This window comes from Giraffa tippelskirchi, chromosome 13 (genome assembly GCF_054371585.1).
Source record: "Giraffa tippelskirchi isolate mGirTip1 chromosome 13, T2T-mGirTip1v1.2.pri, whole genome shotgun sequence".
Taxonomy (NCBI): Eukaryota; Metazoa; Chordata; class Mammalia; order Artiodactyla; family Giraffidae; genus Giraffa; species Giraffa tippelskirchi.
The window spans coordinates 48,285,428-48,357,516 of record NC_137287.1 but is presented as its reverse complement, the minus strand read 5'-3'; the positions used below and the strand labels follow the sequence as shown (position 1 = coordinate 48,357,516).

General features: G+C 38.7%; 1 protein-coding gene and 1 long non-coding RNA gene across 8 annotated transcripts; one reads left to right on the top strand and one right to left on the bottom strand.

The window, feature by feature from the left end:
* Window positions 1-12,973: 12,973 nt before the first annotated feature.
* Window positions 12,974-43,696, bottom strand: LOC145533486 (uncharacterized). The gene is made up of 2 exons (XR_014074126.1): window positions 43,534-43,696; window positions 12,974-13,441 (listed from the first exon to the last, which is right to left on the bottom strand). It is a non-coding gene; the product is annotated as an uncharacterized LOC145533486 (long non-coding RNA).
* Window positions 43,697-43,858: 162 nt separating this feature from the next.
* ANKEF1 (ankyrin repeat and EF-hand domain containing 1) lies at window positions 43,859-69,149 on the top strand. 7 transcript variants are annotated; one of them, XM_081560968.1, is made up of 12 exons: window positions 43,859-44,105; window positions 44,179-44,409; window positions 48,624-48,993; window positions 52,746-52,945; window positions 53,692-53,841; window positions 55,261-55,384; window positions 61,497-61,773; window positions 62,086-62,319; window positions 64,368-64,594; window positions 65,762-65,925; window positions 67,054-67,191; window positions 68,836-69,149. In XM_081560968.1, the coding sequence occupies exons 3-12, from the start codon at window positions 48,648-48,650 to the stop codon at window positions 68,992-68,994; spliced, it is 2,019 nt and encodes a 672-aa protein (XP_081417094.1). In that variant the 5' UTR covers window positions 43,859-44,105; window positions 44,179-44,409; window positions 48,624-48,647; the 3' UTR covers window positions 68,995-69,149. The 7 variants fall into 7 exon arrangements, with proteins under 7 accessions (XP_081417094.1, XP_081417093.1, XP_081417089.1 ...); XM_081560967.1 differs by lacking the exon at window positions 44,179-44,409; XM_081560963.1 differs by having other exon boundaries at window positions 61,497-62,319.
* Window positions 69,150-72,089: the final 2,940 nt, after the last annotated feature.

The following is a 72,089-nucleotide window of genomic DNA, read 5'->3' as shown; positions in this document are numbered from 1 at the left end:
TTGTTGTTATAAAACTCTGCCTCTACATTGGGCTTTTGAAGTTCCGTGGAGTTTTCCTCCCTTTTCTTTCCTCTTCCTTTTTTTTCTTTTCTCTTATTTTTAATTTTTTAACATCTATTATTAATTTTTATACAATTACTCCTTTGTTTGCTTTTCCTACTGTTCTTTTCCCCTTGCACTTAATCTTTAATGTATAAATCTTCTTTATCTACCTCTATTTACCTTTGCATATCCTTTCTTTCCTTTCCTCTCAACATATTTGTTAGTTGTGTTTTCATTGTTTTATTCCCCAGTTGCCATCTTGCTTTAGTTTTGTTTTTCAGTTTGTGCTTTAGTTAGTTTTGTTCTAAACTGGTAGATATAATTTTTGGTTTCCTTTGTTCACTGGGTCAATCTATTGTACTTTATTTTTGTTGGACTGTTTTGATTTTGCTTATGGACGTATATGTGTATATCCCATTATTTTAATTATTATTTGCCTGATTTTGTATCTGACATTTGTGGTTCATCTTTGGTTTCTCATTTTGGTTATGTGTTTTAATCTCACTTAAAGCCATAGCAAACCACTTATGGAATCTTCCTTCTTGACCAGAGATCAAGCCCTGAGCCTGTGGAGTGGGAACACTGACTCCAACACCATAGAATACCAGAGAACTAACCCTAGGGGAGTATCAAATTGTGAGAACTCACACAAAGGAAGCCACTTGAATACAAGACCCAGCATCCCCCAACCACCGGTAGCACCCTGTGCAGGATGCCTCATCCAAATAACAAACAAAACAAAAATGCAAACCCCATAATCAGCAGACAGGATTACCACCTCACTCAGACTTGCCCATCAGAGGGGGGAAGAAAAAACTCAGCATAAATCACACCCTATCTGAAGCTTAAACAAACCACTGCACCAACCATAGGGGGACAGAAACCAAAAGGAAGAAAGAATTCAGCCTTGAAGCCTGTGAAAAGGAGACCTCAAACACAATGAGTTTAAAAAAAAAAATAATGAAAAGGCAGAGAAATACTGCACAAATGAAGAAACAAACTAGAAACCCAGAAGTCCAAATAAATGAAGAGGAAATAAGCAAACTACCTGAAAAATAATTCAGAAAAATGATAGTAAAGATGATTAAAAACCTTGAAAACAAAATGGAGAAAATGAAAGAATCAATTTAAAAAGACTTAAAAGAATTAAAGAATAAACAGAGACGAACAATACAATTAGTGAAATTAAAAATACTCTAGAAGGAATCAATAGCAGAACATCTGAAGCATAAGAGCATATCAGTGAACTGGAAGATAAAATGGTAGAAATAACTTCTGGAGAGCAGAGCAAAGTAAAAAGAATGAAAAGAACTAAGGATAGTCGCAGAAATCTCTGGGCCAATATCAAACACACCAACATTTGAATTATTGGGGTCCCAGAAGAAGAATAGAAAAAGAAAGGGTAGGAGAAATTTTTTGAAGAGATTATAGTTTAAAATTTCCCTAACATGGAAAAGAAAATAGTCGATCAAGTCCAAGAGGCGCAAAAAGTCCCATACAGGATAAACCCAAGGAGAAACACGCCAAAGACACATACTAATAAAACTAACAAAGGTTAAACACAAAGAAAGAATATTAAAAACAGCAAGGGAAAAGCAACAAGTAACATACAGGGCAATCCTCGTACATTTAACAGCTGATCTTTCAGCAGAAACTCTGCAGGCCAGAAGGGAATGGCAGGATGTATTTAAAGTACCGAAAGGGAAAAATCTAAAACCAAGGTTACTCTACCTGGCAAGGATCTCATTCAAAATTGATGGAGAAATCAAAAGCTTTTCAGATCAGCAAATGTTAAGAGAATTCAGTACCACTAAACCAGCTTTGCAACAAATGTTAAAGGGACTTATATAGTCAAGAAATACAAGAGAAGAAAAACGATCTATAAAATCAAACCTCAAACAATTAAGAAAATGACAATAGAAACATATAATCTATAATTACTTTAAATGTAGATGGATTAAATGCTCCAACCAAAAGAAACACATTGGTTGAATGGGTAGAAAAATAAGACCCAGATATATGATGTCTACAAGAAACCCACTTCAGACCTAAAGACACATATAGACTGCAAGTGAGAGGATGGAAAAATATGTTCCATGCAAATGGCAAGCAAAAGAAAGCTGGAGTAGCAATCCTCATATCAGACAAAATAGACTTTAAAATAAAGAATATTACAAGAGATAAGGAAGGACACTACATAATGATCAAGGGATCAATCCAAGAGGAAGACATAACAATTGTTAATATCTATGCATCCAACATAGGAGATCTCAATACATAAGACAAACACTAACAGACATAAAAGGAGAAACTGACAGTAACACAATAATAGTAGGAGACTAACACCCCACTACACCAATGGACAGATCATCAAACAGAAAATTAATAAGGAAACACAAGTCTTAAATGATACATTAGATGAGATGGATTTCATTGATATCTTCAGGACATTTCATCCAAATGCAGAATATACCTTCTTCTCAAGTGCACATGGAACATTCTCCAGGATAGACCACAACTTGGGTCACAAATCAAACCTCAGTAAAGACAATTGAAATTGTATCAAGCATCATTTCTGACCACAACGCTATGAGACTAGATACCAATCACAAGAAAAAAAGTTGTAAAAAACACAAACAATGGAGATTAACCAATATGTTTCTAAATAACCAACAGGTTACTGAAGAAATCAAAAGGGAAATCAAATAATTTCTAGAAATTAATGAAAATGAGAACATGACAACTATGGGATGCAACAGAAGCAGTTCTAAGAAGGAAGTTTATAGCAATACAATCCTACCTCAAGAAACAAGAAAAACATCGAATAGACACCTAACTTTCCACCTAAAACAATTGGAAATAAGAAGAACAAAAACTCCCCAAAATTAACAGATGAAAATAAATCATAAATATCAGAGCAGAAATAAATGAAAAAAGAAATTAAAGAAACAATAGTAAAGATTAATAAAACTAAAAGCTGGTTCTTTGAGAAGATAAACAAAATTGACAAACCTTTAGCCAGATTCATCAAGAAAAAAAGAGAAGAATCAAATCAACAAAATTAGAAATGAAAAAGGAGAGGTTACAACAGTCAGTACAGAAATACAAAGAATTATAAGAGACTATTATGAACAACTATATGGCAATGAAATGGAAAACCTGGAAGAAATGGACAGACTCTTAGAAAAGTTCAATCATCCAATACTGAATCAGGAAGAAATAGAAATTATGAACAACCCAATTACAAGAACTGAAATTGAAGCTGTGATCAAAAATCTGCCAAAAAACAAAAGCCCGGCCCAGATGGTTTCACAGGAGAATTCTGTCAAACATTTAGAGAAGAGCTAATGCCTATCCTTCTAAGCCTCTTCCAAAAAACTGAAGAGGAAGGAACACTTCCAAACTCATTCTTAGAGACCACCATCATCTTGATACCAAAACCAAAGACAAATAGATTTAAGGGACTAGATCTGACAGACAGAGTGCCTGATGAACTATGGACAGGGGTTTGTGACATTGCACACGAGACAGGGATCAAGACCATCCCCATGGAAAAGAAATGCAAAAAAGCAAAATGGCTGTCAGAGGAGGCCTTACAAATAGCTGTGAAAAGAAGAGAAGCGAAAAGCAAAGGAGAAAAGGAAAGATATTCCCATCTGAATGCAGAGTTCCAAAGAATAGCAAGGAGAGATAAGAAAGCCTTCCTCAGTGATCAGTGCAAAGAAACAGAGGAAAACAACAGAATGGGAAAGACTAGAGATCTCTTCAAAAAAATTTATTGAGATGAATGAAACTGGAGCCCATTATACAGAGTGAAGTAAGCCAGGAAGAAAAACACCAATACAGTATACTAATGCATATATATGGAATTTGAAAGATGGTAACGATAACCCTACATGCGAGACAGAATAAGAGACACAGATGCATAGAACAGTCTTATGGGCTCTGAGGGAGAAGGTGAGGGTGGGACTTTCTGAGAGAATAGCATTGAAATATGTATATTATCATATGTGAAACAGAACACCATTCCAGGTTCGATGCATGAGACAAATGCTCAGAGCTGGGGCAATGGGATGAGCCAGATGGAAGGGATGGGGAGGGAGGTGGGAGGGGGGTTCAGGATGGGGAACACATGTAAACCTATGGCTGATTCATGTCAATATATGGCAAAACCACTACAATATTGTTAAGTAATTAGCCCCCAAGTGAAATAAATAAATTTATTTTAAAAAATAAATAAAATCTTCTATATTAAAAAAAAGAAAATTAGAGATACCAAGGGGACATTTCATGCAAAGATGGGCTCGATAAAGGACAGGAATGGTATGGACCTAAGAGAAGCAGAAGATATTAAGAAGAGGTGGCAAGAATACACAAAAGAACTATACAAAAAAGATCTTCACGACCCAGATAAGCATGATGGTGTGATCACTCACCTAGAGTCAGACATCCTGGAATGTGAAGTCAAGTGGGCCTTAGAAAGCATCACTATGAACAAAGCTAGCAGAGGTGATGGAATTCCAGTTGAGCTATTTCAAATCCTAAAAGATGATGCTGTGAAAGTGCTACACTCAATATGCCAGCAAATATGGAAAACTCAGCAGTGGCTACAGGACTGGAGAAGGTCAGTTTTCTTTCCAATCCCAAAGAAAGGCAATGCCAAAGAACGCTCAAACTACTGCACAATTGCACTCATCTCACACGCTAGTAAAGTAATGCTCAAAATTCTCCAAGCCAGGCTTCAACAATACATGAACCATGAACTTCCAGATGTTCAAGCTGGTTTTAGAAAAGGCAGAGGAACCAGAGATCAAATTGCCAATATCTGCTGGATCATCAAAAAAGCAAGAGAGTTCCAGAAAAACATCTGTTTCTGCTTTATTGACTATGCCAAAGCCTTGGACTGTGTGGATCACAATAAACTGTGGAAAATTCTGAAAGAGATGGGAATATCAGACCATCTGACCTGTCTCTTGAGAAACCTGTATGCAGGTCAGGAAGCAACAGTTAGAACTGGACATGGAACAACAGACTGGTTCCAAATAGGAAAGGAGTACGTCAAGGCTGTATATTGTCACCCTGCTTATTTAACTTATATGCAGAGTACATCATGAGAAACTCTGGGCTGGAAGAAACACAAGCTGGAATCAAGATTGCTGGGAGAAATATCAGTAACCTCAGATATACAGATGACACCACTCTTATGGCAGAAAGCTAAGAAGAACTAACGAGCCTCTTGATGAAAGTGAAAGAGGAGAATGAAAAAGTTGGCTTAAAGCTTAATATTCAGAAAACTAAGATCATGGCATCGGGTCCTGTCACTTCATGGGAAATAGATGGGGAAACAGTGTCAGACTTTATTTTTTGGGCTCCAAAATCACTGCAGATGGTGATTGCGGCCATAAAATTAAAAGACACTTACTCCTTGGAAGGAAGGTTATGACCAACCTAGATAGCATATTTAAAAGCAGAGACATTACTTTGTCAACAAAGGTCCGTCTAGTCAAGTCTATGGTTTTTCCAGTAGTCATGTATGGATGTGAGAGTTGGATGGTGAAGAAAGTTGAGCACCAAAGAATTGATGCTTTTGAACTGTGGTGTTGGAGAAGACTCTTGAGAGTCCCTTGGACTGCAAGGAGATCCAACCAGTTCATCTTAAAGGAGATCAGTCCTGGGTGTTCATTGGAAGGACTGATGCTGAAGCTCAAACTTCAGTACTTTGGCCACCTCATGAGAAGAGTTGACTCATTGGAAAAGCCCTAATGCTGGGAAGGATTGTGGGCAGGAGGAGAAGGGGATGACAGAGGATGAGATGGCTGGATGGCATCACCAACTCAATGGACTTGGGTTTGGGTAGACTCTGGGAGTTGGTGATGGACAGGGAGGCCTGGCATGCTGCAATTCATGGGGTCTGAAAGAGTCGGACACGACTGAGCGACTGAACCGAACTGAACTGAGAGGCCAATAACACTGATGAACATAGATACAAAAATCTTCAACAAAATTTTAGCAAACAGAATTCATAAATGCATTAAAAATCTCATACACCATCATCAAATTGGGTTTATTCCAGAGATGCATGAATGCTTCAATATACACAAATCAATCAATGTGATACACCATATTAACAAACTGAAAGATAAAAACCATATGATTATCTCAACAGATGCAGAAACAGCCTTTGACAGAATTCAGCACTCATTTATGATTAAAACTCTTCAAAAAATGGGCATAGAAGGAACCTACCTCAACATAGTAAAGGCCATATATGATAAGCCTACAGCAAACATTATTCTCAACAGTGAAAAAGTGAAAGCATTCCCCCTAAGATTAGGAACGAGACAAGGGTTTCCACTTTCACCACTATTATTCAACATAGTTTTGGAAGTCCTAGCTACAGCAAATCAGAGGAGAAAAAGAAATAAAAGAATCCAGATCAGAAGAGAAGTAAAGTTCTCACTGTTTGCAGATGACATGATACGGTACATAGAAAATCCTAAAGATGCATCAGAAAATTGCTATAGCTAATCAGTGAATTTAGCAATGTTGCAGGATACAAAATCAATTCACAGAAATCACTTGCATTTCTATATACTAAAAATGAAAAATCAGAAAGAGAAATTAAGGAATCAATCCCATTCACCATTGCAACAAAAAGAATTAAATAATTTGGAATAAACTTACCTAAGGAGACAAAAGAACTGTACACAAAAAAATTTTAAGACACTGATGAAAGAAATCAAAGATGACATAAATAGATGGAGAGATATTCCATGTTCCTGGGTAGAAAGAATCAATATTGTGAAATGACTATACTACCAAACACAATCTGCAGATTCAATGTGATCCCTATGAAATTACCAGTGGCATTTTTCACAGAACTAGAACAAAAAATTTCACAATTCATGTGGAAACACAAAAGACTCCAAATAACCAAAGCAGCTTTGAGAAAGAAGAATGGAGCTGGAGGAATCAACCCTCCTGACTTCAGATTATACTACAAAGCTACAGTCATCAAGACAGTATGGTACTAGCACAAAAACAGAAATACAGACCAATGGAACTATAGAAAGCCCAGAAATTAAACCCACACACCTATGGGTACCTTATTTTTGACAAAGGAGGCAAGAATATACAATAGGGCAAAGACAGCCTCTTTAATAAATGGTGCTGGGAAAACTGGACAGCTATGTGTAAAAGAATGAAATTAGAACACTTCCTAACACCATACAGGAAGATAAACTCAAAATGTATTAAAGATCTAAATGTAAGACCAGAAAGTATAAAACTCTTAGAGGAAAACATAGGCAGAACACTCAATGACATAAATCAAAGCAAGATCCTCTATGACCCACCTCCTAGAGTGATGGAAATAAAAACGAAAGTAAACAAGTGGGGCCTGATTAAACTTAAAAGCTTTTGCACAGTAAAGGAAACTATAAGCAAGATGAAAAGACAACCCTCAGAATTGGAGAAAATAATAGCAAATGAAACAACTGACAATGGATTAGTTTCCAAAATATACAAGCAGCTCATACAGCTCAACAAATCATCAAAAAGTCCACAAACAATAAATGCTGGAGAGGGTGTGGAGAAAAGGGAATAATCTTGCGCTCTTGGTGGGAATGTAAATTGATACAGCCACTATGGAAAATGGTATGGAGATTCCTTAAAAAGTTAGGAATAAAAGCACCATATGACCCAGCAATCCCATTCCTAGGCATATACCCTGAGGAAACCAAAATTAAAAAAGACACATACATCCCATTTTTTATTGCATGATGGAGTAGCTGATACTTTCACTTTTTCACACTTTGTATATACTCTGCTATATATAAATTAAAAAATCAACAAGGATCTACTGTATAGCACAGGGAACTCTACTCAGTATTCTGCAATAACCTATATGGGAAGAGAATCTGAAAAAGAATGGATACACACACACACACACATATATATGTATAACTGAATCACTTTACTGTACACCTGAAACTAACAGAAGATTATATATCAACCATACCCCAATATAAAATAAAAATAAATTAAAAATTATAAAATAAAAGTTTTAACAGCCTACTCCAACATGGATTTTTATTCCCTTGGATAGCTAATCAAGTGTCTCCCCCATCATCAATTTCATCATATATGTGTTCAAATGTCTGTTCTTGAATTCCCTGCCCTTGAGGTAGCCATTGTTAAGAGCTTGATATTGTTCTTTCCAACTTTTTCTTATGCTTATTCTGAAACGTATATATATTATACATAAAATTTAAAGTATAAAATGGTGTCTGGTTACACATATTGGACTGAAACTTGATTGTTCCATTTAAAATATATACATCTTCTCAGGTCATTATTTGTGTACCTACTTAATGATTGCTGAATATTAGCAACCTTTTTAACATTGGCAAACTTTTTTCCACCTTGGTAAGTAGAAAATGCTATCTCATTTCACTTTGCATTTTGCAAATTACCTGTGCATTTAAATGTTGTTCATAGAACAAAATGCTTTAATCTAGTAATAGAAAATGTACTCGGAATTCAGATGTTTCTCAGAAACCCTATATCTGAGAATTTCTAAGAAAGCTTTCCTTGAGAGACTTTTCTTAAATTGTTCTCTATTTTTAATTTCTATATATTGCACATATATTCTGAAATTTATAAGCCAATCCTCTCAGCATATGAGGGAGACATTCTAAAGGAAAAAAAAAATAACTGTTTTAAAAGTATACTAGAAATTAATATTTCAAAATATATATATTGTAAAACCCAAGTACCACTGGTCACCAGATAGTCTGAGAGCAGTTCATTTGTCAGACATCATTGCATTTAAGGCCAAAGTTAGCTCTTAAAACTTGCAGAATTATTGTTTTTGTCGTTGTTCAGTTGCTAAGTCATGTCCAACTCTTGTGACTTTATGGCCTGTAGCACACCAGGCTCCTCTGTCCTCCGCTATCTCCCAGAGTTTGCTCAAATTCATCCATTAAGTCGGGGTTGCTGCTATCTAACCATCTCATCCTCTGCCACTCCCTTTTCCTCCTACCCTCAGTCTTTCCAATGAGTCCTTTCCAATGAGTCAGCTCTTCACATTAGGTGGTCAATGTATTGAAACTCTGCTTTAGCAACAGTCCTTCCAATGAATATTCAGGGTTGATTTCCTTTAGGACTGACTAGTTTGATCTCCTTGCAGAACTATAGCTCTAGAGAAAAGTAGGTCAAGGCTTCCCAAACCTTAAAGTACTCGTGAATCACTGAACACCTTAATAAAATCCAGATTTTCAGCCAGTAGTTCCAGGGTGGGGGCCAGGATTCTGCATTTCCAAAAGCTAATAGATGATGCTGATGCTGCTAGACTAAAGACCACACTCTGATTTGAGAAGGCATTAAAGAACTCAACTAGTTTAGCTCATTTTATTTACACAAGAGAATGAATAATATACCCTGATATCTGCTTTTTAATTTAAAGAAACACATACAATTTGCTTATATATTTCAAGCTAACAAACATCTTGTTGTGTGACATAAATAATATTTGAACAGACTGTAATAAGTAGTGTAACATCTGTAGCTCTTAGAAAATCAAACACAGTTAATTAGGGATGGCATGAATTGTATAATCATTACTTTTAATGTCTCGTTCTTTCTAGGTCATTCAAACTGCCATCTACACATGCATAACAATAAAATTTTCATAAACAAGCCAAAATATCCAAGAGGCATGGAGAGTTATAGTGCTTTAATAAATCATGTATTATGACATTGTAAGCTCCGAAAAGATAGACTTCTTAACTCTAACGCTCAACCTTGAAAAGGATAAACATGCTGCTCAACGATATAGTGCCAATACTTGTTGAAATGCTTTTGGAGCTTGAAATTTAGAGCTACCAAAAATGTCTAAATATGAAACAGAAAAATATTCCTTCATGATGCCTTTGCCAACCAACCACAAGCATTTTCGCCATTGTTGCAAAACTGACCATTGCTTTGCTGGTCTCTTGGTGGTCCACCATGGAGCATCTTTTATTTCCTGAGTGAAGAACTTTGTGAAGTCAGCTTTCTTCTAGCTTTGACGAGATGATTTCTCTCTCCACCATGACACTCTGTCAATACTTGACTTGCTACACTTACAGAATTCTGCATATTACTTGCTCTTACTATGTGCAAAGTTTATCCTATTTCATCCTTTGATTAATCTCAGCAATTGCATCTCAGCTGCTCTGTATTCTCTACATTGCCCATCCAAGAGCTGTGAATAGCAATATGCATTTGTCTGAATCCACAAATCCCGCGAAATCTATAGCCACTGACATAAATTCTGTACACCCCAAGGAAATGTGGAAATTTATGGAGAAGAATCATCAAGTGAGGAATGAGGAAAGTTTTCAAAATCTAACAAGAAGATCCAGAAGTTAAAAGTCCTAAACGTTTCTTCATTTCTTTTTTTTTTTTTTATAAATTTATTTATTTTAGTTGGGGGCTAATTACTTTACAATATTGTAATAGTTTTTGCCATACATTGACATGAATCAGCCATGGGTTTACATGTGTTCCCCTTCCTGGACCCCCCACCCACCTCCCTCCCCATCCCATCCCTCTGGGTCATCCCATTGCCCCGGCCCTGAGCCCTTGTCTCATGCATCGAACAAGGAATGGTGTTCTGTTTCACATATAATAATATACATGTTTCAATGCTATTCTCCCAGAACATCCCACCCTCACCTTCTCCCTCAGAGTCCATAAAATTGTTCTATGCATCTTCTTTTCTTTACAAATGGTTAATTACTTACCAGTAGTGAATCAGGAGCAACAGTCTAGTTTTCAGATGTTTACACCTTTGTTCGCTGGAAGCCAAGATGAGATCATGATGGTGTCAGAGAACAATTGAGCTGGGAAGGTGTATGAGGAGACATTGGAAAAGGAGAAAAGTGAAAGTCATTCTAGAATGTGGACCTAAGAAGTAATAGGCTTCCCAGAAAGCTGAGCTGCACAGGATGTGTATGCAGGAAGTTTACTTTGTGCAATTCCATCCTAAGGAATCGAAGTGGGAGCTGGGAAAGGGTAAAACAAAGTATTACAAAGCCGAGAACCACGTTGGACAATTTTGGCTCAGTCCTCCAGGGGGCGCTCTAATAAGTTATTCAAAATAGAATACACCTCAAGATTGTCCTGCAGAAGGACAAGCAAGAAATAACCCATCAGCTTTCTTCTCCCATTGGTCAAGAATTGCCCTAGAATGTAGTGCATGACCTTGCACTTTCAGTATTGTACACACTTCACAGCAGCTGAGTGGTTTCTAGAAAGCATCTTAAGAAATGGTAAAAGAGAAGCTGCATGGCAGAAAGGCTGAGATAGTTGCTGTGGTTGATGCAAGTGGTTGTCAGGTGACACCTTCACCAAGCTGGTTGCTGTAAAAATGCGGGTCCTGAGGATATGATCTGGGGCACAAGAAGCTGCTGACACCAGTGCTTAGAAGTACATGAGGCTAATGCAAATCTGTCTGCTCTGGAAATAATGAACACAGGAAAACACCCATCCCTCTGACAACAGTCAGAGAAAGGGGCACACATGCCAAGGGTAAGCCAGAAAGGGAAACCAGTTGGGATGCAAAAGAAGCCAGGGCATTGGGGCGTTGCCCTCACCTAGGACCAAATTCCGCTTTCTCTGTGCTTCAAATACACCAACATCTGGATGGGAGTTTTTCTAATCATGTTTTTGGTATTTGGTTGCTATTTATTTGAACTTCCCTCTCTGGCAGAGTGATGCCATCTGCCAGTCATCTTTTTATCTTCACACAAATTACTTTAGGTGCTTTGAGTTTTGTGTGATTTAGGGAAAGCCTTCAGCTCTTCCTGCTTTTGACCTGTTTTAGTTTGAGTTGCTCTAAAAGCTGACCCTGAGGCAAGGATGTGGCTACAGGTAGTTTATTTGGGAGGTAAGAGAGGAAGTGCAGCAAGGGAGGGGGTACTGAAGTGGGGAAGGAAAGGCAGTAAGTCTGTGCGCATGAGCCTATTATTGGTGTCTCAGTCTTGCTGGAAGTGTGCCCCACTGAGCGACAGGGAAGCTGGGGTGTCTGCACCAGCTCCAGTTCATTGGGTGAAGGTTGCTACTGGGAACATTAAATCCACGGTGCTGGCTGGCATGCAGGCAGAGCAGGCTCCCTTAGTGCTTAAAAAGCCTCCAGGCAGAGATGCCAGTGGAGAGGTGTGGATGATTGAGGGGGTGCGTGGTGGAGGGTGTGAACTACAGCTGCATTGAATCTGGGAGTTTGCTGAGAGGATGTGGATTGGGGCACCAGTAGCTTTTACTGTACACGCTGAGGTTATTTTGCAAAGGGCAAAATGTCCAAACACAGAGAAAAACAACATTAACAGTCTCCTTCTTGTAACAAAGTGGAAAGAATAGTAGTGTTGAGGCAGTTTAATTCAGCTTTGAAACTGAAATTACTTACTAAACTTTACAAAAACTTCAAGATGGCATTAGATCCCCTTAATGAAAATCTCCTTTACCATGACTAAAGAACTAATTGGGAAAGCAGCCAACATTAAGTTTATGGGTCTGGTTTATAAATGAAAAGCCTCACCAAACTATATTAAACAATCAGCCCTCGGCTCTGTTCCTATATGAACACAGGAAGCACTGCAGGGTGTGTGATGCTACTGTACTGGTCATTGCTCTGAACCACTACCAAGGTGGAGCCACTCTAAGATGAAAATGGTTTTGCTACTCTTTTCTCCATCCATTGCTTTCTGTTGGAAAAGCCAGATGACCACATATGAAAACTCGACTTGACTTGAATGGAGTGAGGACAGAAACCTGGACAGAGCCCAAAGGATTGGCTAGGAAGGAATTACTCTCAGTGGTTTTAGAGATTAAAAATTTAATCCAATTCTTTATTTCCTTTTACTAGAAATAGACACACACATCTGGGCCATGAGCTTAGAGTGGTCTTTACTTTTGGTGCATTGTACCTTATTCTAACCCAAATCCTTACAGAGGCAATGCTGGAAAACCCATCCCCCTCTCCCTGTGCTCTGCCCTAACATATTTCTGTCTTGTAGCTGGATGAGCTTTTGTGGGTTTAGATGTTTGAGCCTTGGAGCCATCAGTACCAGGCTAGGAGCTCTGTGTTCTCCGGCAGCAGATGGATGTGAAGTGCAGCACTCCCTCTTTTCTAACGGCCTCCATTCAGGCTCTTCTTGGCCACAGAGACAAAGCAACTCTGCAGGCCCTTGAACTCCTGCGCATAGAGGTGCTTCCTCCAGGGGCTTCCGGGGGTCCTGGATGCCTGCACACACCTGCCCTTGGCCATGACCTTGGCGCTGACCTTGGCCCCACAGGCCAACAGACGTCCAGGGAAGATGCAGGTCCACTTCGCATACACTCCACATTACTCAGTTCCCTGACGTGAGTAAACAAATCAGTGGTATCAAAAAAATTGAAGATAGTCAAAGATCTAACCCATTACACTCCCAATGACTCTAATTTGACAGCAATCTTTGCTTGTTTTAGGGGGTGTTTTTCTCCAAATTTTAATTAGTAAGTATCTCTTTGGCATTTATAGTCTATTCAATCACATTAAAAAGAAAACATGAAAATAAAACCCACTGGCATTATGCCTAACAAGCAGCAATAATAAAGTAGATATTAAGCTCAATGCAAATATGATGAATAAAACATTTTCAAATTCACTATAGCAACAACTTGCAATATTAACAATGCACATTGATGGAGGAAGGTTTATTTTAGGAATGCAGGAGTAGTGTAAGAATAGGACCATGAACAGAAGACTGTTCAAAACACCCCCAGGGCTCCCATCTTACCTCCTCCCTTCCTCTCTCCCATCTGCTTAGGCTGCTGCAGACATTCTGGTTTCCCATTGCTCTTCCTCAGACACCCCATGTGTTTCCCATTTTTTCTTCCTCAAAAAGTCCAGCTAGGTTTCTGCCTCAGGACCCACAGTTCTGCCTAGAAATCTTGCCTCCCAAGTAGCTGCCTCAACTTTGTCAAGTCTCAGATGCCACCATCTCACCAAATCCTACTCTGATCACCTCCTTCAAATTACAGTCGTTTCCCAGTTCCATTAGGATGGCTATTATCAAAAATAAAATTTAAAAAACCACCTACGACAAAAGAATAAGAAGTGTATTTATGCTAAATCACTAGATTAAAGAATAAATGAGCAAAACATCTTATTTACTCATTGTTGGAAAGTATTCAATAGAATGTATTAGTCACACTCAATTTTAAAAATTCAAAATTAGGAAGTTGGGTAAAGGAGACTTCCTAAATTGACATAATGTTGCTAAATTCTTAAATTTGATATAGTGTTTGAAAGGGAACTATGGCAAATATTAATGCTAAAATGTTAGGAGTGTCCCATAAAATAAGGCAAGAATTCCACAAATCCCCATTATTTAAAATAATCTAAAGATTCCTAGAAAAAAAAATATTAGCAAATACCGGGTAAAATTCAAAGATTTTATATTAAAATTCAAAATAATGAAATAAAAATATGTAACAGGTATATGAGAAACTTGCAAGGTGTCTAAAAGTAAAATACACACACACAAAGCACAGATATTTCAATGTGCTAACAATGACCTATATAAAGATCTCACTCAAAACAACACAAAATTATATTTGTCCTCCCATAAAAACTTAAAATGTATGAAAACAGTAATATTTAAGGGCAGAAAAATAAGCCTAAATGTATAAAGGTAAATAATATGGAAATAACGTCAATAAATAGAATGTAATAGTCACAAAATCAAATGAATACTGATACAGAGAGATGTCAATTAGAGATTGATAAAATTTTAAAAAACAAGCAGGAGAAAATTTCATGTAATATGATTCTCTCATATTTTATGTGAGAAGTTTGTACTATGTGTGTGTATCTAAATGCAATTAAAAGTTCTGAATAAATACCAAAGTATCCATTATACTACTCTCATTATTTTTATTTATACACATAAAATGTTTATAATCAGTTCAGTTCAGTCGCTCAGTCGTGTCCAACTCTTTGCGACCCCCATGAACCGGAGCACACCAGGCCTCCCTGTCCATCACCAACTCCGTGAGTCCACCCAAACCCATGTCCATCGAGTCAGTGATGCCATCCAGCCATCTCATCCTCTGTCGTCCCCTTCTCCTCCTGTCCTCAATCTTTCCCAGCATCAGGATCTTTTCCAATGAGTCAGCTCTTTGCATCAGGTGGCCAAAGTATTAGAGTTTCAGCTTCAACATGAACACCCAGGACTGATCTCCTTTAGGATGGACTGGTTTGATCTCCTTGCAGTCCAAGGGACTCTCAAGAGTCTTTTCCAACACCACAGTTCAAAAGCATCAATTCTTCAGTGCTCAGCTTTCTTTATAGTCCAACTCTCACATCCATACATGACTACTGGAAAAACAATAGCCTCAACTAGACGGACCTTTTTGGCAAAGTAATGTCTCTGCTTTTTAATATGCTATCTAGGTTGGTCATAACTTTTCTTCCAAGGAGTAAGCGTCTTTTAATTTCATGGCTGCAGTCACCATCTGCAGTGATCTTGGAGCCCAGAAAAATAAAGTCAGCCCCTGTTTTCACGGTTTTCCCATCTCTCTGCCATGAAGTGATGGGACTGGATGCCACGATCTTAGTTTTCTGAATGTTGAGCTTTAAGTCAACGTTTTCACTCTCCTCTTTCACTTTCATCAAGAGGCTCTTTAGTTCTTCTTCACTTTCTGCCATAAGGGTGGTATCATCTGCATATCTGAGGTTATTGATATTTCGCCCTGCAATCTTGATTCCAGCTTGTGCTTCCTCCAGCCTAGCGCTTCTCATGATGTACTCTGCATATAAGTTAAATAAGCAGGGTAACAGTATACAGCCTTGAGGTACTCCTTTTCCTATTTGGAACCAGTCTATTGTTCCATGTCCAGTTCTAACCGTTGCTTCCTGACCTACATACAGGTTTCTCAAGAGACAGGTCAGGTGGTCAAGTATTCCTATCTCTTTCAGAATTTTCCACAGTTTATTGTGATCCACACAGTCAAAGGCTTTGGCATAGTCAATAAAGCAGAAATAGATGTTTTTCTGGAACTCTCTTGCTTTTTCGATGATCCAGCAGATGTTGGCAATTTGATCTCTGATTCCTCTGCCTTTTCTAAAAACATCTTGAACATCTGGAAGTTCACGGTTCACCTATTGCTGAAGGCTGGCTTGGAGAATTTTAAGCATTACTTTACTAGCGTGTGAGATGAGTGCAACTGTGCAGTAGTTTGAGCATTCTTTGGCATTGCCTTTCTTTGGGATTGGAATGAAAACTGACCTTTTCCAGTCCTGTGGCCACTGCTGAGTTTTCCATATTTGCTGGCATATTGAGTGCAGCACTTTCACAGTATCATCTTTCAGGATTTGAAATAGTTCAACTGGAATTCCATCTCCTCCACTAGCTTTGTTCATAGTGATGCTTCCTAAGGCCCACTTGACTTCGCATTCCAGGATGTCTGGCTCTAGGTGAGTAATCACAGCATCGTGATTATCTGGGTCATTAAGTTCTTTTTGTACAATTCTTCTGTGTATTCTTGCCACCTCTTCTTAATATCTTCTGCTTCTGTTAGCTCCCTACCATTTCTGTCCTTTATTGAGCCCATCTTTGCATGAAAAGAATTTATTATCCACAGAGGAAAGAGATTGAGGGAAGAAGAGTGGAGAATGAATATGGATTTTTTTACTTTTCAGTTCAGCTGCTCAGTCGTGTCCGACTCTTTGTGACTGCATGATCCATAGCATGCCAGGCCTCCCTGTCCATCACCAACTCCCAGAGTCTACCCAAACCCATGTCCATTGAGTCGGTGATGCCATCCAACCATCTCATCCTCTGTCGTCCCCTTCTCCTCCTGCCCTCAGTCTTGCCCAGCATCAGGGTCTTTTCCAATGAGTCAGCTCTTCGTATCAGGTGGCCAAAGCATTGGAGTTTCAGCTTCAACATCACTCCTTCCAGTGAACACCCAGGACTGATCTCCTTTAGGATGGACTGGTTGGCAAATCTCACATCCATACATGACTATTGGAAAAACCATAGCCTTGACTAGACGGACCTTTGTTGGCAAAGTAATGTCTCTGCTTTTAAATACGCTATCTAGGTTGGTCATAACCTTCCTTCCAAGGAGTAAGCGTCTTTTACTTTCATGGCTGCAATCACCATCTGTAGTGATTTTGGAGCCCCAAAAAATAAAAGTCAGCCACTGTTTCCACTGTTTCCCCATCTATTTGCCATGAAGTGATGGGACCCGTTGCCAGGATCTTAGTTTTCTGAATGTTGAGCTTTATGCCAACTTTTTCACTCTCCTCTTTCACTTTCATCAAGAGGCTCTTTAGTTCTTCACTTTCTGCCATAAGGGTGGTGTCATCTGCATATCTGAGGTTATTGATATTTCTCCTGGAAATCTTGATTCCAGCTTGTGCTTCATCCAGCCCAGCATTTCTCATGATAAGTTAAATAAGCAGGGTGACAATATACAGCCTTGACGTACTCCTTTCCCAATTTAGAACCAGTCTGTTGTTTCATGTCCAGTTCTAATTGTTGCTTCCTGACCTGCCTACAGATTTCTCAAGAGGCAGGTCAGGTAGTCTAGTATTCCCATCTCTTTCAGAATTTTCCACAGTTTATTGTGGTCCACACAGTCCAAGTCTTTGACATAGTCAATAAAAGCAGAAGTAGATATTTTTCTGAAACTCTCTTGTTTTTTGATGATCTAGCAGATGTTGGCAATTTGATCTCTGGTTCCTCTTCCTTTTTAAAGACCAGGTTCAACATCTGAAAGTTCACAGTTCACGTATTGCTGAAGCTTGGCTTGGAGAATTTTGAGCATTACTTTACTATCATGTGAGATGAGTGCAATTGTGCGGTAGTTTGAACATTCTTTGGCATTTCCTTTCTTTGGGATTGGAATGAAAACTGACCTTTTCCAGTCCTGTGACCACTGCTGAGTGCCACTGCTGAGTGCCACTTCACTTTGAATCTGTTCAACATAATGAAGAATAACTGAATATTTTATAATGCACATTACTTGAGTAATCTATAAGAAGAAAATAAATATGACAAAAAATGTTTCCAAAATGAAGAAAAAAATGCACAAAGCAAAAATATTATATTTGGTCAGCATTTAAGTACCAAATTACCATTTCTATTTCCCGGCATCTACCATAATGAATTAAATTCTTGCTGCTCAAAGTAGCAAGAGTTTCTTGCAGATAACATTGGCATTACCTGGGAGCTGGCTAGAAATGCAGAATCTTAGGCCTCACCTCAGGCCAGCAGAATCTGTATTAAATCCCCAGGCATTTGTTGAGTGCAGGGAAGTTTCAGTAATATTGCTCTAAAACATTAAGCATTTTGATTTCTGCTTTAATCTTTGAAAAAGAAACTGTTTAAAAGTAAAGCATCTTAATGATTTTCCTAGTATGTGAAAAATACTTGAAAGTAACTTCAAATATCAGAGACAATTTGTAAAGATCATTCTTTCACAATATTAAAAATATTTTAAATGTTAAAATGTTAAATACAAAACTAGAAGTTTTCAGTATCTAGAGAAGCAAGATAACTGAGTAAAAACAACAGAAACCAATATTAGCACATTTCAAGGAGAGTAGGTTGAACTTTGTAAATTGTGATTTTTCCTGCATCAAAAATCAATGTTTCCAGAACTGAAAAAGACACGTGTACCCTGATGTTCATTGTAGCACTATTTACAACAGCTAGGACATGAAAGCAACATAGATGTCCATTTACAGATAAATGAATAAATAAGCCGTGGTACATATATACAATGGAATATTACTCAGCCATAAAAGTTAGTTGCTAAATGGTGTTCAACTCTTTCTGATCCCATGAGCTGTAGCCTGACAGGCTCATCTGCCCATGGAATTCTCTAGGTAAGAATGCTGGAGTGGATAGCCATTGCCTTCTCCAGGGGATCTCCCTGATCCAGAGATCAAACCCAGGTCTCCTGCAATGCAGGCAAATATTTTACCATCTGAGCCATCAGGAAAGACTCAAAATGAGTTAGTCACTCAGTCATGGTATTAGCCATAGAAAGGAATGAATCTGAGTGAGTTCTAATGAGGTGGATGAACATAGAGCCTGTTATACGGAGTGAAGTAAATTGGAAAGAGAAAAACAAATGTATATAAATGGAATCTAGAAAGTTGGTACTGATAAATCTATTTGCATACAGCAATGGGGACACAGACACAGAAAACAGCTTTATGGACACAGTGGAAGTGGGGGAGGAAGGAAAAGCTGGGATGCATGCAGAGAGTAACATGGGAACTTATATTACCATACGTAAAATACATAGCCAGTGGGGATTTGCTGTGTGACTCGGGGAACTCAAACCACGACTCTACAACAACCTAGAGGGATGGGGTGGGGAGGGAGGAGAAAGCGAGGTTCAAGAGGGAGGGGACATATGTATACCTATGGCTGATTCATGTTGAGGTTTAGCAGAAACCAACAGAACACTGTAAAGCAATTATCCTTCAATTAAAAAAAAAAGATTAAAAAAAATCAGTATTTCCTCCTCCTGAGAGGAGAGGAAGCTAAGCCTCAGCTGACTTGTTTCTCCATTCCCGGGTGAACTGCAAGGTTGTACATCAAGAGACAACGTGGAGACATAACCACCGACTTAGTTCCTCATTAACAGACACTAGAGAAGCCTCAGTCTCCTGCTTTCACACATAAATCCATCCCCTTCACAACCTCTCACTTTAATCCCACCCCAGTTCTTACCTAGCTTTCCCCAGGGAAGCCCCCTGCACCAGGTGTGGCTCCACTCGGATTATTTATTACTGTATTTGCCTGTGTTTTCCCTTCCTATGTGCTTTCCTCTCATTAACATGAGGACCAGGTTCCTGTTGCCTGGGCAACAAAAACAGCACTGTGCACTATGCGTGGTGATTGGGCCCTACTTACGTTTTTTCTTCTACATTCTTGAATACTCTCACTTTTATGGTCGAAAGAATGTAATGCTTTCTGCAGTTCTACCTCATTTCTTGCTTTGTGGCTCTCCTCAGTGAACAACTGATTTGTCTCATTTGTCTTGGATTTATTACCTTAACTTCTCTTATTTCCCTTAGCTAATGTTTATACTTTCCTTCCCCTTAATCATATTCTCCCTTTGAATTGCCCACTCTGGTCAAGACAGACAGCTCAATATTTTCTTCTCCTTTTAGATGTCTGTCTAAAATAGTGTTCAGTTCAGTCGCTCAGTCGTGTCCAACTCTTTGTGACCCCATGAATTGCAGCACACCAGGCCTCTCTGTCCATCACCAACTCCCGGAGTCTACCCAAACCCATGTCCATCGAGTCGGTGATGCCATCCAACCATCTCATCCTCTGTCGTCCCCTTCTCCTCCCGCCCCCAATCCTACCCAGCATTAGGGTCTTTTCCAATGAGTCAACTCTTCGCATGAGGTGCCCAAAGTATTGGAGTTTCAGCTTCAACATCAGACCTTCCAATGAACACCCAGGATTGATCTCTTTCAGGATGGATTGACTGGATCTCCTTGCAGTCCAAGGGACTCTCAAGAGTCTTCTCCAACACCACAGTTCAAAAGCATCAATTCTTCGGCGCTCAGCTTTCTTCACCGTCCAATTCTCACATCCATACATGACCACTGGAAAAAACATAGCCTTGACTAGACGGACTTTTGTTGGCAAAGTAATGTCTCTGCTTTTCAATATGCTATCTAGGTTGGCCATAACCTTCCTTCCAAGGAGTAAGCGTCTTTTAATTTCATGGCTGCAATCACCATCAGCAGTGATTTTGGAGCCCCCAAAAATAAAGTCTGACACTGTTTCCACTGTTTCCCCATCTATTTCCCATGAAGTGATGGGACCGGATGCCATGATCTTAGTTTTCTGAATGTTGAGCTTTAAGCCAACTTTTTCACTCTCCTCTTTCACCTTCATCAAGAGGCTCTTTAGTCCTTCTTCACTTTCTGCCATAAGGGTGGTGTCATCTGAATATCTGAGGTTATTGATATTTCTCCCAGCAATCTTGATTCCAGCTGTGTTTCTTCCAGCCCAGCGTTTCTCGTGATGTACTCTGCATATAAGTTAAATAAGTAGGGTGACAATATACAGCCTTGACATACTCCTTTTCCTATTTGGAACCAGTCTGTTGTTCCATGTCCAGTTCTAACTGTTGCTTCCTGACCTGCATACAGGTTTCTCAAGAGACAGGTCAGATGGTCTGGTATTCCCATCTCTTTCAGAATTTTCCATAGTTTATTGTGATCCACACAGTCAAAGGCTTTGGCATAGTCAATAAAGCAGAAATAGATGTTTTTCTGGAACTCTCCTGCTTTTTCGATGATCCAGCGGATATTGGAATAGTGTATTCACCATTAAAATAACCCCATTTATAAAATTTCCTCATCTGCCCTATTTCCTTCCTTTCTTCTCTTGCTGTAATTATTTGCTACTGTAATAATATAAAGCTAATAGAAAAATGATGCCCTCTGTTATCATAATTTCTGATAGAAAGCCACATAACATCGTCTGCCCAATCCTTTTTCCTAAAGTTGTGGTTCTTAAGCTTTGCTGTGTGTCTGAATCTCCCGAATAGTTTAAAAAAACACTAACGCTTGGGCCTCATCCTCAGAGATTCTGATGTAATCAGTCTGAGATGCAGCCTGGAAGAGGATTTTAGAAATCTTCTCAGTGATTCTAATGTGCAGGCAGTTGGGATGCATGAAAGGTAACCCCTTTTCAGGGAGGACTTCCTCACTCTGTTATTTTTGTTATTCCTTGGCATTCATGATGATAAGTTACAAATTTACACTTCCCTTAAGGTCTCATGCCAATCTTGAGTCTATTTTCCCTCCCTTCCATTTCTCTCCTTCCCCTGTTCTAGGCTGCACATTTCAGAGGGTTGACACTCATATGCTGTTTCCTGGGCTCCTGTGACAGCTGAAGCTTTTGCTAAAAGTTTTATAGTTTTACCTCTTATATTTATGTCTTTGATCCATTTTGAATTAACTTTATGTATAAGATGTGAGGCAGAATGCATTAATTTTTATGTAGATATCCAGCTGTACCAGTATCATTTACTAAAAGACTATTCTGTCTCCCACGATGTATTTTGGTAACCTTGTTAAAAAAATCATTTGACCATAGATGTATTGGCTTATTTCTGGACTTTAATTTTTTATTCCATTGATCTATTTGTCTATCCTTATAAGGAGACTGGTGGGCTACAGGTCAGGGGGTCCCAAAGAGTCAAACATGACTGAGTGACTGAGCACACTCACACACATCATACTCTTTTGTTTACTGTAGCTTTGTAGTAAGTTTTAAAATAGTTCTCCAACTCTGTTCTTGTTCAAGATTATTTTGGCTATTGTGTCCCTTGCATTTCTATGTGAATTTTTGGATGAGTTTGTCAATTTCTGAGAAAAAGATAGCTGTGATTTTGATAAGGATCATGTTGAATTTGTAAATTAGTTTGGGCAGCACCGCCATATTAACAACATTAAATCTTCCAATCGTGAATAAGGGCTTTCTTAGCATTTATTTAGGTTTTTAATTTCTGTCAACAATATATTGTACTTTTCAGTTACAAGTTTTGCACTTTCTTTTGTTAAAATTTTCTAAAATGTATTAATTTTTGATGCTATTGTAAATTGAATTGTTAATTTCATTTCCTGGCCTTGCACTTTAAAAATCTGCATTTTTATCAAGCCCTCCAGATGATTCTTACGCATTTGACAGTTTGAGAACTGCTACTCTGTTTAACAAACTCAGCCCAAATAATGTTCCACACAACACTGCCACATTCTGTCTCCTAAAGCTGCTAGCTCTCCAAATAAGAACTGACATTAAGCACCATTGTTTAGGGGAAACAGAGGCAGGTCCAAAGATATTACTTAACTAAGTGAATTAAATGTTTTTAAAAAGAGGAAGTAACTAGATAATAGTTTTCTGCTTTAATTTCTATGTTATGAAAAACTAGTATTAAACATCCATTTAATTTAGAAGTAAACTACAATGTTGACTTGCCTGAGTTATGTGGATAAGCGAACCACTTGAAATAATTATATGGATAATTATCAGTTCTCCATATCATTTAATGTATTTTCCATTCTTTTTTCAATAATATTAGTAGTAACAATTACAGCAGTTATACCTTATAATGAGTATGTTTACTACACGCTGTTCTGTGTTCTGATTATAGAGTACTTGCATACTAAGTCACTCACTTGTATCTGACTCTGCGACCCTATGGAAGGCAGCCCACCAGGCTTCTCTGTCCATGGGATTCTCCAGGCAATAATACTGGAGTGGATTACCATGCCCTCTTCCACGAGATCTTCCCAACCCAGGAATCAAACCCACATCTCTTAAGATACCTGCATTGTCAGGTGGGTTTTTTACCACTAGTGCCACCTGGGAAGCCCTCTGTTTCTGGATATGACACCAATTACCTGTATAATTTTCAATAAATCACTTAACTTTTCTAACTTGCAACTTCCTCAACTGAAAAATGCAGAAATTGTAGTAGATTTCTCTAGTATCTCACTCTTTTGACACCTACACTAGATAACTGAATTTCTCTCATGTCTGAAAATACCATTCAATTTTACTACAGTCAGTCACTTATGAATAATATAAAGTATGATTCAGAATAAAGGTTCTGTAGTCTGACATTTTTATAGGTAGATACAGCTGCAGATAAAATTATCAACACAACATTTATAATCATAATATATTCTTTCCACTTGCAATGTGCTTTTAGCAAACAGTATTTAATGAAACAAATTAAACAAAATGCAGTTCAAAGAACTTATACTGAGAGTCATTTGAAGTTATTTTGAAATACTTATTTACACATGCTTTCCCCAAATTAACCCTTTTCTGTATATTGAATGTTTATTTTTATTTCCCCCAATTCACTCTAATAATTTTATAAGAATCAATGTGTAAATTACTGTATTAACATAAAGAACTAACATGATGCTTTCCAAAGATGAAGTGAATATTTTGGTAAGAAGACTTCAAACAGGAAGCATTTAATAATACTTGTCTTTCCTGCCTATTAATTCAGGTTAGGTTTCTCACCCAGGCCAAGTTACTAACATTTCACTATATAGTAAGCATCTCAAGATTTTTGCTAACAATTCTTGCCTTTGACAAAATCTATTTTCAGAAAACTATAAAAATTATTTCTTTCTTTGATATCATCAATCATTAAAGAGACTGTATTGTTTTTCTCAGTGTACCTATGGGATGGATAATATGCCCATGATACACATTAGTTATCTGATAAATGAAGTCAGTTATTTGAATATATAAATAATAATAATAACAGTAATAATACTTATCTCTCTATGGTATCACTGGCCTAAGAGTACTTAGCAAGTACTTAGTATTCAGCACTTTGATGCCTTACGTTTTATTTCAGGTTTCCTAAAAACAGTGTGAGATCCAGGGATTCTTGTTCAGGTAATTTATTGAGGGAGTGCTCTCAGAGGCGACCCATAAGAGACCAAGGAAAGGGGCAGAGTGCCCAAGAAGGAAGCTAAGCATCTGGAAATGTAGCTGAAATCTAGCCTCAGCCGAGCACAGGAACAGCTCTGGAGTGTGAAGAGCGCCACAGAGTTGTGCACGTGTGCACCCACTTGATGGGTGAGTGGGTAGGTTGTAACCTCCTAGGTATCTCCTGGTACATGGGCTCCATGGCTCAGGGAAGTCTCAGGAGAAAGGCCACCTGTGAACCATTAGCAGAAGCAACTATAGCATCTAGAGCTGTGCCTGGCATATAATATATATGTGCTTAATGATGATTTTTTAATGAAATAAAAATTAAAAATACTTTTGAATGGAAAATTATGTTTAAAATTGTTCAAGTATTCAAAAGTCCTTAGAAAAAATGAATGAAGAATGAATTTCTGTAATGCCAATGAAAGTTGAATGAATTTGGATTCAATTTCCACCTCCATTATCCATATTCATTCCTAAAAGGCACTTTAAAATTACTAACATGTTGAGAATTGAAACACAAAAAAACCATTAGTTTCTTTTCCAAACCATTTTATACAACGTCTTCCTTGTACTGAACATGAGTTATTTTAAGAACTTAGCACAGGAAAACAAAATTCCCAATGCATTAGTCATTCTATTGCTTGGTTATAAGAAAGAAAAAAAAAACAATATTATGGATCTTACTGGCAAAGCTGGACAGGTAGAAAATATGAAAGTGTGCAAAACCAATCAGACTGTGTCTACAGAATTTCTCATCTCAAGTGTAGTTAACAAATTCTCAGCCCATGGTCATGCACAGCCTGTAACCCATGTATATGAGCCTGTGAATAGTGCAAAGTAAATTCTAAATTAGATTTTCTCATAGTATCAGACACAGTAGTCTTTAAAACTAAGATACAGAAAGTGTTATGAATCATGAAAATATAATAGTTGAATTCTATTTATTCAAAAGTCTTCACTGAACTGAGCATGTTCCTTTAACTAATTCAATTACCTATTTGAATATGTATTATATTTTAATTATTGCAGCAGTGAAAAGAAACATTGGCTCAGGATGCAATTCATAAAAATACTTAATTAGCTTGAGGTCAGTCATTTAAGTTTGCTTTTTAATGAAGATCTAATTTGTAGAAAAGTCTTGCCTATATTTTTTGGAGGTACAACTCTGTACTCTGATCTATCTATTGCACAAATCAATTTAGAATTGTACTAGTTTATTTCAACTGCTTATCTATGGAAGTATTAAACAGGAGAGAAAGGTTTGGACTTTTCCCATAATTGAAATAAAGGTACACTGAGTTGATGTTTTGCTGAAAGTTTTAATTTTTGTTTCAGATTCGAAGGATTTGTTAACAAAAGAAAAAACTTGTGATACACAAATAAACAATTTCGATATTTAATAGAGAATTATCTAACTTACTTTCAATATACAATCATTAAAAAGAAAGAGAAATAGAAACAGTAGAGGAAAGTAACAGCACATACATCACAGAATTGGGCCAGCTAACAACGAGATTCAAACAGCGCTGGGAAGTCCCATGTGACAGCAATCTGAAGTCTCAACTGTGAAAGGGGCTCAGGCAGTCCATCCACCCCACAATGAGATTTCAAATAGCAATTTGTGGGCTCCCACTTATAATCCCAGGCTGCAAACTGATATTATCAGTTTGCGAGAAAAATGCAGCTCTGGTTTCATGTTAATCTTTTTACAATGGGGTTTGTTTTATCTTATGAGTAGTGAGATTTTCCAGACTCCAGGAGTTGGCCAAATCTCCAGGGGCTCAAGAAAATTCCAAGACTCACTTCCTATAGTGCTATTCAGCTTACTGGTAATAATTGGTGCACTCATGAGCAGGTGTGTAGTCGGGGCTCCAGGCAGGTCAGAAGCAAGGTCAGAGGCCTGCTCTGCTTTCTTGTCTCTGAAACCTGAACAAGACTTCCTCCATTTTAATTTTCTTAACAGTTGATTTCTGCTACATTTTGTCTAATCAACATAACAATGTAGATTCACTTTGCCTATATATGGAATAGTAAAAGAGAGTTAAGAAAGAATAACTACAAACATAGGCCACATATGTTTGGCAATTATATATGGCAAACCAGCTGTAATTTCTGGCTGGATATTCAGACCATATTTACATTACACAGCAAGATAGATATCAAGATTTATTTGATAAACATGACAAATGTTGCTGTCAGGATGCAGCATCAAGTTATTTTTGTCATCTCAACATGGCTTAAAAATACAGGAAATTATTATCTCAGTTTGAAGTCAGAAGTAGGACAAGTTCAAGTTAATTTAAGTGTATTAAAGCTTCAAGTTCTTATAATTTTCTCTGCTAATCTTAGCTAGTTGGCTTTTGTGTTGAAGCTTGCTCCCTCATGGCCAGAAGATGCTGCAGCATCTCCTAACAGTGAAACCTAACACAAGTCATAAACCTGATTGTCCAGTCAAACCACTGGCACATGTTCACCCTTTCCATAAACAATCAAATTCTTTGCAAAGCCCACCTTCTTGCTTGGTGATGGAAAAATTAAATGTTTTTCTATTTAATAATCTATCTAATCTGAGATTTTTCTGTCAAATTCTGTTGTGATAGCAGTCAGAAGCAGTTAATGAAATCCAAGTAATCAGTATTAGCACATTGTCCATTACTAGTGTGTGCTGGTGGGAAGGAAGGAAAGGGAGAAAAAAGAAGCTGCTTGGATAAGTGATGGCGACTGATGGTTTCTTGAGGGACAAATCTGGACCACACGGTCTTCTACTGGGATCACCAGCTGCTTGGCATGTAGGGAGAGTTTGATTTTTCAGTAATTATTGATGTGATGATTTCAACATAGCTGGTGGACATGTTTTTCTAGTCACTCCCCCTTCCCTTTTAGCCAAATCTCAGCTGTGTTTCCCTTTGGAGCCCATAAATCATGCACATTCCCTTTAAGTGGTGTGTCCCACTGTTCCAGGCTGGCTCATAACTTCTGCCCATTGGCTAATCTGAGAGATCTCTCTCCTTTGGAAATGGAGAAACTTATGAGGTCTTATTTGCTGTCCTTTGAAAGCTTGGGGAATGAAGAGAGGGTGGGTGATTCTGCTTACCCCGTGATCCTGCCACGTCCTGTTGGCTCAAATACGGCACAGGGGCTCTTGCCTTTAGAAATGTCTGATTATGAGAAGCAGTTTTCATTCATATGGTCCAGCACACATGCAAATTTCAAAAGTTTTATCTTCAGGCCTCTATCCACCTTGACTGATCCACTTGGATGCAGGAAGTATTCAGGCACCAAATTCTGATTTCCCCAAATTCTGCCTCCATTAGTGTATTTCTCTCTCCACAATCTCCTGTTTATACCTCCTGTGGCATGATTGGGGGTGGGATAGGAACAGACCAAGCATTTTCTGGCAAAGTCTCCATTAAACCTGGCCATGAGGCATATGGCTGGGGGGTGATCTTGACAGAGGAAAAAGCCTGGAAGCTGCAGGCAGGGCTTCAGGCATCTAAAGTTTTATTAGAGCTGAAGGATCCACTTCCTAGATCATTTACTCACAGGGCTGCTGGCTGGAGGCCTCAGGTCTTTGCACACAGGCCCCACCCGTTTTCCCAAGTGTCCTTGTAACAGAACAGCTGACTCTGTCTACAGCAGTTGGAATGTTCGGAAGAGGAGAGTGTCAGAAACCAAAATGTTTTATATGATCTCTTCTTAGATGTCACACACTGTCACAGTCACTTTATTCTAGTGATTGGAAGTAAGACCAAATCCTGGATCTGTGAAGTTGACTTCAGTCACTCAGTCGTGTCCGACTCTTTGAGACCCCATGAACCGCAGCACGCCAGGCATCCCTGTCCGTAACCAACTCCCGGAGTCTACACAAATCTGTGTCCATCGAGTCGGTGAGACCATCCAGCCATCTCATCCTCGGTCGTCCCCTTCTCCTCCTGCCCCCAATCCTTCCTAGCATTAGGGTCTTTTCCAATGAGTCAACTCTTCGCATGAGGTGCCCAAAGTATTGGAGATTCAGCTTCAACATCAGTCCTTCCAATGAACACACAGGACTGATCTTTAGGATGGACTGGTTGGATCTCCTTGCAGTCCAAGGGACTCTCAAGAGTCTTCTCCAACACCACAGTTCAAAAGCATCAATCCTTCGGCGCTCAGCTTTCTTCATCATCCAACTCTCACACCCATACATGACCATTGGAAAAACCATAGCCTTGACTAGACGGACCTTTGTTGGCAAAGTAATGTCTCTGCTTTTCAATATGCTATCTAGGTTGGTCTAAACCTTCCTTCCAAGGAGTAAGCGTCTTTTAATTTCATGGCTGCAATCACCATCTGCAGTGATTTTGGAGCCCCAAAAATAAAGTCTGACACTGTTTCCACTGTTTCCCCATCTATTTCCCATGAAGTGATGGGACTAGATGCCATGATCTTAGTTTTCTGAACGTTGAGCTTTATGCCAACTTTTTCACTCTCCTCTTTCACTTTCATCAAGAGGCTCTTTAGTTCTTCTTCACTTTCTGCCATAAGGGTGGTGTCATCTGCATATCTGAGATGATTGATATTTCTCCTGGAAATCTTGATTCCAGCTTGTGTTTCTTCCAGCCCAGCGTTTCTCATGATGTACTCTGCATATAAGTTAAATAAGCAGGGTGACAATACACAGCCTTGACGTACTCCTTTCCCTATTTGGAACCAGTCTGTTGTTCCATGTCCAGTTCTAACTGTTGCTTCCTGACCTGCCTACAGATTTCTCAAGAGGCAGGTCAGGTGGTCTGGTATTCCCATCTCTTTAAGAATTTTCCACAGTTTATTGTGATCCACACAGTCAAAGGCTTTGGCATAGTCAATAAAGCAGAAACAGATGTTTTTCTGGAATTCTCTTGCTTTTTTGATAATCCAGTGGATGTTGACAATTTGATCTCTGGTTCCTCTGCCTTTTCTAAAACCAGCTTAAACATCTGGAAGTTCACGGATCACGTATTGCTGAAGCCTGGCTTGGAGAATTTTAAGCATTACTTTACTAGCGTGTGAGATGAGTGCAATTGTGTGGTAGTTTGAGCATTCTTTGGCATTGCCTTTCTTTGGGATTGGAACGAAAACTGACCTTTTCCAGTCCTGTGGACACTGCTGAATTTTCCAGATTTGCTGGCATATTGAGTGCAACACTTTCACAGCATCATCTTTCAGGATTTGAAATAGCTCTAGTGGAATTCCATCACCTCCACTAGCTTTATTTGTAGTGATGCTTTCTAAGGCCCACTTGACTTCACATTCCAGGATGTCTGGCTCTAGGTAAGTGATCACACCATCGTAATTATCTGGGTCGTGAAGATCTTTTTTGTACAGTTCTTCTGTGTATTCTTGCCATCTCTTCTTAATATCTTCTGTCTGTTAGATCCATACCATTTCTGTTCTTTATCGAGCTCATCTTTGCATGAAATTGTCCCTTGGTATCTCTAATTTTCTTGAAGAGATCTCTAGTCTTTCCCATTCTGTTGTTTTCCTCTATTTCTCTGCACTGATTGCTGAGGAAGGCTTTCTTATCTCTCCTTGCTGTTCTTTGGAACTCCGCATTCAGATGGGAATATCTTTCCTTTTCTCCTTTGCTTTTCATTTCTCTTCTTTCCACAGCTATTTGTAAGCCCTCTGCAGACAGCCATTTTGCTTTTTTGTGTTTCTTTTCCATGGGATGGTCTTGATCCCTGTCTCGTGTACAATGTCGTGAACCTCTGTCCATAGTTTATCAGGCACTGTGTCTATCAGATCTTGTCCCTTAAATCTATTTGTCACTTCCACTGTATAATCATAAGGGATTTGATTTAGGTCATACCTGAATGGTCTAGTGGTTTTCCCTACTTCAATTTAAGTCTGAATTTGGCAATAAGGAGTTCATGATACGAGCCACAGTCCACTCCCCGTCTTGTTTTTGCTGACTGTATAGAGCTTCACCATCTTTGGCTGCAAAGAATATAATCAATCTGATTTCGGTGTTGACCCTCTGGTGATGTCCATGTGTAGAGTCTTCTCTTGTGTTGTTGGAAGAGGGTGTTTGCTATGACTAGTGCATTCTCTTCACAAAACTCTGTTAGCCTTTGCCCTGCTTCATTCTGTACTCCAAGGCCAAATTTGCCTGTTATGCCAGGTGTTTCCTGACTTCCTACTTTTGCATTCCAGTACCCTATAATGAAAAGAACATCTTTTTTGGGTGGTAGTTCTAAAAGATCTTGTAGGTCTTCATAGAACCGTTCAACTTCAGCTTCTTCAGCGTTACTGGTCGGGGCATAGACTTGGATTACCGTGATATTGAATGGTTTGCCTTGGAAACGAACAGAGATCATTCTGTCATTTTTGAGATTGCATTCAAGTACTGCATTTCAGACTCTTTTGTTGACCATGATGGCTACTCCATTTCTTCTAAGGGATTCCTGCCCAGAGTAGTAGATATAATGGTCATCTGAGTTAAATTCACCCATTCCAGTCCATCTTAGTTTGCTGATTCCTAGAATGTTGACATTTACTCTTGCCATCTTCTGTTTGACCACTTCCAATTTGCCTTGATTCATGGACCTAACATTCCAGGTTCCTATGCAATATTGCTCTTTACAGCATCGGACTTTGCTTCTATCACCAGTCACATCCACAGCTGGGTACTGTTTTTGCTTTCGCTCCATCCCATCATTCTTTCTGGAGTTATTTCTCCACTGATCTGTGAAAGGGGAGGGGAACTCGGCTCCACTTTTTTTGAAGTGATGGTCAAAGATCAAGTGGACACTTTAAACCACCACAATGTTTTTATTCTTTTCACTGAGGCACAGAAAAGAAATTTAAGTTGACTAAGCTTACATGGTAAATGTTCTGACTCCAATGTGTGTGTGTGTGTGTACGTGTGTGTTGGGGTGGGATGGGTTACTGTGCTACACCACCAAGCAGTTCTCAGTTCAATCACTCAGTCACGTCTGACTCTTTTCTTCCCTGTTCATCACCAACTCCAGGAGCTTGCTCAAACGAATGTCCATTGATTTGGTGATGCCATTTAACCATCTCATCCTTTTTTGTCCCCTTCTCCTCCTGCCTTCAATCGTTACCAGCATCAGGAGTCTTTTCCAATGAGTCAGTTCTTTGCATCAGGTGACCAAAGTATTGGAGCTTCAACTTCAACATCAATCCTTCCAATGAATATTCAGGACTGATTTCCTTTAGGATTGACTAGTTTGATCTCCTTGCAGTCCAAGGGACTCCCAAGAGTCTTCTCCAACACCACAGTTAAAAAGCATCAATTCTTTGGTGCTCAGCTTTCTTCATGGTCTAATACTCACATCCATACATGACTATTGGAAAAACCATAGCTTTGACTAGACTGACCTTTATCGGTAAAGTAACGTATCTGCTTTTTAATATGCTGTCTAGATTGGTCATAACTTTTTCCCCCATGTATCAAGCATCTTTTAATTTCATGGCTGCAGTCACCATCTGCAGTGGTTTTTGAGCCCAAAATAATAAAGTCACTCACTGTTTCCATTGTTTCCCCATCTATTTGCCATGAAGTGATGGGAGCCATGATCTCAGTTTTCTGAATGTTGAGTTTTAAGACAACTTTTTCACTCTCCTCTTTCACTTTCATCAAGAGGCTCTTTAGTTCTTCTTCACTTTCTGCCATAAGGGTGGTGTCATCTGCATATCTGAGGTTATTGATATTTCTCCCAGCAATCTTGATTCCAGTTTGTGCTTCATCCAGCCCAGCATTTCTCATGATGTACTCTGCATATAAGTTAAATAAGCAGGGTAACAATTTTCAGCCTTAATGTACTCCTTTCCTGACCTAATAGAAGCAGAAGATATTAAGAAGAGGTGGCAAGAATACACAGAAGAGGTATACAAAAAATATCTTAAAGACCCAGAGAACCACTATGGTGTGATCACTCACCTAGAGTCAGACATCCTGGAGTGTGAAGTCAAGTGGGCCTTAGGAAGCATCACTATGAATAAAGCTAGGGAAGATGATGGAAGAATTCTAGCTGAGCTATTTGAAATCCTAAAAGGCGATGCCGTGAAAGTGCTGCACTCAATATGCCGGCAAATTTGGAAAACTCAGCAGTGGCCACAGAACTGGAAAAGCTTCGTTTTCATTCCAATCCCAAAGAAAGGCAATGCCAAAGAATCTTCAAACTACCACACAGTTGCACTCATCTGACAAGCTAGCTAAGTAATGCTCAAAATTCTCTGAGTGTGGCTTCAACAATACGTGAACGGAGAAGTTCCAGATGTTCAAGCTGGATTTAGAAAAGGCAGAGGAACCAGATCAAATTCCCAACATCATTGGATCATAGAAAAAGCAAGAGAATCCAGTGGGTGTCTTACAATTCAACTCAATTCTGATACTATCTGCCCATGTTAGTAGCATCAGGGTAGAGGGCTCATTCCCACAAGACTGCCCTTCACTTCAAATGCCAATAGTAAGTCAAGGTTGTCTCCTAGATTTCTGACAAAACTGCTGTACATTGGAGGTTCCCATGATCCCTTCTTTGAATTTGGTTAATTTGCTAGAATGTTTCAAAAGACTCAGGAAGCCTGTCTGCTCACTACATTGTTGGTTTATTACAAACAATGTTAAAGGATATTAATCAATAGCCAGATGAAGAGATCCACAGGGTGAAGTCCTAAGTCCTGACAAATGAGTTATTGTTTTTGTGGTGTCTGGAAACCTGCACAGTGGTACATGGAAACTTTCTGGTTCTACCTGGAAGCTCTCTAAATTGCTAAATCTCATCCTTTTGGGGGTTTTATGGAGGCTTTATTACATAGTTGTGATTAATTAACTAATTGGCCATTGGTGATTGATTCATCCTCCCACCCCTCTTCCCTCTCTGGAGGAGGGGGTTGGGGCTAGAAGATCCATCCTGCTAATCACAAGGTTGGTTCTCCTGAAAACCAGTCCCCATCCTTAGGTGGGGTTCAAAAGTCACCTCATTAATATAACAAAAAGGCATTTTTATTTCTCTCATCATTAAGGAATTCCAAGGGTTTCAGTAGCTCTGTGCCAGAAATGGGGATGAAGACCAAAGATATTTCTTATTATAAGTCACTATATCACACATGGTTAGCAGGCAAGGAAGCTGAGACACAAGCGCAGATAATAACTCCTGTGCCCAAGCTCATAAGCACAACGTGAAACTGACCTTTCAGTGAGAAAAGATTGTTTTCTTAGGACTATGTAATATGTATTGACATAGAAGATTCATACTGTCAATAATACAACTGTCTGAGATTTGAAACTCTAAATTAGCTTGGCCATCTCAAGAGTTGCAATTGGGCTTGGAGGGATCTCTCTAAGAAGACTGGAGGGATATAATAAGATCATTCCCAAGATCTCATCTAGGGGTGGAAAAGTAAAATGGGGAAGTGAAATTGTTTTTAGATTAAGGGAAGCATAAGCAAACAGAACATATGGAGATAGGTGGGGGAAAGTTATACTATTTTTATAAAATAAAAAAATAGATTATTAGTGACTGAAAATGGAGGTGGTTATTAATCATATAGAAAAGTCTATCAGATTTCCTAACTTAGCATGGAGGAATTTGAGTAAACCAGAAAAATAAAAGATATCATAGCAGAATAAACCAAATACATTAATAATAAATGTTTAAAAATAAGAGAGTGAGGTATAGCAAACAAAAAAGAAATTAATATAGAATTAGGAAGAAGGAAAAGTTATGAACACTACCTAAGAAAAGAAGAGACATTATTTAACAATACAAGGTAAAAGTTAGGCATCAGATATATCATAAATTTATATGCACAGTGTGGCAGCTAAATACATTAAGCAAAAATTAATAGGAATATAAGACAAATGATAAAAATATACTTATGCAAGAAATTTAATATATTCTAAAAGATCAATACAGTGAATTTAAAAATAACCAAATACATGGTGTAGAGGTTCAGAATGAAATTCTAAAATGTGTGCTTTTGGATGAGGATTATTTTGAGCTAAAAAGAATCAAGATCCTGAAGGTTTAAGAGAAACTACTGCTCCTCCTTTAATTACCTAGATGAATTTAAGCTGGGAATCCTTCCTAGGAAAGAGTTATTAGTACAGATATACTCTATCTAAGTGGCCTCATCTATATGGCAGGGCAATTTGATTACCAAACATCTATTCTTTTTTTTATCATCCTGTGAAAGACCCTTCTGTCCTCAGAAGCCCCAAGCCCCTATCCCATTCCTTAGCTCAGGATGGCATATACAACTTATTTTACACTTCTGTTTCTGATCCTCTGATATATGTGAGGTTCTCTGACCCTCTCATGTATGTGTAGTTCCCATATGTATTAAATTAAATTTATGTTCTCCTGTTAATCTATATCATATCAATTTAATTCTTAGATCATCCAGAAGAGCTTAGAGGGGTGAGGAAAATTTTCTTTCCCTCCAACAATAGGATCTAAGTAATACCAGCTGTTGTTCAGTCATTAAATCATGTCCGACTCTTTGCCACATTATGGACTGCAGCACATGTGGCTTCTCTGTCCTTCACTATCTCTTGAAGTTTGCTCAAACTTGTGTTCATTGAGTCATGATGCCATCCAACCATCTCATCCTCTGTCACCCCCTTCTCCTCCTGTCCTCAATCTTTCCCAGCATTGGGGTCTTTTCCAATGAGTCAACTCTTCACATCAGGTGGCCAAAGTATTGGAGCTTCAGCATCAGTCCTTCCAATGAAAAATCAAGGTTGATTTCCTTTAAGATTGACTGGTTTGATCTTCTTGCTGTCCAAGGGATTCTCAAGTGTTTCTCCAACACCACAGTTTGAAAGCAGTTCTCCACCGCTCAGTCTTCTTTATGGTCCAACTCTCATATCCATACATGACTACTGGAAAAACCATAGCTTTGACTATGTGGGCATTTGTCAACAAAGTGATGTCTTTGTTTTTTTTCCCCTCTCTCTCTTGTTTTTTTTTTTTTAATGTCTGTTAAAAAATTTTATTACTTATATCAACACATCTATTATTGTTACAAGGATACAACAAGAGCTGTATTTTCTTCCAGGTAAAATTTCAAAACAAAGGCACTAACAGATTCTGAAATACAATTTTGTTTTCATAGGTATACATACATGTATATGGACACACATGCACATATATGTATGTACATAAAATATATGTGAAGAGCTTAGTATATATGTCATTTAGATTATATGTTAAGCAATCATTAATAAGCACAAATAAGGAGTTAAATAACTTAATATTCTCGCTCTAGTACTATAAGATAATCCTTCTGTTTTACTATGACTTTTCTCAGAAGTGAATATGGAAATATTTTTTCTATACATATTACTTCATTTCTACATTTCTACCATTGCCTTCATTTTTGATGTCTTTGCTTTTTAACGTGTTGTCTAGGTTGTCATAGCTTTTCTTCCAATGAGCAAGCATCTTAATTTTGTGGCTGCAGTCACCATACACACTGAGTTTTGAGCCCAAGAAATTAAAATATGTTACTGTTTCCATAGTTCCCCCATTTATTTGCCATGAAGTGATGGGACCAGATGTCATGATCTTCGTTTTTTGAATGTTGCATTTTAAGCCAGCCTTTTCACTCTCCTCTCCTCCATCAAGATGCTTTTCAGTTCCTCTTTTCTTTCTGCTATTAAAGTGGTATCATCTGCATATCTGAGGTTGTTGATATTTCTCCTGGCATTGATTCCAGTATGTGATTCATTCAGCCTGGCATTTGCATGATGTACTCTGCATAAGTTAAATAATCAGGGTGACAATATACAGCCTTGATGCACTCCTTTCCCGATTTGGAACCAGTCTGTTGTTCCATGTCTGGTTCTAACTGTTGCTTCTTGAACTGCATATAGGCATCTCAGGAGACAGGTAAGGTAGTCGAGTATTCCTATCTCTTTAAGAATTTAGCATACTAGTAGCCTATGAATAATGGAAATATGCTGGTATCAAATTAAAACGCACAACATAAAAGCTGTGAATTTAAGTTTTATTAAGGATCCTACTGAGGAGTATAACCTAGGAGACAATGACTCAATTAGCCCCAAAGAAACTGCTCCAAAGAGACAGGGAGAAAGCAAGTTTATATATGATTCATGGCTAGGGAACACATGCAGTCAAGCATATATCTTGGTGAAAGATCATTGCTAATCACAAAGAACAGATATGTGCAGTTAATGATTTTAGTGTTTCCTATCTGTGGGAAGATGCAAGAATCTAGGTTCATTACCATTCTTCCTCAAATATACATCAAACTATCTAAGAGGACTGCTTATCCAAAACACAGAGTGCCTTGTCTTATTTTTCATCCTGAATTACTCTAGAGTGCACTGTTTGTGGGCAACTGCAGTGGATTTTATCTTTCCCCTAATACAGTCTAGGGGTAAGGAACATCCTTTTGCTCTTCTTTCTTCACTGTGGATCAAGAGAATTTTTGAGGTGTTTACTTCAGATTCACAATCATTTCCTCATATGATCTTAGGCTTTATGTCAGAGAAAAGTGCAGATCCTGACATAAATACATTTATCCACAAACTGCTCATATTCTAAAGGAGAGTTGCTCAATATTTCTTCAACTCAGGGATTGTTTGCTAATGGCTATAATGTACATGGATCAATCTAAATTCTTAATGGAAGCATTGACAGAACAAACTTGGATTTGCTTGTCACCACAAAGCAAGGCTAATTTACTGACACCAGGTTGTAGTAAAGGAAAATATAGAGTTTATTTGCAGGGTACCAAGCAAGGAAAGAGAGTCCCTTGGACTGCAAGGGATCCAACTAGCCCATGCTAAAGGAAATCAGTCCTGAATATTCATTGGAAGGACTGATGCTGAAGCTGAAACTCCAATACTTTAGCCATCTGATGCGAAGAACTGACTCATTTGAAAAGACCCTCATGCTGGGAAAGATTGAAGGTGGGAGGAGAAGGGGACAACAGAGGATGAGATTGTTGGATGGCATCACCAACTCAATGGACATGAGTTTGAGTAAACTCCAGGAGTTGGTGATGGACAGGGAAGCCTGGCATGCTGCAGTCTATGGGGCTGCAGAGAGTTGGACATGATTGAGCAACTGAACTGAACTGAACTGAACTGAGGCACGGAAAAAGGCTTCCTAGGTGGCACAGTGGTAAAGAATTCTCCTGCAATGCAAGAGATGCAGGTGCAGTCCCTGGGTTGAGAAGATCCCCTGGAGGAGGCAATGGCAGCCCACTCCAGTATTCTAGCCTAGAAAATTCCATGAACGGAGGAACCTGGAGGGCTTCAGTCTATGGGGTTGCAAAGAGTCTGACATGACTGAGCAGAGCACAACAGTAGCAGCAAGCAAGGAGAAAGGGTAATTCATGGCCAAAAGAGACAAACTTACCAATGGCTTTCAAGGAAAGTTTTTCAAAGACAACATTTACAGTGAGGATGGCAGTTCACAACTGCCCAGGTGGCTCAGTGGTAAAGAAGCTGTCTGCCAATGCAGGAGACACTGGAGATGTGGGTTCCATTCCTGGGTTGGGAAGGCTTCCTGGAGTAGGAAATGGCAACCCATTCCAATATTCTTGTCTGGAAATTTCCATGAATAGAGGAGCCTGGTGGTCCACAGTCCACAGGGTTGCAAAGAGTCAGACATGACTGAGCACACAGGCATGGCAGTTCATGGAGCACACACATGTACCACACGGCAGTTCATGGACTTTCTTCTGATTGATTGGTGGTGAGGTAACAAGGTGATGTTTAGGAATCTTAATAATCAGATTTCTGATGCCAAACAGTCTGGGGTCTAGGTGCTGTGGTCAGCAGGAAGCCACCATCCTCCACCTTGGTGGGAGTAGAGGGGTCTTAGTTTCTGCAGAACAATTCAAAGATAAGGCATGGTATTGTTATGTCTATCTCCTGAGGAGGAATTAGAACTCTGTTTTGCAGTCAAATTATTGTTTAAGCTATTGCTTAAGCTATCATTGCTTTTCTTGCTTAACTACTTTTCTTTTGTTTGTGTGTTTCTTCACTGCTTGAGACTGTTCTTTGGAACTCAAATAAAGCTTAGAGGAATTTGTTGTTCTTGCTTTCAACAAACAAGAAATGGGGGACAAAAAGGGACTTTTGTAGGGGGTCCTGCAGGGTCCTGCTTAGTTTCAACCCCCTCTTTTCTTTGATTCTTCTCAATCCCAAGGGGAACAGGGGCACAGCAAGAAAGTGAATAGAGTTTTGGACAGAGGTTAATCATAAACTCAGCAGAAGAGCTCAGGTTTAGGGGGAATTGGTTCCAGAAGCATTAAGCAGAATTCTACATTGTCAACTAATTTATTTTCCATTTCAAAGCTATTTGACATGTTTTCATTTCCCTTTTGGAAAGAAACAACTAGATACCTGTTATCAGCTATTTGACATGTTTTCATTTCCCTTTTGGAAAGAAACAACTAGATACCTGTTATCAATCTACCATTTACTTGTATAACACAAAAATTTTAAATGTGCAGTATAAAATAGTAAATAACCTTCCCCACAACACAGAGATACCCTGAGAGGTTTAGTGTTTTTAGAGGAGAAAAATATTAACACATGGATGTGACAAAAGATGAAATTTATAAATATTTGTGAAAATATAAGAATAACAACAAACTCTACTTTGTTTTCATCTTATGAAAAGATCCACAATGATTCAATAAATTTTATTTCCAATTAAATGTACTATCACCCTCTGGCATGACATACAGATTACTAATTCATATTTCAATATTTTTCACATTTAATTTAATTGATATAATTGCATCTATGGAATGACTACTCTATGATCTGCTTTAATAAAGATATGTGAGATAATTTAGTAGAATCACTTTTATTTATCAAGCATTTTGCAGAAAGCCTGGGACTATGTAAGAAGTACTAAATTACATAGTTGTAATTTAAAGATAAAGTTTTATTTAATATCGGATAAAGAGTGAAGCACAAGTTGGATTATGGGCAGAGAATTTAGCCCATGCACCTGTCTGTCTCCCAGTTTGTGTTGGGAATGTAGGTGTGTTACCAAACCAAATCAGTGAGCTCGATCCTCAGCAAGCCAAAGGCTGAGATACAGAGGTTTGTAACTGAGCTTATTTACGAGGCAGCCACATGAAAACAGAGGAGAACCAGTCTCAGATCCATCTCCTTGAAGGCAAAGGGTTGGGGATATTTATGGAGTAAGTAGGGCACAGGGTATGATTTTTAGAAGGGGGAAAAGTGAGGTAATTGATGTTCTGAGCCTGTGCATTTGGGTTACATGTTTCTGTATATTTAAAATGGAGCCACTTGGCATGGTCTGAGGGTGATTTCCCATGGTCAATGAGCCATCATCAGACACCTGCCCAGGGCCTGTTTTAGGGTTGATGATCCCAACTAGCTGCCTAGGACTGGGCCAGATACAAGTTTCTATAAAGCAACTGGGCTGTGTGAAGCTGGGAAGAAATGCAATCAAAGAGAAAAAAAGAAGGAAAATAATTAAACTGAGCTTAATTAATGAAGGCAATTTACAAGCAAAGGGGTTTTAACAAGTTGTTCCTTAGATTATCTCTTATTTTGTAAGACAAGCTCAAGAATTTCTGTTAGTTTATCACCTTCTGTTAACTCTATGGGGCATGGCTTCAGGCATAGGGTAGCAAAATTTGACACCCCAAGCATCTTTCTGTCAGGTAGATTATTTTGAGATAAGAGCAATCAAGACCTCAATAGTCAGGGCATCTTTCTTTTGACCTCCCCATTCCGGCTCAGACGCTAAAGAATGTGCCTGCAATGCAGGAGACTCGGGTTGGGAAGATTCCCTAGAGAAGGGAATGGCAACCTACTCCAGTATTCTTGCCTGGAGAATTCCATGGACAGATGAGCCTGGCAGGCTACAGTCCATGGGGTCGCAAGGAGTTGGACAGGACTGAGTGACTAATACTTTCACTCTTCACGGGCTGAATAATTTGATGAAGGGCCTGTTCTTTATTTTGTTTCTTCAAACAAATATTTTGTTCACCAAATATTTGCTCTTTCATCTCTACTTGAATTGCTTCCCTCCCCATTGAAGCCCCCAACCCCTATCCCCAACGACCTCTTTTGTCTTTGGCTGAAGATGGCATTTAAGTTGAGGGCTCCTGCCATGCTGGCAAGTTAGCTCAGTTTTCTTGGGTCTCTCTGCTGCATACATGTTACTAAACTTTTGTTTGATTTTCTCCTGTTAATCTGTCTCATGTCAATTTAATTCTCAGACCACTCAGAAGGACCTAGAAGGGTAGAGAAAAGGCTTTTCCTACCCAACAGTAAAAACTCCATAAACTTTTCTGTCAAGTTTTCATTAGTTTATATTCTATTAATGCCCTTTCTTCCCGTTTTTTTTTTCTTTGTGTTGCCCAAGTTCTGACAACTCTGCTGCCAAATGGCTAAGGGGAAAAAAATAAAGTTCAAGTTAAGAACTTTTCTGTGTTTTTAAGATCTCTGGTGAAAGAGAGGGAAAGGTTGCCTATTTACTAACATGTGGGATTTCTAAATTTTTACCCTTGTATGCCTGCTGCCTCATTAGAGGAAGCTGGTATTTATCAATAGACTGCTCAGCCAAACTAAGCTCCCTAGGCTACAAAAAGGTTACACTCAAACATGATTATCTATTGCCAAGCTACTTTTCAGCTACCTGCTCATAAAATCAAAGAGAATTTTTATTGAACCCAGAGATTACCCTTTCAGGGGAAAATGTTCCCTGAAACTGTCTTATAAGAGTGAGTCAGACTGCTTTGCTTATCTCCAAGGTCTTGATCAACTAACAAACATTTGCCCAACTTCTACTCAGAATATTTGCACCAAGAGTTCTGATAAATCCAAGCATAGTTTACACATGACTAGTCTGTTCCCTTGGACTTCTAGGTGTGTCTCTTCCCAAACCTACCAAATGGTCAAATAACTTTAGAAATCTTCTCCAGAGCTGAATATCAATATCAACTTTGTCTCCAGAATGAGGAAGACTACCATGGTAAAAATCCACTGATGACCTGTAATAGAAAGTTTGAATTGTTCATCTGCTGAAGTACTCCCCAAGAATCAGTCACATTTGTCCACCAGAGCCAAGATGAGCTCATTCATTGTTTTTTGTTTTGTTTGTTTGTTTTTTATATTTGGCCACATCTTGTGGCTTGTGGCTTGTGCCCTGCCAGGGATCAAACCTTCACCCTTAGCAATGAAAACACAAGTCCTAACCACTGGACTGTCAGGGAATTTCCAAGATCATTCATGTTAAGCCTACTTCCTTTATGGCTTATAAGGGTAGCTCATAATATTCTGTTTTTACAAACTGAGACCCAAGTGAGTGACTTCCTCTTCACTACCAAGCCCCACTAGATCAACAAGCCAAACCCAAATGTGAGGCTTTCCCTACATTGAGAAACAGTAATAAAAGAAATGGTACCCTGACTCTATTAAAATAATTTGAGTTGTGTGGTACCTGATTGAGGGTGAACAGTGAAGCTTTCCAATAAACAGATACACGCAATCAAGCTTTTAGACTAACTATTAGTAATCAGAGCATACAAAATAAAATCATGAAATAGACTGGCAAAAAGTTAAAAGCATAACAAAAGCAAATTTTGGCTAAGACACATACTTGTAACTGGAGTCTAAATTGTTATACACACCTGGAAAACAAGTTGACATTATCTTGACATTATAAATGATCTATGACCCAGAAATTTCACTCTTAGGTATATACCTTAAAAACACTCTTGAACTTGAGAATCTAAAGACATGTACAAACATGCTTTGAATAATAAATACTGGAGACAGCCTAAATACCCAACAGTAGTAGAACAGATTTAGAAGGCGAACAGAATGGTGATACAATGGAAGAGTTTATAGCTATTAAGATAAAGGAGCTACAATTGAACATATCAAAAAATATACATTTCAAAAATAAGATGTTGAAAAAAATCATCAAAACAATAATACACTATTCTATACCATTTTTATATATTCTGAAAACATACAATATTGAATATATATTATTTAGGGAAGTTGTCATATAAAGCAACACATTTTTAAAAAGCCAGGGATGATCAGTACAAAATTCACAATAGTGGTTACCTTTGAGATCAGAAAAGGGCAGATGCAATATAGCAGAAAAAAGCCCAGGCTATCGAGGTAGATTGCTTTCTCTTTAGCCATGGTATGGTTTCTTTCTTCATACTTTCCATGTGTTATATATTAATTAATTGTTATCTTGTGTTCATGGAATTGTTCTCAATCATATTTTTAAATAAAGTGTAAACTAGAAGATAGATGGGGTAAGGAACTATTGCTTTTAATCAGAAACTATTACATACTATTTTAAAAAGCATATATATTTTATATTCACATGAACAAATAAAACTTTCAGAATTTGCCTCCAAAATAGAGTGTATGTGTTGGGGGTTGAGGGGGTGGATAGGGATATTAGGGCAACTTTGTAGGCCCTGAAACAAAATTATCTCCATGATATGTTTTGTCCCATTTGTATATAAATCTGTTTAAGTATATGTACATATATATATACATTATATATATAGATATATATGTCTTAGAGTATGAAAAAATCATTTCTAGGATCCATGAGAAAGAAAATTTGTAAGAATCTACAGCAGTTGTCTCTGACAGGTAGATTCCCTTTTCATTTTATTGTATAATTTATTGTATTTTCATTTAACTTTACTGTTTAACTAATTTAATTAATCAATGCTATATGAGCTCTGGGGCTTCCCTGAAACTCAGACAGTAAAGAATCTCCTTGCAGTGCAGCAGACCTGGGTTCCAAACCTGAATTGGGAAAATCCCCTGGAAAAGGGAATGGCAATCCACTTCAGTATTCTTGCCTGGAAATCTCCATGGACAGAGGAGCCTGGCGGGCCACAGTCTCTGGGGTCGCAAAGTGTCGGACACGGCTGAGCGACTATATGAACTTTATCTTTTTGATTAAATTACTTTTTGAATGAGGGCAGGAGGTGAGAGAAGAGGATGAAGGAAGGGGGGCCTCCTGGAGACCGCAGCAAGGGCCGCAGCGCCCCTTCCATCCGCTCTGTGAGCGCAGACCTCCCTCCCGCATCCTAGTCGGGGCCTTCCTCCAGGATCGGGCCACCCCGTGGGCGGGGCGGCGGGCGGTGGGCGGAGACGAGCCCGGCCGCCCCGCCCCGCCCCGCCCAGCCCCGCCCCGCCCGCGCACCGGGCCGGTTGCCTTGGCAGCAGGCCTCTCTCGCTCGGCAGGATCTCACAAGTGGCCTGAGTCGCCGGCCCCTCCCCCTTCCCCTGCGGAGACCTGGCCGCGCGCTCGCCCCCTGCGGGTCCGGAGCCCAAGGACACCCACACTCACTTCCCCGCTGCCCCGCGTACCTGCTAGCCTGCTCTGCCCAAAGGGACACCATTCACGACTGGCTGCCCAAGCCGTGCTGGGGGAGCCCAGAGTCGCGTCTGGGACCCGCGCCAAAACCCGCCCCCTCGAGAGGAGGCGCGTCGGGGCGATGACATCCTTGGCTCCTGATCCTCGGGGAGATTAAGAGGTGAGCTCGACACCTTCATCCTTGTCAGCTGGACTTTCTTTTGAAATTACATCATACCCTCCCTCCTGTCTAGATTCTTCTGAGACTTAAAATTGTAGGGGACAGTAAAGAACACCCGAAATGTAAACCTTGGCTTATGGATGAGCTGAAACCCACAGATGTTTGATTTATTCATGGCCAGCCTGTGTGGAGAGACTTGGCTAAATTCTTTACAAAGCTGATCTCATTTCTGCTTCACACAGTCCGTGAAGTGTGCAGTATTCTATCCCCATTTCACAGATAAAGAGACCAAGGCACAAACTAGGTAGGTGACTTGTCAAGGTTTATTCAACTTCTTTGTATAGATAATGTTGCGGAGGAGGAAACTCAAGGTGCGGGGCGGGGAAGGGGGGCGGTGGGCAACAGATCTGGTTTCCAATCCTGCACCCTTTTCACTGTACCTTTCCTGTTTCTAACCAATCACTCTTGCCTCATAGGCTCCTTTGAGAGGTTAATGAGCTCTGTGGATCTCTCCCTACAAGGGAAAAATGCACCTGGACACATACACCCTGTAGATTTCCATATGATTTCAGAATATCCAGACTCCAAACAAGAACTTCAATTTGAACTTCAATTCCGTTCTTTCCACTGCCTTTTGAGATTGTCCACAGGAATGTTTAGACAGGGGTATGCCAAGATGCTCCAGAGCCACACATATGTGCTGAGATGTGTGTGTATGTTGTGACCCTCCTGAGGATCAGAGAGGCTATACAATCTACAAGCAACCCAGGACTCGAGGGCAGGACTTCTGTTTCCCCTAAGGGGATCAGTCTTATCAGTTGGAGAGAGCATTTGCTCTCTCCTCAGCATCTCCAAGCTTTAGCCGAGAGGTGCAAGCCATAAAACTGACCAATGGGCTGTTTAATTCATCCTTCTATTTTAATTGGACACTGCCATATGCTGCTAGTTATTTGTAGGGGCATTGCACTCAAAAACAACACTGAAGGATGTCTCTATCCTCACAAATGAGGTTGCATCAACTCAGTATAAGCAATAAGCTTTAGAGGAGCATCTTATCCTATTCTGTATGTGATGTATGTATGAAGTAGGACAACCCTGCACCTAACCAGAAAAGGCTAATAATAATGCAACGATCCATAAATGCCAGTGAAAATAAATGTCACCAAGCCAAGCCACAAAGGCCAAGAGGATGAGTTCTCAAGCAGCTTGGGACTTACTGGGAGCCTATTTATACACATGGTTCTAACAAACTGCCTCATCAATTCCTAGTCTATCACACATTGTAAACAGATTAGAAGGGAACAAAGGGGCTACAGCAAGCAGAACATTAAAGCCACATGCCACGTGATAGCTGATGCTTTCCACAGCAAAAGAGGAAGCACAAAATATAAACAGCAGGCAGAAGAAGAGGAAGAAAAGAAGGGCCCCAGCACAAATCTTATTGTGGTGGCCACTTACTGGAACACCTTCCTCCTTGCCCTCACCCGGTCATGGGCTGACTGCAACTGCCAAAAACCTCATTATTCTCATGTACCAGGCTCAGATCACTGCCTGAATAAGGTTTCCCATCCCCAGCATGTTCAAAGCCTAGCCGTCTATACTCCCCAACCAATCTGGATCACATCCTGAGTACTCCATCTCAGACGCAGGTTGCTCAAACCAGAAACCTAGGCATTTTCTTTGTTTCTTCCACTCAAGTTTTTAACCTTCAGTCATCATTTATTGACTGCCTCATAGAAGTCAGATTCTGGGTGATAGAGAGACAATGATAATCAAAATATAAAGCTTCTATGCCATGAAGACTGGCTACTAGTGGGAGAGATACACAGTACATAAATGGAATATATCTATATTTTTAGGTCTCTAGATGTTATATATAGAAATGTTTCACTTAATATTGTGAAGAAAATAAACCAAAAGGATGATGTAACATTGTGGCTGCAATTTGAGTAGTGAGAATGTCAGCCAACAGAAATTCTGAGCAAAGAACACTGTAGGCAGAGGGAACAAGAGGTTCCAGGGGCAGGAAGTGAAGTGAAGTAGAAGTCACTCAGTCATGTCTGACTCTTTGCAACCCCACAGACTGCAGCTCACCAGGCTTCCCTGTCCTTCACCATCTCCCAGAGTTTGTTTAAGCTCATGTCCATTGAGTCACCGATGCCATCCAACCATCTCATCCTCTGTCATCCCTTTCTCCACCTGCCTTCTCTTTCCCAGCATTAGGATCTTGTCCAATGAGGTGGCCAGAGTATTGGAGCTTCAGCTTCAGCATCAGTTATCCCAGTGAATATTCAGAGTTGATTTCCTTTAGGATTGACTGGTTTGATCTTGCTGTCCAAGGGATTCTCAAGAGTCTTCTTCAACACCCTAGTTTGAAAGCATCAGTTCTTGAGTGCTCAGCCTTCTTTATGGTCCAACTCTCACATCCATACATGACTACTGGAAAAACCATAGCTTTGACTGTATAGACCTTTGGTGACAAAGTAATGTCTCTTCTTTATAATATGTTGTCTAGTTTGGTCATAGCTTTTCTTCCAAGGAGCAAGAGTCTTTTAATTTCATACCTCACAATTACATTCATTTCACATGCTTAGTAAGGTCATGTTCAAAATCCTCCAACCTAGGCTTCAACCACACATGAACCAAGAAATTTCAGATGTACAACCTGGATTTAGAAAAGTTAGAGGAACCAGAGATCAAATTGCCAACATCCAATGGATCATAGGTAAAGCAAGAGAATTACAGAAAGACATCTATTTCTGCTTCATTGACTACATTAAAGCCTTTGACTGTGTGGATCACAACTGTGGAAAATTCTGAAAGAGATGGAAATACCAGCCCGCCTTACCTCCCTCCTGCAAAACCTGTTTGCAGGTCAAGAAGCAACAGTTAGAACGGGACATGGAATGACAGACTGGTTCAAAATGGGGAAAGGAGTACATATTATCACCCTGCTTATTTAACTTATGTGCAGAGTATATCATGCAAAATGCTTGGCTGGATGAAGCACAAGCTGAAATTAAGATTGCAGGGAGAAATATCAATAACCTCAGACATGCGGGTGACACCACCTTTATGGCAGAAAGTGAAGAGGAACTAAAGAGTCTCTTGATAAAGGTGAAAGAGGTGAGTGAAGAACCTGGCCTAAAACTCAACATTAAAAAAACTAAGATCATGATATCTGGTCCCATCGCTTCATGGCAAATAGATGGGGAAACAATGAAAACAGTGACGGATTTTATTTTCTTGAGCTCTAAAATCACTGCAGAGGGTGACTGCAGCCATGAAATTAAAAGACGCTTGCTCCTTGGAAGAAAAGCTATGACAAACCTAGACAGTGTATTAAAAAGGAGAGACGTTACTTTGCCAACAAAGATCTGTCTAGCCAAAGCTATGGTTTTTCCATTAGTCATGTATGGATGTGAGAGTTGGACCACAAAGAAGGCTGAATGCCGAAGAATTTATGCTTATGAACTGTGGTGTTGGAGACGACTCTTAAGAGTCCCTTGGACTGCAAGAAGAAACCAGTTGATCCTAAAGGAAATTGGTCTCGAATATTCATTGGAAGGACTGATGCTGAAACTGAAGCTCCAGTACTTGAGCCACCTGATGTGAAGAGTCGACTCATTGGAAAAGACCCTGATTCTGGGAGAGATAGAAGGCAGGTGGAGAAGGTGACAACAGAGGACGAGTTGGTTGGATGGCATCACCAACTCAATGGACATGAGTTTGAGCCAGCTCTAGGAGATGGTGAAGGATCGGGAAGTCTGGCGTGCTGCAGTCCATGGGGTCACAAAGATTCGGACACAACTGAGCGACCAAACAACAGCAACGTGGTCTACTACTTGACTCTGAATATTGTTTTTGGAATTGAATAATCAATAAGAGATAAAGTGATGCATTAGAAGGCTCATTGCAACTTAGTGGTATTATTCATGAAAAGTTACAGTTGTGTCTCAATCATTTACCTGCCTCATTCCTACATAAGATAAAATAGGAATCATCCATCACATCTTTGGTATTTCACAGAGCTCAAGAGATTCCTGTTTATAATGAGCAGCTCACATTTCTACACAGTCTTTACAGCATTTTTAAACTGCTGAAATCTGTGTGTTGTCTACACTGTGGGAGATGTGCTGGTACAGAGCATGGTAGTGGGAAGTTTGGCAGTTTAGTTGACCTCACCTTCCTCATGGGTAAACAGTAAGGCTGTGTCAAGGAGAGATGATTAAATGACATAATAAGAAAACTGCATACCCAGTTTACTTTATGATGGAAGATTTGTTTTGAAATATTTTAACATTATGCTAGCTGAGTATTTTTGTGCTTATGTGTAATTTCTGCTTTCATGAAATTAGTTGCAATAAATTATGATAATAATGTTTCATTAGAAAGAACATCTCTTCTTAGGGAAGCCTTAAAATACTATTTAGTCAAAGTAAAGATGAAAAAAATAACTTTGAGTTATATGTTTTGCTTTGATTTTTGCTGCTGTCATTTTTGGTTTGGCCCACAAAGGCATTTGCAAGAAGCTGGTCAAATATGGCTTTAGCAGATAAGAGACTTGAAAACCTGCAGATCTACAAAGTTCTTCAGTGTGTTTGCAACAAAGACAAGAAGCAGATAGAGAAGTTGACCAGGCTCGGATATCCTGAACTCATCAATTTCACAGATCCAGTCAATGGAAACAGTGCTCTGCACTTAGCCTCAGTTTCCAATGACATCGACATGGTCAGCTTTCTCCTGAGCCTTGGTGCTCACCCTGATGTGCAAGACAAAATGGGCTGTACTCCGACTATGAGGGCTGCAGAACTGGGCCACGAATTGTCCATGGAAATATTAGCCAAAGCAAAAGCCGATATGACTATTGTTGATAACGAAGGAAAAGGTAAAAACTCTTAGCATTCTATCTAGTAAATGCAATTCGATTTGCATTTTTTCTTACAAACTTTAGAAGTCAATATAATGCATTTTTTGCTTTCAGTCTTTAGAAGGGAGTTACTCATGGCATGTAGTAGTGAGAGGCTAGATTCTCACTCTTACATCTTCCCATAATTTGAAAACAGTGCAGATGTTTCTTAGGAAAACCAGTTCTGATAACTTTCTCATTGAGAAAAAAATATTAGAATTAATCTTTTTTTTTTAATGTGGAGAACTTTCAACATGACACACTGATATTTCCATAATCATAATCACTTATTGTAAAATATAAAATCCCTTTAGAAATTTACATGTTAGAACCTCAAGTAATACTTGAGCTAGGGTTTTGCTCTCAAGAGCAGTCTATGTAGAAAGTAGTTGCATTTGGGAACTTGGGGAACTAAGCTGGATTCTGACATAGCTCCAACTTCTATTAGTTGTTTTAAAAATATATTTGGAAATATGACTTAATCATAGAAATATGGCATGTCTGTGATTATTCAGGTGAGACAGCACTGTCTCACTCTTCCCCTCCCAAATCCCATCTTAAGACCACGATTTGGGAGCTTCCTGTCCAAATAACTCAAGGTTATGGCAGGAGGTGATGCAGCCTCATGAAAATCACTAAGAAAATTACCACCAGGCTTAATATAAACTGGTAGATTTAATCAGTTGTTCCAAAGAATTTCTTCAAGTATAAAGCCATTAACATCAGTCCCACATTAGAGAAATGAATCCCATTTTATACCAGTAATTAATGTTTTCTGACAGGAACAGAATCTGCTTTCATAACTCTCTGTGGACATGGTATTTGGTAAATGACTTGCTTATAACAAGAGAAGAGGACAGAGAAAAGGAACAACTATTTAATTATTTAATGCACTCATGAGTCAAATTTTTTTTTAATGTTTTTATTTAAAAAAAAAATAACAGAAGCCTTTCAAAGCTCTATACAGCAGTGGTCCCCAATATTTTTGGCACCAGGGACTGGTTTCGTGGAAGACAATTTTTCTGTGGACCAGGGAGGTGGGGGAATGGTGCAAGTGATGCTTTCATAGTATAAAACAAATGACAGTTCTATGGAGCTTTGAGATAAATGTAAATTGGATAAACTCTCCCATTAAAATAAAAATACATGAAATGAAAATTTAAAAATGAGAGTTACTCAAGCAATTAAAAATAGGAAGATGGTCAGGGACATGTTGAAAATGCAAAATCAAAGACAGAGAAGTCATAGCAAGCAAAAGTGAACCAAAACAACGACAATGACAACAACAAAATCTGGAATTCTTGCATTGTTGTTGTTTTGGTTCATTCTTGCCTGCTATGACTTCTCTGTCTTTGATTTTCAACATGTCCTTGACCATCTTTCTGTTTTTAACTGTTTGAGTAACTATTTCAGATGCATCTCTATATGAAATATATTTTAGTTTTGATTTTCACATAAACTGTATTTTTATTTTAATGGTAGAGTTTATCCAATTTACATTTATCTAGATGCTCCACAGAACTGTCATTTATTTTATTCTATAAAAGCATAATATATTTAATTTATGTAAATACACAGATAAATACATATAAAAATAATTTTCTCTATGGTCCATATGATCTTTGTTTTGTTATATGTGTGTATATCTTCCTTCTCATATTTTCTAAAATTAATGGTCTGTTTTTAGTTCTTTTAATGGCTAACTTGACAGCTTTACATATACATAAACCTCTGTCTATCAAATCAGCACACTAAACAGTATTCATTGGTATTTTTCTATGAAAGATGAGATTGGTACAAGAATTCTTCCTGTCACCTCCCTTCCAGTATCTAATTTTAGTAAATTATAATCATTTTAATTCTTTCAATGATTCTTTTCATATCTTTTATCTGCTTTTAATAATATCTCAAAACTCCAGCAATAAAAGATAAAGAAAATTGAATGCTTAAACTCTCTTCTTTCCTCTCTTCCCTACAAGTTTTGTTAAATTTCCTTATTATTTCTGCATTATTGTGAACTACAATTTTCTTTTCTGTATCTAGAATTCCCAAAGTGATTGAGTTTGATTCAATGATTGAAGGGATTCAGCATCTATCAGAGGTCTTTTAGTCACATATTCCCTGTTGATCTTCTGTTAGACTCATTTTTGTCATTGATTAGTTTAGCTCACTCCTTTGGGCTTATATACTTTGATTTCTTGCATCTTTAAACTTATATGTTCATCTCCTTTATATATGAACAATTGCTTGACTGAGTGTTAAAAACTCCCTGTTTTATTTCCCAAGTGACATTGTAAAACTCCTTTGCTTATTTTCTAGCACTGAATGTTGCTGTGCCAAAGTCTTGCAGCCAAACTTGACATTTCTTCTTTAGAAATGGCTTGAATTTTTAACTGGCTGCTCACAGGACACTTTCTTTATCTAGTTTTGTCTAGGCACATATTCTGGATTGTTCCTAATCATTTTTTCCTGAGATCCAGTATACTCTGTTAGATCTAGGTTTTTACTTCAAGAGGGTTTTCTTTTATTATATCTCTCCATTTTTCTATTCCATTTGGTCTTTTATTGAACACCAATTACATACATGTTAAATATTATTTGCCTTTCTAGACCATTTAAACTCTTGGATTTTTTTCAAGTTTTTCCTCCATGTCCCTGACTATGGTTTTGGCAATGTCTGCTCTCCTTTTTCCTGCTTCCATGTGGCTTTCATTTCTTTAGTGGTTTTATTTTTCTCTACCATTTCTTTTCTAAGATATACTTGCTCAAATTCATCTTGTCCTTCTATTTATCTTTTTGGTTTGGTCTACCTTTGCATTTTGTTTCAGAAAAAGTTATATTTAAATTTTTGTTATCAGTAATGGGTCAGTAATTTTCATGTGGTATAGTTATTTGAGTATATAATTTTTGCCTAATGTTTGTGAGCTTCCTTTCCTTTTCTTTCAGTATCTTTTTTCATAGGTCGTATGCTGGTTTTTTGTTGGTTACTATTCCTATTTGAATGAAGTCTGTTTTTAGAGTGAAGTCATTACAAAGTCAGTTTGGAGTTTGGCTGCTGTTTACTTGAGTTTCTTAAAACTCTGACCGGGGTTTATACACAGTACCCCTGGTCTGTAGTACATTTTTAACATGGAGTATGTTGAGGGTCTGTATGTCACAGATACCAGATATGAAGAGTTAGCATTTTTCTCTCTTCAGTGAACAAATTGCCACGTACTTTTTCTTCTCACTGCAACTGTACGGACAGCCTGCTTCCTGTAAACATGGCTGGTGTACACATTTCATCATTCAGTACTATCTCCCTTGCCACTCTGCAATTTCGAAGGGGGTCCAGGGATCCACAGTAACCCTCGGGCACACACACTCCTGCATATTGTGAGAAGGACACTGGTGTATAGATTGCAGAATGCCAAATACCCAGGGTCAACAGGGGCTCACATTCCAGCATGCAGATTCTTCTCAAACAAGATCCTGTCACATTTTGGTTATGACTGTTTTCTAGCTCTTATCAGCAGTTAGGTTTCCTTTTTGGTGTCTCTGTCTTGCTGTTTCAGTTGATTTCAGAGGTTTCAGTTGATTTCAGAGAGAAAACCAAGGCATAAATGCCTTTACTCTATCACCTTCAACTAGCTAATTATGAATTTTAAAATTATTCTTTGTTCCTTCCTATCTGATTCAAATGTAGAGGGACTACAAGTTAACTGTTTTTTGGGGATTCTATTTTTCCGCAGGTATTTTGTTTTACTGCATTTTACCTACTAAGCGGCATTATCGGTGTGCACTGATTGCCTTGGAACATGGTGCGGATGTCAACAATTGTACCTGTGAAGGAAAGCCAATATTCCTTAGAGCTTGTGAAGAAGCACATGATGTTAAGGATGTGTGCCTGATGTTTTTGGAAAAAGGAGCCAATCCAAATGCTATCAACACAGTAAGACTTCTTCTGTGATTATAAATATTCCTTTTTTTCAATTAGAGTCCTGTTATTGTATTTTTTCACTTGAATGTGGTAAAATTATCCTGTTAGCTTACAGACTTTTCATTTCTGTTCAAAATGCTTTAAAATTATAGACTTTCATTATCTTTATATGGCATGACCATGATTCTATGGTCTGTTTCCTTATTATGTTTGAAAGATTGGTATTTATTATGTACAATATTAAAAGATAATTACAGGAAATAGAAAACATATTCCTGGTGCCTAATAAAAATTTATCTTCTAAAGAAAATATGTAGCTCTGCTGTTTCCCTTAATTATTTTACTCCCTCTCCTCACTTGGCTAATTTTATTGAGTTTTCTTTTAATTGTCATTTTCCAACAATAAAAATAGATTTTCTTCTCATTAGAAAACACCTATAGCCTAATTTTAGCATATGTTTTACCCTCTCTTCTCCATTTTTGCTCTACTTTCTTGGCAAGAAACTGCACTTTTTAGCATGATGTTCTCATAGGAGAATCTGGTGTGACCTTGACTCTGATTATAGAATTCTACATTTTGGACACTGACCCATTTTACTGACTTCATGTTTCCTGTTTGTTACATGAAACCAATAGAACAGTACAAAACTGAACACGTCAGTGTGACTCTAAGGCCAAATGGATTTAGACCATATTTATACTGAACGTGTCATTTAGTATAACAGGGATAAAGAGCATCTGGTCTGTTTCATCTCCAGTCCACAGGTCGCACGGCTTTAATGGAAGCATCAAGAGAGGGAGTGACAGAACTAGTACGAGGGATATTGGAAAGAGGAGGGGACGTGAATGCATTTGACAATGACAGACAACATGCCGCACACTTTGCTGCCAAAGGAGGCTTTTTTGATGTAATAATCTACTATATTCTCTAAAATTTGTTGCTAAAAAATATTCTCTTCTTTTCCTCAGCATCTTAAAATATAGTGTAAGTTACACTGATAGATTTTTTTCTGCGTTTGGTTTTCCAAAATAATTCCAGAATTGTATTTTATGCCAGATATTATCTTTCAAGGCTTATTTTAGCTCTTTATTCAGCTTTACCTTCTTGCTAATTTACTCTTTTAACATTACTAATAATGTTTTTCTCTATTCTTAACTGGGCTTCTCTAGTGGCTCAGACCGTAAAGAATCTGCCTGCACTGTGGGAGACCTGGGTTTGAGCCCTGGGTGGGGAAGATCCCCTGTAGAAGAAAATGGCAACCTATTCCAGTATTCTTGCCTGGAGAATTCCATGGACAGAGGAGCCTGGCAGGCTACAGCCCACAGGGTTGCAAAGAGTCAGACACAACTGATCGACTAACACTTTCACTTTTTTCTCTCAGTTACGACAACTGAAAAGTTTTGCCACATACTACTACTCTATTTTATGACTCCATTACATACGAGAATTTTCACAATACAGGATGATCTGATTTGGGGGAGAACAAGGCCTAATCTCATCTCCTTGATGTTTAAGTACATTCAATGACACCTAAGTTTTTAAATCTTGAGTATTCTGATTATCTGGATATATCAGCAAAAGATATCTCATACATATAGTGATACTGCAGAAACAAAATAGAACTCAATGCTATCCTATTTTTAAAGTCTGAATTATATCTAAAATTTCTTTTCTGAGTTCTAACATTATTTTTACTTTTGTCACTGGGTCTCTTACCTGCAATAAAAGTATACACCACCGTAGAAATCATATCTGTCTGGTAAAGAATTTGCTACCCTGATTTGCCACTGTCTGATGCATTCTAAAGTTGCCTAAATTTACCAAAATGGTAGTGCCTGAGTATAGAGTTTTCTATACTCTAGATAAATGGTCCCCAACATTTTTGGCACCAGGGACCAGTTTCACGGAAGACAATTTTTCCACGGACTTGTGGGGGGAGTGGGGAGTGGCTGTGGTTTCAAGATAATTCAAGCACTTTACACTTATTTTGTACTTTATTTCTATTATTATTACATCAACTCCACCTCAGATCATCAGGCATTAGATCCTGAAGGTTGAGGATCCCTGCTCTAGAACTTCTAACAGTGATGGAAATGTTCTGTATCTGGCTGCACAATATGGTACAATTACAGTACACATGTGGTTTTTGAGTCCTTAAACTATGGCTAGTGGAAGTAAGGAACTGAATTTTTAAAATTTGTTTTCTATTTAATTCATTTCAATTTAACTCAAACTGACACTCTAGATAGCACAGATCTAGTTCTGAGTTTTCAGTCAGTAAACACACATTCTTATTCCTCTCCAATATCCACTATTTATTTTGCAGATATTGAAGCTTCTTTTTGCATACAATGGAGACATGGGGTTGATTGCAATGAATGGCAACACACCACTTCATTATGCTGCCATGGGTGGTTTTGCAGATTGCTGTAAATATATAGCTCAGCGAGGTAAATTGTCTACCAATTTCATGTCTAAAGAACTTATGATTTTCCCACATTGTAGATGAGCAGAGAATTTCAGCTTGTCAACATCAGTTGCTTATCTCACATATATATGTAGAAAGAAAATTAAATTTTTTTCTTATTTATCTTCTGTTAAATCATAAATCTGACCTAGTATTTTTCTCAAGTATTTTTAGATTATTATTAAAAATCTACAGAGAATTTTTTATGATTCAACCAATTACTAAGATGCTTTATTTTTTAATGTAAATATCAATCTAAAGTGGAGAAGGAAATGACAACCCACTCCAGTATTCTTGCCTGGAGAATCCTGTGGACAGAGGAGCCTGGTGGGCTGCTGTCCGTGGGGTCGCACAGAGTTGGACACGACTGAAGCGACTTAGCATGCATGCGTGCATTGGAGAAGGAAATGGCAACCCACTCCAGTATTCTTGCCTGGAGAATCCCAGGGACAGAGGAGCCTGGTGGGCTGCCGTCTATGGGGTCTCACAGAGTTAGACATGACTGAAGTGACTTAGCAGCAGCAGCAGCAGCAGTCTAAAAAAGGACAAATACTAGAAACCATGTCTTTTAGTCCGAATTCTTAATTATTTTACTTTTGAAAATATACTATCACGTTAAGTGCAAAGATAACATTTTGGATAATTTTAAATTATGGGGGAAATATTTTGGGGAGAAGCATTAAATAAAATGAAAACTTCAGTGAAACATTTGAAATATAAGTAATATTTATTATTTTAGATTTTTCTGTGTGTTTTAAATAACTGTTAATTTGAGAATATAAACTGTGTTATGTATGTGTGTGTTCTCAGTTGCTCAGTCATGTCTGACTCTGAGATGCTATGGACTATAGCCTGCCAGGCTCCTCTGTCCATGTAATACTGGAGTAGATTGCCATTTCCTCTTTCAGGGAATCTCTGCAACTCAGGGATTTAACCCGGGTCTCCTGTGCCTCCTACATTGCAGGCAGATTCTTTACCACTGAGCCACTGGGGTTTCCTTTATGTTATGCATAGCTTAATGTATTCCTTAAAATGGGCTTCTCACGTGGCTCAGTGGCAAAGAATCCACCTGTCAAGCAGGAGACACAGGTTTGATACTTGCATTGGGCAGATCCCCTGGAGAAGGAAATGGCAATCCACTCTAGCATTCTTGCTGGGAAAATACCTTGATGGCAGGCTACAGTCTATGGGGTAACAAAAGAGTCAGACATGACTTAGCAACTAAACAGCAACAATTCCTTAAAATAGTAATATTTTAAAAAATTTTAAATAGCAATATTAGCCAATTAAGTTTAAATATTTTTACTAATTTTGTGTTAATTACATGCCTTAAGGAAATCAGTCCTGAATATTCATTGGAAGGACTGATGCTGAAGCTGAAACTCTAATACTTTGGCAACTTGATGCGAAGAACTGACTCATTTGAAAAGATCCTGATGCTGGAAAAGATTGAAGGCGGGAGGAGAAGGGTGTCGACAGAGGATGAGATGGTTGGATGGCATCACCGACTCAATGGACATGAGTTTGAGTAAACTACGGGAGTTGGTGATGGACAGGGAGGCCTGGTATGCTGCAGTCCATGGGGTCGCAAAGAGTTGGACACGACTGGGCGACTGAACTGAACTGAACTGAATTAAACATACATTCAAAGTTATTAACTCTTTGTTAGAGAGGGAACTGCATGATGCTGAATGTTATGGTAGTGAGTTATTTTTTTCCAGTTTATGAGAAATAGAAACTTAAAGTTCAGCAGCTCTATAATAGAGCAGAAAAAGTGCTTTCATTTTCCTGTCTTCTGTGCAGGCACAGAAATTCTGAAGTCACTGGGACCTGAAAGAGCCTATACTGTAACCACTAACATTATAGATAAGACTAACATGCCTGCATAACTAATGGTGTAGTAACTGATTCATTTGATTTTTTTTTTACCTTGTACAAGCTCACATTCTTTACCCATTCCTGTCTTCTGTGCAGGCACAGAAATTTTGAAGTCACTGGGACCAGAAAGAGCCTATACTGTAACCACTAACATTATAAATAAGACTAACATGCCTGCATAACTAATGGTGTAGTAACTGATCCATTTGATTTTTTTTTACCTTGTACAAGCTCACATTCTTTACCCATCCCAATCCCAGGGAAGATAAAATAAAGAGATAACAGAAAATGTACCAAATGCAATTTTTGCCCTCATCAACTGTCTCTGAAGAGACAATTTTCAAACCTTGTTTCCAAATCTCTCACCACCAGCAGATTATTCTGACACTTCATATTTCACATTGTGTAATTCTAAAAACCAGAGATCTGCCCAGATTGAGACAAGCTTCTTCAACTTTAATATGCTGACTCTTTTCTTATTGGGGCAAACATCCCTCAATATATACTCTACGATTTACGTCCTTCTGGGATAAAGTCAGAGAAAGCATATTGAGACATACAGGGCCAGAGCTCACCAAAGGCCTTGCCTGGTGATGCAGAAAAGATTGATCCTCCTGGCAGACTCCTAAGACTAGACTGTTTCTGAAACAAATGTCTGAAAATGTTTTGAGTTTCCTAGCATCTTTGGAAGTGCAACTACTTCATCAGGTTCTATGTGGCTGACCTAGTTCCACATGAGAGTATTATCAGTTATACTTCCACCTTTAGAATCTTGGATCTAAGGCAGTCAGAGCAACTAGAAACCATTCACCATGAAATGCTCATTTCTGAGTAAAGTCCCTGGGTGTAGTCTCTTCTGTCCTTAAATATGATGGCTGGATTCTTTTCCCACAAGAAACTACTTCCTCAATATGCTCCACTTTTGTTCCTGATCTTGTCCCTGGAGTAATTTACAACTCCCTATAGGCAGTGTCAGAGAAGGCAACGACACCCCGCTCCAGTACTCTTCCCTGGAAAATCCTATGGATGGAGGAGCCTGGTAGGCTGCAGTCCATGGGGTCGCTAAGAGTCGGACACGATTGAGCGACTTCACTTTTACTTTTTGCTTTCATGCATTGGAGAAGGAAATGGCAACCCACTCCAGTGTTCTTGCCTGGAGAATCCCAGGGACGGCGGAGCCCGGTGGGCTGCCGTCTATGGGGTCGCACAGAGTCGGACACGACTGAGGTGACTTAGCAGCATAGGCAGTGTGAGGCCATGTCCAAGGGAGTGGAAGGGAGTTTAGATTAGCTCTCCTGAAGCCCCCGTGGAGGGATCTCCTCATGGGGCTTTTGACAGCAGTCAGCCACAAGTCACGTATCTCAGCAACAGAGGAACATAAATCACAGAGGGCATGAATGGATTTGTATTTACTAACGATAAAAGAGAAGACAAAAATCAAAAGGACAGGAAAATGCCTTCATATCTTTAAGCTGGGATGTTGGGGTCTTTCTTCCACACAAAATTGCTAACTGGGAAGAAACTAGGAGCAGAAGAAGGCAAGGTGAAGCAGCTTTAAAACCCTTTGATCCTTGGTGCTGGGGTGAATACAGGAGTGAACTGGGAGATGGCAGATAAACTCCCAGCCACCCCGAGTAAATGAAAAAGCTAAGTAAAAATAGCATATTCAAGATGACTATGGAATTACACTATTGAATTATTATACTGTGGAGACAAGGCTCAGGTCCTCTTCCCAATAAGTCACACTATTCTTCAAACTGTCCAATACAAAAATTATAGAATTTTTTTGTCCCAAGTACTCTTTTTGAGTTTTCCTATCACTAGTAAATATACCAGCCTTCATATAAAATTTTAATTTTTTACAATGCCAGAAGTATTAATGCTGAAATCATTAATCATCCAATGATTAATGATTTTCTTTTTGATAAGGAATAAAATTATGAAGTGTTGGAGGGGGATGTTATATTTTCACATGCAGCTGCCTTTACATTTTGGATGCTAGAGATACTGATTGCTAGAGAATCTTTTTTGATTATGTGGTATTGGCAAGGCAACAAAAGAGCCTCATAGACTCAAAACACTAGAACGAATGTCTTCATAGTCTGACTTATAATGGGTTTTTAGTGTCTCAAGAGACTTATTACAGACAACACAGCCTTCTTGATACCACTGAGTAGACTCCCTGATGCATTCAGAAAAGCTTATTTATTTGGAGAATGCCTACATATAAAGTTGGTCTCATCATTTTAAGTCAGAGACTAAAAAAGGAAAATGAATTTTAATGCCTAATTGCACAACTCTTACACTGGAATTCTTTCAGATTTGATGAGCAGATTACTTTTTCAGGCTGTTCACATGACCTTACTGCAAAACAGCAGGTCAATATAAATTACATGAATTTCATGGAGAATACAGATAAAACATAGTTTAAGATTTTACACAGATTGACAATCATAATCATTCAAAAGAAGCAAGAGTCAGTTAGCATCTTAGATGCCTAAAGTCCTGCTTAAGCTGTTTGAATCCAGCTTCTTTCCAAATTTAAATGTCGTCTTTACTCTTTCCTGCTTGGCATGAAGCCTCCTTAGCAAGTATTCTAATATGATATTTGTTTCAAATATCTACAAGGATTGATTTCTTAATCCTCTGGGGATAGATACTATTCACTGGAAAGATATCTCCCTCAAAATTCACCAAACTGAAGCTCACAGAAAGAAAAAAATTATAGCTTAAGTTTTTGTGTTCATAATGTTGTTCAGTCACTCAGTTGTGTCTGACTCTATGTGACCTATGGACTGCAGCACACCAGGCTTCCCTGTCCTTCACCATCTCCCAGAGCTTACTCAAACTCATGCTCCTTGATTTGGTGATGCCATCCAACTGTCTCATCCTCTGTTGTCCCCTTCTTCTCCTGCCTACAATCTTCCCCAGCATCAGAGTCTTTTCCAGTGAATCGGCTCTTTGCATCAGGTGGTCAAAGTATTGGGGCTTCAGCTTCATTAGTCCTTCCAATGAATATTCAACACTGATCTCCTTTAGGATTGACTGCTTTGATCTCCTTGTGGTCCAAGGGACTCTCAAGAGTCTTCTCCAATACCACAGCTCAAAAGCATCAATTCTTTGGCGCTCAGCTTTCTTTATGGTCCAACTCTCACATCCATACATGACTAATGGAAAAACCATAGCTTTGACTAGATACACCTTTGTTGGCAAAGTAATGTCTCTGCTTTTTAATATGCTGTCTAGATTTGTCATAGCTTTTCTTCCAAAGAGCCAGCATCTTTTAATTTCATGGGTGCAGTCACCATCTGCAGTGATTTTGGAGCCCAAGAAAATAAAGTCTGTCACTGTTTCCCTTGTTTCCCAATCTATTTGCCATGAAGTGATGGGACAAGATGCCATGATCTTCATTTTTTGAATGTTAAGTTTTAAGCCAGCTTTTTCACTCTTCTCTTTCACCTTCATCAAGAGGCTCTTTAGATCCTCTTTGCTTTCTGCCATAAGGGTGATATCATCTACATATCTGAGGTTATTCATATTTTTCCCTGCAATTTTAATTCCAGCTTGTGCTTCATCTAACCCAGCATTTTGCATGATGTACTCTGCATATAAGTTAATAATAATTTTTATTTATTAAAATTTTTAAAAGTTTTAAATTTATATATGAGTTGAGTGTGTGTATGCTCAGTTGTGTCCAACTCTTGTGACTCCACAGACTACAGCCCACCAGGCTCCTCTGTCCATGGAATTTCCCAGGCAAGAATACTGGAATGGGTTGCCATTTCCTTCTCCAGGAGATCTTCCCGACCCAAGGGTCCAACCCAAGTCCCTTGCATCTCCTGCACTGGCAGGCATATTCTTTACCACTGAGCCACAGGGAATCACTTTTATATTAGATTATATCCTATTAACAGTGTTATCATAGTTTCAGATGGACTGCAAAGGGACTCAGCCATACATACAAATGTATCATCCATTCTCCCTCAAACTCTCCTCCAACCAGATTGCCGCATAACCTTGAACAGAGCAATCATAGATTAATTCTGTAATTATAATAACTAACTGTGCTCACCTCTATATACAAATAATTTGGGGACCAACTTTTGATTATTCTCTGGAAATTAAAAAAACAACAACAACAACAACAGATGCATGTCATTTGTGAACCCAGGCAGATGCCTCAGCACCATTCATAATCATGATGTTTCCTGTTTTAGGATGTGACCTAAAATGGAAGAATCTGGAGCATAAAACGCCCAGGGCCTTGGCTAAGGAAGGTGGCTTCAAAGCAGCCAGCAAAGAAATTCGGCGGGCAGAGCAAATCGCTAATAAACTGGCCAGGCCAGGGGTCAAAAATCCGAATCCGCCCTTGTTCCTGAGACTTCATGATTGGTCAGTAGAACACGAGACTTTCCTTCTGGAAGCCTTCTCCTTTGTGGACAGGGGCGATGGAACAGTCACCAAGGAGGACTTTGTGCTGACCCTGGAGGAAAGGCAAGATTTTGTGAACTCAGAGCAGTTGGCTGCTATAGCGCAACTTCATGAAAAAGTCCGGGGTGGAGGGGTCAATATTAATGAGTTCTTTAAGGGGACCAGATATTTAAGTAAGTCTTATGTCTTGGGATCCTATGGGCCTAAGAAAAAGAAAAAAGGGATGGCCAAAAAAACCAGAAAGGGCAAGTTTGTTTTACCCCTCCCCATCTGTGTCATCCCCGACCACGTGTTTCCACACCGCAGCGACGGTGGGCCACCCTATTACATGATCGAAACCTACAAGAATGTAACTGATTGCAAACGCTTTAACAGAGATCACCCCCCAGAACATCCCATTCAGGATGACTCTGCTTGGTACATTGATGATCCAGGGAAGGTCTTTTCAAACATTAATTTTATCACCAAAGCGGGAGACCTGGCTTCTCTGAAAAAGGCTTTTGAATCAGGAATACCTGTGGATATGAAGGATAATTACTACAAGACACCACTAATGACTGCATGTGCCACTGGAAACATTGATGCAGTCAAGTTTCTTCTTGAAAAAGGGTATGTCTTTTGGTTGAGTGGTATTTAGATTTTTGGGAGCCTTCACATTTCAAGGAAGTGAAAGGAAGGCTAAGAAACATTCAACTCTAGAATTGAAATAGTGGCAAGAAACGGCTTCATTCCTGAAGTCTAGATCACAAATAGACCTTATACAGGGAACCAGGCTAATGGGAACGTTAAGAGCATGTACAACAATGCCAAAGTGAAAGCTGGGAAGTTTTCACTCTAGGGGCAGAAGAAGCCTTATGATTGGGTATCCCTGGCCTCCCAAACAATTTTAATTTGGTCTCAGAGCTTTACCTAGATGATGTGGAGTGCCTTTTATTTTATTTTAAATTAAAAATATTTACTGTGGTCAAAAACAGCATATGATCTACCCTCTTAACAAATTTTAAGTGTACAGTGCAATATTGTTAACTACAATCATAATATTGTAGAACAGATCTTTAGAATGTATTCATTTTACATGGAGTCATTTTTAAATCTGCTTTTTTTTTTTTTGAGGGCATCCCAACAAATCAAATAATTTTATGGTGACCATAAGACTAAGTGGGCTTCCCAGGTGGCGCTAGTGGTAAAAGACCCGCCTGTCAGTTCAGGAGACATAAGACACTGGGTTGGATCCCTGGATTGGGAAGATCCCCTGGAGGAGGGCATGGCAACTCACTCTAGTACTCTTGCCTGGAGAATCTCATGGACAGAGGAGCCTGGCAGGCAATGTCCATAGGGTTGCAAAGAGTCAGACATGACTGAAGCGGCTTAGCATGCACATAATGACTAAATGACCAGGCGTGTTTCATTTCCTTTTCCTTGGTTCATTTGTAAATATCTGTAAGATAACAAAGCATGACATTTTATTTAACTTTTTAATCAGAAGCAATTTCTCTGGTTTAAGTCCTTCTTTTTTTACCATTGCTGAATAACCTAGTGTAACTTTCTTAACCTTTTTGTGCCTCAGTTTTCTCAGTTTTATAATGGGGCTATAATGGAACTCAGCTCACAGAATTTCTTGAAGATTAAATGAGTTAAAATATGTAAAGCACTTAGTAGTCCAGTAGTTGCAGTCTTGATGAAAGATATTGTTATTATTACTATAATGTTTAATGTCAAAGAAAGATTCAAATGTGTTTATTATCAAGAGGTAACATAAAGCAACTAATGATAATTTGAAGTTTTGAGCAGTGAATTTTTAAACAGGACTAAAATTTTATTTTATTTTTATAGTTTCTGAATGATAAATTACTTTTAATGAAATTGAAAGAATTAATTTGCTTTTTTTTGCTTTTTATTTTTCCATTTAATCTTTATTTTGTATTGGAGCATAGTTGATTTACAGTGTTGTGCTAGTTTCAGATGTACAGAAAAGTAATTCAGTTATACATACACATGTATCCATTCTTTTTCATATTCTTTTCCCATATAGATTATTATAGAATATTGAGTAGAGTTCCCTATGCTACACAGTGGGTCCTTACTGATTACCTATTTTATATACAGTAGTGTATACATATTAATCCCAAACTTCCAATTTATCCATTTTCTTTTGGCAACCAGAAGTTTGTTTTCGAAGTCTATGGGTCTGTTTATGTTTTGTAAATAAGTTCATTTGTACCATTTTTGATACAAAATTTTTGATAGATTTTATTGCTTAGAATTTTAACAATGATGGTGCATTTAAAAATTCATAACATACAGAGGAAGTAGATACAAAATGAAATAATGTAGCTTTTCTATTTCCTGTCAACTTTGACCTTCACTGGATCCAGGTTTATAATTTTCCCTTATTTTAACATCTAACAAAAATTGTAACCCCTAGGACCCAAGCAGCTTCTAAACTAAACTAAATGTGTAGATACACAAAGAAAGTTGACTATCATATAATGCAGAACACAGTTCAAAAAAAATTATGGCACAGAGTTTAACTTGATCCAAATCTTTCTTGGTTTACAGTTGAACAACTTAATAAAGCTATGAAATCTTAGAATTTTTAGCCTCCAGTGCTTTGATCAACCCATAATTTTAGCTTGTGTATCTATCTCATTTTACAGGGCTAACGTTAATGCAACAGATAATTTTCTGTGGACTCCACTTCATTTTGCATGCCATGCTGGCCAACAAGATATTGTGGAGCTTCTTGTTAAATCTGGAGCCGTGGTAGATGCCCTTTCAATCAACAGCTCAACTCCCTTAAGTAGAGCCATTGAGAGCTGTAGACTGGATACTGTAAAATACCTACTTGACATTGGTGCTAAATTCCAGTTGGAGAATAGGAAAGGTATGAGTTTCATTATAGGTGATTAGGGCTAGAAAAGGAGGATTTATGTTAGATTCCCAAGCCTTCTAAATCTATTCTTGCAGGACCACATTTTCCCTTAAGTTACTGTTGCAAAAACTAACCTGAGTTAAGTGTTATGGAACTTTGTCTTATACATAGTGCTTCTCAAATCACTAATGTTAAAGAATCAGTTCTCTATGTTGGTAATTCATTGTAGACTGAGACTTTTGTAAAATACAATGAAAAATGATTTACTAGAAAAATGAAGAGGAAAAAACCCCATAAAATACAAACCCAAACTTTTTAAAATCTTTGGATTCAAATGACAAAAATTCTATAAAATTGCTATAAAAATTTCTAAACATTTGCTGTTTAATTCCTGTATTTACTTCACTGTGAGCCCATACTATTAATATGTAGACCGACACCAGTATGCAGTATGACCAGTTTGAGTCATCACAGTGTTTTAGCTGTCAGTTTCTAATAATTGGCATAGTTTGAAGCCCCTGTAGACTTTAGATTCCTTCTACAGCTAAACAGTAATTCCTGAAATAAGACTCCTTCTAGGAAGTAAATGCGAAGCCTACTTTATGTCATAAATTTTCTGCTTGAATAAGTAGAGGTGTTTTGACAGTGGGACTCATTGCTTCTTTTTGATCTGAAGTAGCTTTAGTAGCTTTGGCTGCTTCAGGCTGCCTCTGAGTCACAGGTAGTATTGTTAGGCCTGCCTGAGGATGTAACAGGGGTCATAATATCCAGCCATCTGCATAGAGTACTTGTGACTTCCAGCTTCCCCAGACTTTTTGAATATACCTCCTTCCATCACAGGAAGGAGGAAAGCATAAAATTGTCACACATGAAGGGATGTGCACACTGTGGGAAGAGAACTAGCACTCAGATATTCAAAATGTAATCTACCACCCTCTCCTATCAAACATGCTCAAAATAAGAAGAAATGGTTTTGCCGGTAAATGACACTTTAAATGATAAAATTTTAGAGCTGGGGCCACTTTAGAGAATACCTGAACCAGTCTGTGACTTCTGTACATATCACTGGCTTCAGTAATCACCCTTAGTACCATATGCTTAGAGCTGATGAGCTGAGATTTTGCTACATGGTTTATTATTAATCTGTTTAATGAAACTCTAAATTTATGTTTCAAACAGGGCATAGTGCCATGGATGTTGCAAAAGCTTATGCTGACAGTAGAATAATTGGTTTGATTAAAGAAAAGCTGGATAACTTGCCCAAACCAGCAGAAAATAAAAAACCAAAAGGCAAGCCACCACCCAAAGCAAAGACTGAAGTCCCCAAGATGAAGAAGGAAGAGGTATGAAAAGCAGTTGACCCCTCATTAGTAACTGGTTGGGCTGCAGCACCATTTACTTACTGTTACAATTCATGAGGAAGTAATATGTGGTCCATGTTTTCAGTACCAATAGGCAATAGTTCTAAAGCAATACCTAGCAAGAAATTTCCTATTACTGAAAAGTCTAAAAAGTTCTCATTGCAAACAGAATCCACACAAAAAACAAGTTGGTTGAACCAAATACTGTTAGAATGTTGAAAAAAGAACTTGTATTAGAAGTGTATGCACTTAGACATGAATTATACAAATTTGATGAGATGTCCCAAAAGGGAAGTGTAGGGTAACAATTACGAGAAAAGAAGTAAAGCATGATTTTCATTCATTTTGATTTCATAATCTTTCCCCACCCACCTTACCACCCAACTCCCAAGGAATTTTTATTATTATGAACCCTAGGATATGTAACTTGGATAATCCTGCAAAATGACTCTAGAAGGCTTTAAAGGTGCCAAATTGTTCCTGGTAATCTGGAGTGGTTTGAGTCTCTCTAAATTATCAGCAGAAGATTGTTGTTTATGGGGGTTTCCCAGACATCAAGAATTTGTCCTTAGCAGGAAGCTCTAAGTACTTTTAGACTGGAAGCTTCTTTTAGGGAAACAAATGGATCCCTCGAGATCTTTGGCTGACACAGGATAGGGGATGAAATTCAGGAAGGAAAAATTTTAACATTATCAAGTTGGAAAAGATTAGAGGTGATAGGAAGCAGACAGAGTTGAAGGGATGATCGGCAGATGGTAGAGAGTAATAAGCATAGAGGAAGAGAGTAAGGATAGCCAGAGTCGAAGGAAGATTGATCAGTTACAGCTCCTAATACATGTACCATTATCTTTTTAGTAAGAATACATCCTTCTGATTAATAATGGCCGCAGATCAAGGATGGATCTTGAAGACTTTTGTGATCTCTCACTGATACTAATTAAGTTAAACAAGGCAAAAGAGTTATCTCTCCCCACCCAAAGTTATAATAATATTGTATTTCATTTCAAATTATAATTTGTATAGTAGTATTTTTTCAACTTCAGAATATTAGAAAGTATACACAGGTTTTGGAAATTGATAGTTGTTTTTTGGTTTTTTGCTCGTTTCCAGGAAACACTTTCAGCAATGTACACTCTACCGGCCATAGTGGAGGAAAAGAAGATGCATAAAGATAATGTAGTTTATCTCAATTCATTGATTACCAGTGGTTATACCAAGAAAGAGGATATCACATTTGTCCCACAGAGGGTAAGTACTTTAGAAAGATCGTAACGTGGTATAAACTCCTAATATCTTTTTTCAAATACTTTTTATGCAGAGCACCCAAACAACTGTCCAAAGCTTATCTTTTACAGTTGTTATTTGAAGTTGTCCTTTTTCTAGATCCTACTGCTTACAACTAAGTAAGTCCAATTTGTATATCTTCCAATATCTTGTATTTTTATTTGCTGTATTGACTTCTTAATTTTTCTTGAACAATTGAAGTTGTCTTTGGTCAGTGCTATTCTTTGTAGCCATGTAGTCACTGAATTTTATAGATACTTTCTCTGGGTACTTCTTTTTTTTTTTTAATAAATTTATTTATTTTAGTTGGGGGCTAATTACTTTACAATATTGTAGTGGTTTTTGCCATACATTGACATGAATCAGCCATGGGTTTACATGTGTTCCCCATCCTGAACCCCTCTCCCACCTCCCTCCCCATTCCATCCCTCTGGGTCATCCATTGCCCCGACCCTGAGCATTTGTCTCATGCATCGAACCTGGAATGGTGTTCTGTTTCACATGATAATATACATGTTTCAATACTGTTCTCCCAGAACGTCCCACCCTCATCTTCTCCCTCAGAGTCCATAAGACTGTTCTATGCATCTTTGTCTCTCATTCTGTCTCGCATATAGGGTTATCGTTACCATCTTTCAAATTCCATATATATGCATTATTATACTGTATTGGTGTTTTTCTTTCTGGCTTGCTTCACTCTGTATAATGGGCTCCAGTTTCATCCATCTCAATAGAACTGATTCAAATGCATTCTTTTTAATGGCTGAATAATATTCCATTGTGTATATGTACCACAGCTTCCTTATCCACTTGTCTGCTGATGGACATCTAGGTTGCTTCCATGTCCTGGCTATTGTAAACAGTGCTGCGATGAACATTGGGTACTTCTTAAAGTCCAACCCTTCCTCTTTCTACACACTACCACCATCTCACTTGAGAGTTTTATACTAATTAAGACTGAATCTATTAAATAGCTTCATTAAACATCTACATTAAAGAGATGAAGACATATTTGGAGAATAAGAGTGGTCTTGCTAATGCTCATCAAACCATGCTGAATAATAGGCCACCAGCTCTTTCTGCCCCATACTGTGAAAATAATTTTGACTTCCCCATAAGACATAACGGCAGTAAACTTTCTATTAATTCCATTGTTTCCTGGTTTTGACATCCTGAGAATGAACAGCAGCTGGCCTCAGGGCCATCAGAGAGGTAACTGAAGGGTATTTCAGTTGTTCAAATAGTCACCATCAGAAACAGTGACGCCCACGTAACCACTAATGTCATGTAAGAGATAAAAGTTAAAATAGACTTAGAAGTAAATTTGTTGTTGTTGTTTAGTCACTCAGTTGTGTCTGACTCTTTGAGACCTCATGGACTGCAGCACATCAGGCTTCCCTGTCCTTCACCATCTCCCGCAACTTGCTCAAACTCATGTCCATTGAGTCAGTGATGCCATCCAACCATCTCATCCTCTGTTGTCCCTTCTCCTCCTGCCAGAAGTAAATTGGATAGTTTTAAATTGACCAGATTAAAGGTTGTCTGGATATTGGCATGTTTATTGGCTGCCATGCTAACATTCACTCTGGATGTGGTTGTTTGTTTAAGATCTGGAGTCCCGAAGCCACGACAGCAGAGCTGATCAGAATGAGGGAACTGCGCCGGGAGAGGTTCACATATGAGGTAGATTTTGATGACTTCATGATGCCCTTTCAGAAGCACATCACAGAGAAAGCACAAGCAATGGAAACTAGCTTCAAGACATAAATCACAGTGATTGCATCTCAGAATAAACATTTTGAGACCCAGGGACCAAATGTTGGAGAAAGTAGATTTCCATCAAAGTCAAAGCAACTCACAAGTTAAGCATTTTAACAAAATATTTGTCTTTGCTTTAACAACTATAAATATTCTGAGCTGTCTAGAGAAGTCATGTTTTATTTTGCAATGAATTGCATGTCATTCTGGATAAATTCCTCAATCTTCCTCAAGAATGTAGTAGAAAAATGGCATTTTTGGTTATAACATAGTGTCATCATCAAAGAATTTACAAGGTATACATCATTATGTTCGTGAAAGATATCCTTTTAGTGAAACTGAGTGAAAACTATTAATATTAGGGAAGAGAAGCCCTTTTTAATACATTAAGGAAGCATTTTTCTTCTCACACATCATCATAAATGATATGCATTAGATACTTTGGGTCAAATAAACACTGATGCCTCCAGTAGACACTGTTGACACTTCACCCATTTCTCCTCTGTTTTGGAATCCTAGTACTCTCAGGCGTGACTTCCAGATGCTATAAGATGCCTCTGACGCATAAACTTGTACCATAGGGCTGAAGTACAGGAGAATTAGTACTTCCTTGGAAGCAGCCCTCAATGACCAAACAGATTCAGTGTATCAGCACCCCAGCTCCCTCATCATTCTGGTGAGATTATTCTGAAGTGCACATTCTCACTGTCAGCTAGAGCTCCCCAGAGAGGCGAGGATAAAGCTGCCCATAGTGGTAATTTGATAACCTTTCATTGGGTGCCACCCCTTTCCTGTCCTCTCACTTGTCCTCACCCATTCTGGCCTTTATTGGGTTACTTCCCAGGAACTTACATCAAAATCCTTGTCTGAGGTTGCTTCTGGAAGGACCAAAACTAAGACAACATCTATGATTCTGAGTCCTCTAGCAAAAAATTTAAAAGGGCACTCCCTAATATTCTGCTTGCTACAAAATAAACATTTCCCCAGCAAGGGAGATTTGCCCCCAGGGTCTTGTGCAATTGAGAAGCAGTTCAAGTGGTATACATGCAGTAGCTGATACTCTAAACAAAATTTCCAGATGACAGATAAAAACATATATATGACAGAGAAGGACTAGATACCATATGTGACTTTTCCTTAAGACAAGTATGTATGGGGCAAAGGGGAGGGTGGATATAAGGGACCTACCATGAAACTTCACAAATGTCCACTGAGATTTGGGTCTGGGGCCTTACTCATACTTGGAAAAGAGGTATGTCAGGATTCTATCAGAGAAATAGGAGGAGTAGCATAGATGAATAGGTGGTATAGACAGGTAGGTAGATAGATAAAGAGATTTGTGCAAGGAGTTGACTTAACATGCTTGTGGGGCTGGTATGGCAGCCAGTCATCAGGAAAGGCAGGCTGGAAAGTCCTGGGCAAGAGTTACCCTTGAAGTTCACTGTGGAATTTCTTCCTCAGGAAAATCTCAATTCTGTTCTCAAGGCCTTTCAACCAATAGCATCAGACTCACCCAGACTATTGAAGATTATCTTTAGGTAAAGTCAACTAACTGTAGATGTTAATTGTATCTACCCAGTTCCTTTACAGCAACACCTACAATTAGTGTTTGATTAAGTAACCTGGTTCTCATAATTAAGACACAAAACTGACCATTGCTTGAAGCATTCTACTAAGTAAAAAAACTAGTGGAAGCGTTATCTACACCAGGAAATGCAACGAGTGCTGGGCAGGAACTCCAAAAATATACACAAAAGCCCTATTGACAGAGTCTATTTTAGAATCTGCCTTACCAGAGGACACCAATACCTACAACTCTGTCAGCCACACACACATACACTGCTGGAGTCCCGCTCCAGCTGGTCCAGGGGTCCCCAAGGGATGAACGGCGTCGGCGAAAGGAAAAGAGACAGAGAGTTTTTTTTGATGGCCCAAAGACCACACTCTTTATTGCTTTAGTCTCTATTTATATAGCATATGATCTTCTACGTAATGATTCTTACAATATTTTTCCATTTAGATCAACATCCCCTGATTCTAAGATGTGTTAAAAGTTTTTTCCTAGTCTATTGTCACATTTTGGTTACATGTTTACCCCGAAACCTATTTTTATTTTACTAAAACATAATCTATAAATCATATTATTCCATCTGTTTATTTTGTACAGCCTGCTACTACAGTGAGTACAGCGTCTTGCTTCAATGACTAAAAACTATAGTGATGGCTAAGGGCAAAGTTTTTCATAGTACAGCCATTGTCAGTGGTGGCTTGTTTACCATCTACCCACATACCACAAGACTATTTCTGGCAAGGGGAAATCTTTTGCAGTTTACCTAGATACTATTTACAATACAATTTATATATATCTTTTCTGTTTGTGCTTAGATTTTGAGGGAAAAAGGCAATTGGCTTAGTTTCTGTAACTTTCCCTGATACATGACCCATGTTTTCCAGTCATCAATAACAATTTCCTCATGAGGCCAGGTCACAATAGGCTTAGGGCTTGTTTTCCAAATGATCATGACCTTATTCCCTGGCTGAATGTTAGGGACCCACCAGTCAGGGGCCTCAGTAGGTTTAATCATTTTTGGAATGTTTCTCTGGGGCAAGGGATCATTTTTCTTTTTATTGAACTCTCATGATCTCATCATGGAAGCGCCTACAACTCCAGCCATCAAAGAATGAAACAGAGTTAGCCACAACAAAAGCATAGAAACAGGAAGGAGGGAAGGTTCCGATCCTGGAGAGAAACCGCTTTGCAGTTTCTTCTTGATTGGTGCCGTGACTTTGTCATCCGGCAATAGATCCAGAACGGCTCCCAACAGAGAGAAAGAAACACAGCTAGCTACAACAGAAGCATAGAAACAGGAAGGAGGGAAGGTTCCGATCCTGGAGAGAAACCGCTTTGCAGTTTCTTCTTGATTGGTGCCGTGACTTTGTCACCCGGCAGTAGTTCCAGAACGGCTCCCAACAATACACATATACAAATGTATGTATGTGTGTGTGTACATACAAATATATATACACTATGAAACCCCTTTCCTTCAGTTCCCTCCCTCACTTTCCACAGGTGGAAAAGCCTTGAACAGTAGCTAGAGAGTCAG

What these genes read in the sequence shown, in the direction of transcription:
- ANKEF1 (XM_081560962.1), top strand. Translation starts at nt 48,648, where the DNA reads ATGGCTTTAGCAGATAAGAGACTTGAAAACCTGCAGATCTACAAAGTT. An exon ending in CCAAGATGAAGAAGGAAGAG is followed by an intron (nt 65,926 to 67,053) that starts GTATGAAAAGCA and finishes GCTCGTTTCCAG; the next exon opens with GAAACACTTTCAGCAATGTA. An exon ending in TCACATTTGTCCCACAGAGG is followed by an intron (nt 67,192 to 68,835) that starts GTAAGTACTTTA and finishes TGTTTGTTTAAG; the next exon opens with ATCTGGAGTCCCGAAGCCAC.